We start from the raw sequence: 72,089 nt of genomic DNA, 5'->3' as shown, positions 1-72,089 counted from the left end.
TCTGATCCTCATGTATGACCCCCGAGACACAGTCCTCGATCCTCACGGCCAATATCTTTGCTAGAAGTTTCGCATCCACATTAAGGAGCGAAATCGGCCTATACGACCCACACTGTAAGGGGTCCTTGTCCCGCTTCAAAATGAGAGAGATCAGCACCCTAGACATCGTCGGGGACAGGGCCCCCTCCTCCCTTGCCTCATTGAAAGTCCTTACCAGCAGTGGGCCCAATAGGTCAACGTACTTCATACAGAATTCCACCGGGAACCCATCTGGCCCCGGTGCCTTCCCCGCCTGCATACTCCCTAGTCCCTTGACCAGTTCCTCCAACCCGACAGGCGCCCCCGCCCCGCTACCTGCCCCTCCTCTACCTTCAGGAACCTCAGCCGGTCCAGAAACCGACACTTCCTCCCCTCCTCCGATGGGGACTCAGACCAATACAGTCGCTCGTAAAAGTCCCTGAAGACCCCATTAATACCCACCACACTTCGCACCGTGCACCCCGCTCTCTCCCTCACCCCCCGATCTCCCTCGCTGCCTCCCGCTTCCGAAGCTGGCGTGCCAGCATCCGGCTAGCCTTTTCTCCATATTCGTACGCTGCCCCTTGCTCCTTCCTCCATTGCACCTTCACCTTCCTGGTGGTCAACAGGCCAAACTCGGCCTGGAGGCTACACCGCTCCTTAAGTAATCCCTCCTCAGGGGCCTCTGAGTACCTCCTATCCACCCTTACCATCTCCCCCACTAGCCTCTCCCTCTCTCTCCTCTCCTTCCCCACTTTGTGGGCCCTGATGGAGATCAGCTCTCCCCTGACCACTGCCTTCAGTGCCTCCCAGACAACCCCTACCTGCACCTCCCCGTTATCATTGGCCTCCAGGTACCTCTCTATACACCCCCAGACCCGCCCGCACACCTCCTCATCCGCCAACAATCCCACCTCCAGGCGCCACAGCAGGCGCTGGTTCCTCGCCTCCCCCAGCTCGAGGTCCACCCAATGCAGGGCATGGTCAGAGATGGCTATCACCGAATACTCTGTGTCCTCCACTCTCGAAATAAGCGCCCTGCTCATTACAAAAAAGTCAATCCGAGAGTAGGCCTTATGAACATGGGAGAAGAATGAGAATTGCCTGGTCCCCGGCCTCGCAAACCTCCACGGATCCACTACTCCCATTTGGTCCATAACACCCTCAGCACCTTGGCCGCCGCCGGCCTCCTGCCCATCCTAGACCTAGAGCGATCCAATGCTGGGTCCAGCACCGTGTTGAAGTCCCCCCCATTATCAAGCCCCCTGACTCCAAGTCCGGGATCTGGTCCAATATGCGCCGCATGAACCCCGTATTGTCCCAATTTGGGGCGTATACATTTACCAAGACCAGCTGCACCCCCTGCAGCTTATCACTCACCATCACGTACCTACCTCCATTGTCTGCCACAATTCTCAACACCTCAAACGACACCCGTTTCCCCACCAAAATCGCCACCCCCGATTTTTTGCATCCAGCCCCCAATGGAACACCTGCCCTACCCACCCCTTTCTCAGCCTTGCCTGATCTACCACCCGCAAATGCCTTTCCTGGAGCATGACCACATCTGCCTTCAGCCTCTTCAGGTGCACGAACACACGGGCCCGTTTGACCGGCCCATTCAGGCCTCTTACGTTCCAGGTTATCAGCCGGATCAGGGAGCTGCTCGCCCCGCCGACTAGCCATAACCCTTTCTAGGCCAGCCATGTGCTCTCGCCCCCCCGCACTTCCCGTTCCCCCCAGCGGCAGACCCCCGCCCCGACCTCCTCTACAGACTCCAGCTCCCGCTTGGCCATTCCAGCAGCAGCCCGGTTCTCCACCCCCCGTCCCCCCCGTCCCCCCCGTCCCCCCGTCCCTGCCCCCAAGCTAGGTCTTCCCCTAGCTGCATTGCTCCCCCCATTGCACTCCTGTGAGTCAGCCGACTCCTGCTGACCCCGGCCATTCTCGCCGCTCCGTCGATCCCCCCCCCAGTGTGGGAATCTCCCCTCCCCCCCTACTGTCCATTAACGGGCTCTCCCCACCTCACCAACCCCCACCCCCTCCACTTTCCCGTGCTTTCCAGCACCGGCCCCGCCCCTTTCCATCCTTAGCGCGGGAAAAAGCCCACGCTTTCCGCCCGTCCGACCCCACCCCCTGTGGAAAAGCTCCTTTTCCAGGCCGAGTCCCAATTCCCCCGGCCCGGGCCTCCCCCCCCCCCCCCCCCCCCCACCGCGGGACCCCCATCCCCATTTCCAGCCACCAACGCCCACAGGCCTATACCTGCCCCCCCCCCCCACCCCCCCACGAACCCACCCGACAGACAGAGAAGAAACATTGCCCAACCTAACCACCAAAATCCCCCAAAACACAACACCCCACCGATCCCCCCCAGCGTCCCCTCGTCCCTGGCCCTCAATCCGAGTCCAGCTTTTCAGCCTGAATAAAGGTCCACGCCTCCTCCGGCATCTCAAAATAATGGTGACGGTCCCTGTAGGTGACCCACAGTCGTGCCGGCTGCAACATGCCGAACTTCACCCCTCTCCGGTGCAGCACAGCCTTAGCCCGATTGTACCCGGCCCGCTTCTTAGCCACCTCAGCGGTCCAGTCCTGATAAATCCGGACCTCTGCGTTCTCCCACCAGCTGCTCCGCTCTTTCTTGGCCCACCTTAACACACATTCTCTGTCCGCGAACCGGTGGAACCGCACCAGCACCGCCCGCGGCGGCTCGCTGGGCTTGGGACTCCTCGCCAACACTCAATGAGCCCCCTCCTGCTCCAGGGGCCCCTGGAAAGCCCCCGCACCCATCGCCGTGTTCAGCATGGTGACCACGTAGGCACCCACATCCGATCCTTCCAGCCCCTCCAGGAGGCCCAGAATCCGCAGGTTCTTTCTTCTCGACCGGTTCTCCATGTCCTCGAGCTTCACCTGCTATTTCTTATGGAGCGCCTCATGCACCTCCACCTTCACCGCTAGGCCCAAGATCTCGTCCTCAGTCTCCGAGACCTTTTGCCAGACCTGCCGGATTGCCACCCCTTGGGCCGTCTGGGTCTCAAGCAGCCTGTCAATTGACGCTTTCATCGGCTCCAGCAGCTCTGCCTTCAGCTCCATGAAGCAGCGCTGGAGAAACTCCTGCTTCTCCTGTGACCACTGCACCCACGCGCTCTGGTCTCCACCCGCCGCCATCTTGGTCTTCCTCCATCGCACCTTTCTCTGCTCCAATCCCACTTTTTTCACCGCTCCACTCCTGGTCCAATCCATACAGTGCCGGGGGAATATTGCTGTCCCCTTCTCACACTGGGAATCGTCAAAAAAGTGCAGTTGGGGGCCCTAAAAAGAGCCCAAAAGTCCGTTTCTAGCGGTAAGATCTTCAGCACCCTCCCCATGCCCCCTTGATTCATATTCGCCTTGTATACACTATGCATAGAACCATATAATGAGCCTAGAATAACAATAGCAATTCAGAAATTGACTTTGAAAGAAACTCTTGTTCTTACAACCTTATAAGAGCGTCAAAAAGACAGAACTATTTATTGCATCAATAACGGAAGCTATTCATTATTTCACATTTCTTAATCCTATTCAAATGAACGTTGAGACATGAATGAAAAGACAAGGAAAAATAGCTTATTAGAATCTCATAAAGATGCCAGTTAATCAAAGCAAATACTCCAATTCCACCTTTTTGAAGCAGAACCTTTGCTAAGTTAAACTATCTGTGAGCCTTGAAGTACAGCAAAGCATTCATATTGAGTCCATCTTGGAACTGTATCAACGGAGACAGATGGGCATACATTTGTTTCTCAAAATGGTCTTGGCTACATTGTGATCACCTCCAATCTGCTTCTGGGGTGGGTGGGCACAACTGGATCCACCCTGCCTCCCCAGAATAACAATTGTGTGTGATGTGACCCCTTTATATTGACGTAGGTGTCAGAGAATTTCCCGACTCCGGTTCCCCTGCTCGACATCAAAATGTATCATTCTAGTAAAGCAGCTCAATCTTTGCCAAAAGTAAGATTGATGGCGGGGCGACAAAGCAGTAGAGAAGTGCTGATAGCTATCATATAAAACAGTTGAAGAACCATGATTTCTAAAGGTTATAATTGTATTGCTCGTTGCACTACAACTTTATTTTGTTTCCTGCCCAGTAAATGAAAGCTCTGTACATGCATATTTTCACTCAATTTCAGATCTGTAATTACAAGCCTCCAAATGCCAGTTACAATTTTAATGTTAGTGAGAGCCACTGACGCATGTTGCATTCTGCTAACATTAAGAAGCATGCAAATCAAGTTTAAAATCCCCTCAGGCGTCCAATCTGCCCAGTAACTTGTTAAAGCGATGTTTATGTAAGCTGCAATTATACATCAGAGACTCTGGAGCAAAAGCAGTAGATGGTGCAACACAGTTTACCAGAATTCTCACTTGCTAATTTCGCTCCAGGATTATAGTACAGAATTTAGAGTTGTGTGTGAAGAAGTTCTGCTCTCATTTCAGCACACGGGGGCAGATTATCAGGGCATTCAAAAGATGGAGTGAAGTGGAAATGTAAATTTCCTCTGGAGTTCCCCAGCATCACAGATGCCCGTCTTCAGAAAATTCAATTTGCTCCATGTGACATCAAGGAATGGTTGAAGAAACTGGGGGGTGAATTCTCCGTTTCGTCGACAGCGCACCACCCTCCCGAGGGTTTCCCGGCGGTGTGGGGCGCATACAGTGGGAAATCCCAGTGGTCAGTGGTGGGAACGGAGAATCCCTCTGCCAGCAATGACGTGCCAACGAGAAACACACGGCTGGGGAGGCGGAGAATTCACCTTTGGATATTGCAAAAGCTACGGGTCCTGACAAAGTACTGTAGACTGGGGCTCCACAACTTGCCAGGCCCCTAGCCAAACTGGTCCAGTACAACTACAACACTGGCATCTACCCAACATTGTGGAAAATTCCCCGGGTATATTCTGTGCACAAGAAACGGGACAAATCCAACCCAGCCAATTACTGCAGAGTCTACTCTCGATCATCAGTAAAGTGGTGAAAGGGGTCATCAACAGTACAATCAAGCAGCACTTACACAGCAATAACCTGTACACTAACACTCAATTTGGGATCCGTCAGGGTCCCTCAACTCCTGACCTCATGACAGCCTTTATTCATGCATGGACAATGGAGCTGCACTCCAGAGGTGAGAGTGGCTGCTATTGATATCAAGGCCGCATTTCATAGATTATCATAGAATTTACAGTGCAGAAGGAGGCCATTCAGCCCATCGAGTCTGCACCGGCTCTTGGAAAGAGATCCCTACCCAAGCCCACACCTCCACCCTATCCCCATAACCCAGTAACCCCACCCAACACTAAGGGCAATTTTGGACACCTGCATATCTTTGGGCTGTGGGAGGAAACCGGAGCACCCGGAGGAAACCCACGCACACACAGGGAGGATGTGCAGACTCCGCAGACAGTGACCCAAGCCGGAATCGAACCAGAGACCCTGGATTTGACTGAGTATGGTGTCAACTGGTGTTAGTGGGAATCGTTGGTGGGAGGGGTGCTCTCCGCTGGTTGGAGTCATACCTGGTACACGATGGGCTGAAGGGCCTTGTTTTGTACTTAAAATGATCAATAGCAACACCTCAGATACTGAGACAGTGCATGTCCAAAGGCAGCAAGACTGGACAATATCCATGTTTGGGCTGACAAGAGGCAAGTAACATTCATGCCACACAAATGACACGCAATGACATAAGAACATAAGAACTAGGAGCAGGAGTAGGCCATCTGGCCCTTCGAGCCTGCTCCGCCATTCAATGAGATCATGTCTGATCTTTTGTGGACTCAGCTCCACTTTCCGGCCCGAACACCATAACCCTTTATTCCTTTATTCTCCAAAAAACTATCTATCTTTATCTTGAAAACATTTAATGAAGGAACCTCATCTGTTTCCCTAGGCAGGGAATTCCATAGAATCACAACCCTTTGGGTGAAGAAGTTCCTCCTAAACTCAGTCCTAAATCTACTTCCCCTTATTTTGAGGCAATGCCCCCTAGTTCTGCTTTCACCCGCCAGTGGAAACAACCTGCCCGCATCTATCCTATCTACTCCCTTCATAATTTTATATGTTTCTATACAATCCCCCCCGCATCCTTCTAAATTCCAACGAGTACAGTCCCAGTCTACTCAACCTCTCCTCGTAATCCAACCCCCTCAACTCTGGGATTAACCTAGTGAATCTCCTCTGCACACCGTCCAGCACCAGTATGTCCTTTCTTGGGTAAGGAGACCAAAACTGAACACAATACTCCAGGTGTGGTCTCACTAACATGTTATACAAGTGCAGCATAACCTCCCTAGTCTTAAACTCCATCCAAGAGAGAATCTAACCATCACCCCTTGACACTTGGCATTACCATCACTGAATCCTCCACTATCACATCCTAAGGGTTACCATTGACCAGAAGCTGAACTGGGCCAGCCATATAAACACTAGCTACAAGAGCAGGTCAGGGGCTCAGAGTCCTGCGGCGAGTAATTCTCCATTCACTCTTGGGGCTAAAGGGATCAAGGGATATGGGGGGAAGTTGGGATCAGAACTTGACGATCAGGCATGATCATAATGAATGGAGGACAGAGCAGAAAGCTTGATAGGCAACCCTTCCTCAAATATTTCACTCCCTCCACCACCGGTGCACAGTGGCAGCAGTGTGTACCATCTACAAGATGCACTGCAGGAACTCACCAAGGCTCCTGAGGCAGCACCTTCCAAACACACAGCCACTTCATCCAGAAGGACAAGGGCACTGATACATGTCAACACAACCACCTGGAGGTTCCCCTCCAAACTACTCACCATCCTGACTTGGAAATATATCACCATTCCTTCACTGTCACGAGGTGAAAATCCTGGAACTCGCTTCCTAACTACACTGTGGGTGTACCTACATCTCAGGGACTGCAACGGTTCAAGAAGGCAGCAGTCCATCACCTTCTCAAGGGCATTTAGCGATGGGCAATGAATGCTGGCCCAGCACAAAGCCCACATCCTTCAAATGGATGTTGTAAAAATTGGAACATTTTTGTAATCCCATAGAATCCCTACTGTGCAGACGAAAGCCATTCGGCAAACTCCACACAGATCGTCACTCAAGGCCGGACTTGAACCCGTATCCCTGGCGCTGTGAGGCAGCAATGCTAACCACTGTGCCACCGTGCCAGGCAGCCAATCCTCCACGCAGTTCTACTCTTGGGCCTATACTACGTATACTGATCCATATGCATGAACTAGTTGTATGTCCTACAGTCCTACAGTCCGCTGTCATTTCATCCTCTCGTTATCATTTCTTGCAATGCACCTATTTGGCATTAACATTACTTTTGATAGCATTATTATAAGTTCACACTGCCCACAATGAATTGAACACAACCTAGAGGACAGCCAAACTGCTGGTTATGCCACTGATTCAGAAAGGAACCAGTCGGTCAGCCACTTTCCTCATTAGAGCTTAAAAATTCCAAAAATGAGGCTGCATGTTGGAAACGTCCAGCTGCACTGCCTGCAATCTATCACATGCACTGGTGATGGATGAGGTTATTCACTCTCAGCACCTACAAGAGCAATGTACCCCGGAATAGCATTATACTTCACTGAATTACTAATCATGCTGGTTAATTACATCAAAATATGCTGAATCTTTGAGTCCTATATTCAAGTAAAAGAATGAACGTGCATTTATACTGTACCCTCCTTGACCTCAGGGTGTCCCAAAGCACTTTACCACCAAAGTAATGCATGAGAAATATGGTCACAGTTGTAATGTAGGAAATGTGGCAGTATTTCATGTGAATAAATTATTAATTTTGGTAGCAGTAGGCTCCAGGATCAGGGAAAATAAGTAAGAAAAAGGAGGAAAAGGTCAGCTCACAGTCACTGAGCTAAAAGGTACCTTTGACATCTCAACATTTAAACACCAACCATAGATTATCATAGAATTTACAATGCAGAAGGAGGCCATTCGGCCCATCGAGTCTGCACCGGCTCTTGGAAAGAGCACCCTACCCAAGGTCACACCTCCACCCTATCCCCACCTAGTAACCCCACCCAACACTAAGGGGAATTTTGGACACTAAGGCAATTTATTATGGCCAATCCACCTAACCTGCACATCTTTGGACTGTGCGAGGAAACCGGAGCACCCGGAGGAAATCCACGCACACACGGGGAGGATGTGCAGACTCTGCACAGACAGTGTCCCAAGGCGGAATCGAACCTGGGACCCTGGAACTGTGAAGCAATTGTGCTATCCACAATGCTACCTTCAGTCCTCTACTTTCATTTTCAAAATCTGCAACTGTGATGTTAACAGCAGTCATAAATTTCCTTTCTCCTCCCATTCTTTCTCCCCTGAAAACATTGCTATCCTTCTGGGGTACATCATTCATGATCAGTCTTCATTAAACAAAGGCTGGCTCTCTGAAGGAGGCCATTACAGTCCAGTTTAATCTGGTACTCCACCAGTATCCATGCATTCATATGAAAAGAGAAGAATCATCAATAGATTTTACTTTCTGCTGTGCCCTTTAAACAAACTTCGCTGCTTACCCTGCTTGATGACATCACTGTCGCTGGGCACAGAGAAATGCCCTTGACATGGTACCAGACACAAAAGTGCCGCTGCCCCTGATTCCGGCGCAAACCGGGATTCTCCGGCCGATCGCCAAAGGCAATTTTGGCATCATCGACCGGAGAATCCCTCTCCTCGTGTGTATTGGGGCCAATTATAATTCCCTTCACCTGACATGAACAGGATGTAATGGCTTGAAACTAATATTTGATGATTTATCACCTGTTTGCACTGGCATCATACCTGCCATCACAAGAGGTCAGAGAAGAGTGAGTAAGTGACATCAGTTGAAGTTGGGAGTTACCAATGAACGCAGCCAACATGCCTCCCATTTATGTTGATATCGACAAGTCTACAGTCATGAAACGGGTAACTGGAGGCCAACCACCCCGCCTCCCCCCAAGAAAGAGGAAAATATTTTTTTACTTTAGATTTTGTTGTGTCAGGTGAGGCCTACAAAAACAAACTTACCCGGTTAAATCCTGCAAGGGCTCCTTACTTGAAATTGCCTAAAACCCCAAGCTCCGACTGTCAGCTAACCTTGCGTACTTATCCTTTGCACCAAGCAGAACAGGCGAACAGCATTTCAATGTGACACCACACGGTCTCTGACAATGTGGCATTCCTTCAGTTGAACTACCAACCTCGAATTTGTACTCAAGTCCTGGAATGACAGTTAAATCCATGCCCTTCTGAATCAGAAGGGAGAATGCTAAACCAAGACAAATAAAGCAGCAAGTTGTGGAAATGAAGTTTGGATGTTATCCAAACGGTGGACTCGAACTCCAAGACCTCAGGTCGGTGTTAAACTCCAAAAACCCAATTTCTTCAGAAACGTTATCTGGTAAGATTTTCACCATCATGCATCCTATTAGATATCTTCACTCTTGATAAATTGGACAGCATCATGAGGGGTAACTTCAGCCTCTCTGTTCCAAGGCTTTTTGAAAGAATTCTGCTCGTCTTTTTTTTCAAAATTATGTGATACCCAAGTCCATTATGAATAATGACTTAATCACTGGGATTTCATGATAAACATCCCAAGTGCAGGGCTTTAGGTTAAATGCTTTGAAGTGATCTTGAAAGTGTTGTGGGAAAATTCAAGGAATATCAGCTGCACCAATATTCTTTGCACCTATTTTAGAGCCAAAATAATAGGCACAGTGCACACCAATTTCCATCTCAATATCCTCGAGAGACAAACCCAGAACAAGGGGACATAATCTTAAATTTAGAACTAAGCCATTTAAATTCAGGAAGCTCATCTTCACAGAAACCAAAGTAAAAATCTGCAAATCTCTCCTCCAAAAAGGCTGTGAATACTAGGTCACGTGAAACTTTGAAGACCGAGACAAATAGTTGTTCAGTGAGGTACAGATATGGGCAGCACAGTAGCACAAGTGATTATTAGCACTGTGGCTTCACAGCGCCAGGGTCCCAGGTTCGATTCCCCGCATGGTCACTGTCTGTGCGGAGTCTGCAAATTCTCCCCGTGTCTGCGTGGGTTTCCTCCGGATGCTCTGGTTTCCTCCCACAGTCCAAAGACATGCAGGCTAGGTGAACTGGCCATGATAAATTATCCTTCGTGACCAAAAAGATTAGATGGGGTTATTGGGTTATGGGGTAGGGTGGTAGTGAGGGCTTAAGTGGGTCGGTGCAGACTTGATGGGCCAAATGACCTACTATATGTTCTATGTTCTTATATCAAGGAAATCTCAGAGGGGCAGGAAAATTGAATTGGGGTATGAATTAGCCATGATCTAAAACAGTGATTCTTAAAGTGTTGTCCACAGATCACTGCTTACCCGTGAGCGTCTTCCAGGTGGGCTGCAGGCTGATCCAAAATGCAATTCACTGATGGGCCATGCCACACAAGAGGACAGGCCTGAACCCGTATCCCCACCACCACTCAATGTAACTTCACACAGCCAGACCATGTGTGCGACACGTGTTGTTATAAACAAGATTAAGTTCTGTTGATTGGTTTGATGTATACACATATTAGTTTCTCAGAAGATTTATTGTGATAATTTCATAATGCATTAGAATGTGTAAAATAAATGTGTTCTCTTCTTTTTTTTCCATAAATTTAGAGTACCCAATTCATTTTTTCAAATTAAGAGGCAATTTAACGCAGTGTTCTTCAAACTCGGGGGCGAGACCTGCGGGTGGGTCACGGGCGGGTGTCGGGAGGGTCACGGAGCCGTTGTCCGCGGCGCTCCCGATCGCGCAAATCCCCACATAGCAGCCTGCTTTTAATAACGCCAGCTGCAAGCGGCCTTTAAAATGGCCACGAACATGTAAATAAAATTCGGCCACATTGCGCATGCGCGCACGATGATCTGGCGCGCATGCGCAGTGCGGCTGCTATTTTATTTGGTGGGGCTCTGAGTGTGAAGGTGGGGGGTCTCGGGGTGAGGGTCTCTCCCTCCCTCCCCGGCGGAAGTGCGCTGTTGGCGGTGTTTGTTTGAAGCGGTGATGGGGTTTGGAGCGGGGAAGCTGCCTGGAGAGCGGGGGCCGCGCTGCCGAGCGACAGACTGCGCCGCAACTCCCCCACCCCCGCCCCAAACACACCGGCCTCTCAGCGGGGCTGCTCCCCCTCTCTGCCCAGATCAGCCACCTGGCCCGGGTGGAATTAAGGACACCCCCCCACCCCGTGTGCCCCCCCCAAATTTGCCCCCTCTCCCCTCCCCCAGTGTGTCCTGTCCTCCCCACTCCCATCCTGCCCTCTTCACCCCCCCATCCCCAGTGTGCCCTCTCCCTCACCCAGTGTGTGCCCTCCCCCCGGGTGCCCATTCCAGTGCCCGGCTCCCTCTCTCTCTCTGTGACTTCGGCCCCTCACGCGCCGCTATTTTTTTAACCGGTCCCAGCTTTTTGTTTTACTAGTTCGGGGGGGGGGGGGTTATTCATTTTATTCATTTATTTTATTCATTTAATTTTTATTTTTTTCATTTATTTTATTCATTTTGTTTTTTATTTCTTTTTTTACAAGTTCGGGGTGGGGGGGTGTTCTTACAGGAAAAAAATGCAGAACTTTGGACATGGAGACTCCATACTTTCCGACACAGGAAGGCTTCACCTTCATCCAACAGGTTCATCCAATTGGAGGAGCGTGAACGAGGGCCAAAGGGACCCAAAACCATTTCCTACATTTTTATCAGCAGCAAACAAGGTAAGAGAAAATGGTGGGTCGCTCAGGTCGGCCGGCGTGGGTCGCGAAGGTCGGCCGGGTGGGTCCTGAAGATTGGCCAGTTGGTAAAAATGGGTCCCCGGAAAAAAAGTTTGAAGAATACTGATTTAACGTGACCAATCCACCTCCCCTGCTCATCTCTGGGTTCTGTGCAAACTCCGCACAGACAGTGATTCTCCGCTAGTGGGATGCTCCGTTTTGCCGGCAGCCCCGGGGTTTCCTGCATTGAGCAGCTGGCGTAACGGAGAATCCCACTGGCGTGCTGAAACAGAAATGTGGGGCGGCGGGATGGAGAATCCTGCCCATGATATTTAAATTAAAATACTAACTTATTTGCGTTTAGCAAAGTATATTTCCTACATTTAGTAACAAAAAATGCAGAATATTTATAGTCTCTTGTTAGTTCCCATTAATTCTGATGAGTGTTTTGAAGTGGCAAGTGAAAGCGGCTGTGATAAGAACAGTAGAAGGTCTTCAAAGTATTTTGCCCCACCTCAGTGGTTTTTTGACAAGAAGTTTGAGAAGCACGGAACTAAGAGAATAGCAGAACCAACTCGAGGAGCTCTCATGTTCCGATAATCTTTCACAAGGGCACTTTTACATTGTGAAGCACATACCTATCCTGTTGTAAACCAAAGAATATGGACCAATCCATTTGCCTGCCTAAAATATAAAGACAAGTGCAGAGATATGCAATTGTTTCAAAAAATATATATATAATCTTCATGTTATTTCATTAACATTTTATTTTTGTTCTGGGGACACCTTTATGTGACAGTGTAGAAAGCAACGGCAATCCCTTGATGTTGAAGTAACTGATGTACCATCAATTGAACGCGAGACGAGTTGCAGTACAAAAGTATGGCTTTAATCAGCTAGATGTTAGCCCTGCGGTCGACTACAGTAAATGGACGACCGCCGGACGTACTGGGTATTTATACCCCGCCCTGGAGGCGGGGTTAACTCAGCCTCTCGACCAATCGGGGAGCCGTCACATGACTGGTCTCAACCAATCGGTCGAGAGGCACATGACCGACCAGGGCCAATGGTAAGCCGGTGTTCTGCACCAATGGCAGGCAGCTATGTTAATCATACCACCACAGTAACATCTTAAGCAGAATCTCAAATTTGCCTAATCTACACTTCGTGAATAAAATATCAACCTTTGCATCCCTTAAATTAAGCGCAACAATCCCATTTCTATGAAAATCAATTTGCAAGATCAGTTCTCTTCCCACTTCAATTTAACGTTTCGATCTTATAAGATTTACAAAGAGCACAAGCAAATACTGCTGTAAAGCAGAAGGAATATTGTGTTTTATTTAAACTGCAGGACTGTAACCCGATCATTTTCAAGGTGTACATCTGGAAAAGGCATATTTTATTCCTCCAATAACCTTGAAGATGTTGACTTTCACATCATTCTTTGATTAAGTATTGAAGGAAAGTCTCCTAGCCCTAATCCATAGAGGGCTGCTAGATCAGAGTTGGCCCACATCTCCTACAGTGCTGGAATTCATTTCAAGGACAATAAAAAGTAGCTCTAAAGGTGTGTCATATATCATGGCAGCTCTTTTAAAGTTTCAAATGAACACATTTACAGTTACAGTAATCAGTTAAATGGAGCTATTGTATAACACATCGAGCTGTATCATTTTTAAATGACCCTGCCTGTTCCTCACTCCTTTGCTGTCTTGTCAGTTTGTCATGATCTGTGCTTTATTCCCAGACAGTATATAATTAAGTGCGCCCTCAAGTGTGGCTGGATTATTAACAAGGTAATATTTTAAAAATATTATTGCCTTGCAATGCTTTCATTATTTTATATGTATAGTAAAGAAATGTTTCAAAGGTATCAGGTAATGGCTGTTATTTTGGGAATGCTGAAGAGAATTGCCAGAAAATCCTTTTCATCATCAGCTCACATTTAAGGGGTTGTCATATTATCCATTTTCGGGAAATAATTATCATGTCACTGTGTTTTGCATATCCAATGTCATTTATAAAGGCACACATGAAATAAAAGTCCATATTCACTCAGTCACAACACATTTGAGTATAACAGGAACACAAATTTTACAATAATTAGAGTCACGTACTTCAAAGAATCATTGAATGGTTACAGCACAGAAGGAGGCTATTCAGCTCAATGTATCGGTGCTAGCGCTCTACAAGAGAAACACACCTAGTCCTCTTCCTCACCCTTTCCCCAAAGCCCTGCAAAGCTTTACTCTTCAGATAATTATTCAATTCTCTCTTGCAATCCATGATGAATTGTGCCTTCACAACACTCTCAGGCAGTAAATTTTAGACCCTTGCCACGCACTCTATAAAAAAAGCTTTCCCTCGCATCGAAGTTGCTTCTTTTGCCAGTCACCTTCAATCAGTGTTCTTTGGTTCTCAACCTACCCACCAAAGGCAACTGTTTCACTCTATCTACTCTATCCAGACCTCTCATGATTTTGAATACCACTGTTAAATCTACTCTTAACATTCTCTTCTCCAAGGAAAACAGCCTCAGCTGCTCCAATCTATCCGTTTCTCCTCAAGCTCCTCCGCATTGGGGCCACTTTGTGAATCTTTTCTGCACCCTTTCTGATGCCTTCCCACCCTTTCTAAAGTGTGCCGCCCAGACCTGGACGCAATACTCTAACTGAAGCCAATTAGTGTTTTACATAGGTTTTTCACAATGTCCTTACTTTTGGTACACTAAGATCCAAGATATTTATATATTTTTTTCTTTCATGCAAAGTGGACAGCTAGGCCAGCAATTGTTGTCTATCCCTAATTGCCCTTGAGCCACCTTATGATCTGTTGCCGTTCACGTGGTGTAGGCTGTAAGGATCATTCCTGCTTACTCCCTGTTTTTCTTTATTTTCCCTTTATTTTATTTTTGCTGTTACATTTTCAATCCATGTATGATTATAGGACGTGTCTTTTTAAGGCAAGAAGCCGTTACCTTCAGTTCAAGCAAGAAGAATCCGGGAGGCTGTGCTGGTTTAAACAGAAGCTGCAGACTGGCCAGCATCAGTGACAGAGCGACAGGTTGGGACTTGGTTTGATTGACTGGCGGGTGGCCAATGGATTGGCCCAAAAGACTGTGCTCTGCCCGGTAACAGGTGGTGATGGCCCACAGCACCTCATCGATGCCCAATTTTGATGTTCTAGGACTGAAAGCTATGTCATTTAGCACAGTGGTGGTGCCACACAACACGTTGGAGGGTATCCTCAATGGCAGGGCTGGATGTGCTGTTGTCGTTTCTCGTGCCTAGGTTAAAATAATAATCTTTCTTATTGTCACAAGTAGGTTTACATTAACACAGCAATGAAGTTACTGTGAAAATCCCCTGGTTGCCATACTCCGGCGCCTGGTCGGGTACACAGAGGGAGAATTTAGAAAGTCACTTGTGAGAGGAAACTGGAGCACCAATTGGGAAACCCACACAGACACAGGGAGAACATGGAGGCTCCGCACAGACTGTGACCCATGCTGGGAATCGAACCTGAGACCCTGGTTAATGCCAGGTGGTCCGTCTGTTTTAATTTCTTTATGACTTTTTTGTTGTGTTTTGGTACAACTGAGTGGCTTAGTAGCCCATTTCGGAGGGAATTTAACCGAAATCGCGCTCGGCTCGGGGGTGTAGAATGGGCTTCGACGGCGAAATCCAGCGCAACGCCACTTCCACGATTCTCCGGTCACTGGAGAATCGCCACCAATGCGCGATCAACGCGGCGCCAGTCAGAGGCCATTGAAATAGGCCGTTGCAGTGATTCTCTGCTGGCAACTGGCCGAGTTCCCGCCGACATGGCTCCAATATGGTTCCACCCAGCAGGTACTCGGAGTGGCGGCTGGGGGCTGAGTCCGCAGCCACCCTGGTGGGGGACTGGGGGGGGGATCCTTCCCTGGAGGGGCCTCCAGGACAGCCAGGCCCACGATTGGGGGCCACCGATCGACGGTCGCGTGCGATCTCGGGGTGGGGGGGGCCTATTTTGTGGGGGCCAGTCCGCTGTGTGGGTCTGCCATGTCGCGCGGGGCCACCAGGCGCATGCGCAGACCCCCGACCGGAAGTGCAGGGCCCCGTATCAGCAGCCGGGGTTGCGTGGAGCACTCCGGGGGCCCTACTGGCTTTCCTTCAGGTAATTGCTGGACCAAGGGGCCCGTTGACGCCAGCATTAAATGCTTTGGTGTTTACGCCGGCATCAACACTTAGCCGCCGTTTTGGAGAATCCCGCCCACGCGTCAAACCCGATTTCTGTGGGTATAGTGTCACCTATAGGTCAGATCAGGTAAGGGTGGCAGATTTCCTGCCCGAAATTTTTTTTTTTCACAACAATTACTAGTTTCATGGGACCATTACTGGGACTAACTAGCTTTTCTTTCCAATTGTATTAATTTACTTTTGTAAACCTTTTATTATTTTATACAAAAATACAAACAACTGTAACCGGAGCTAAAAAAAAACCAATAAACTAATCTACACAACACCCTCTCAAAAACAACACCCCATTATGTATACCCTCCCTTCTCTCTAGCAGCTGACCGTGACCAATTCCTTGAAATCTAGTATAAACAGTTGCCATCTTCGGTGGGAGGACTGGGTGGGATTTGTAAAGAGCCGAAGATTGCCGTGCAATTGACCCCTTCAATTGACCCCCTCATGGTGCATTTGACCATCTCCAAGTGTAAAAAACTCCACTAAGTTCCCCAGCCACGCTGAGGCACTGGATGGTGTTGCCAACCTCCAACTCAACAGGACCAGCCTCTGAGCAACCAACGAGGCAGGAACATTTGCCCCAGCTCGCGTCCACAGCTCCGGCAAGTCTGAAACCCCAAATATAGCCGCTAAGGGACAGGGTTCCAGCTCAATGTTCAGGGTTGCGGGCATGGTGCTAAAAAAGGAGACCCACAAAGTTGGAATAGGACCAGAACTTGTGTGTGATTGACAGGCCCCCCCGAACGGCGCTCGCACCTATCCTCATATCCTCAACCCCCGCAAAGCAACGACTCATTCCAACTTTGGTGAGGTGTGCCCCAAACACTATCTTGAGCTGGATCAGGCTCAGCCTCCCACACGATGACGTGGCTTCACCCTAACGAAGGGTCTCACTCTGCATCTCTTTCTCCAACATGGGCCCCAGTTCCTCTACCCATTTGGCTTTCACCCCCTCTGCCGAGACTGAATCCTCCCCAGAATCCTTCCATATAAGTCAGACATACTGCCGTCTTCCGACCCAATAGAAAAGGATCTCCCCAGCAAGGCCGATCGCGGCGTCACCCGGAATGCCGGGAACATCCGTCCAACAAAATTTCATACCTGAGGTACCTATACGAGCCTGAGTCCAAGAGCCCAAATTTCTCTTTCAATTCCTCCAGGTTGCAAAACAGCCTATCCAGGAATAGATCACACACTCTCTCCAGCCCTTTCCACAGCCCAAACATAGCATCCAACCTTGCTGGCTCGAACAGGTGATTAACAGAAATAGGGGCCAGCCTTGACACTGACCCCAGCTTGACATGTTGAGGGAGTTGCCTCCATATTTTTAAAGATGAGACAACAACTGCGTTTGACAAGTACTTTGCTGGAGCAAATGGAAGAGAAGCCGTCGCCAGTGCCCGCAAACTGGACCCACTACACAACCCAGACTCCATCTGCATCAAGGTAGACCCTGGGTCCCCAAACCATCCCAACACCTTCTCTGCGTTAGCAGCCCAGTAATAGAATATCAGATTTTGCAGCGCAAGGACTACTGACTTTCTGTCCTCTGTACGGCACCCCTCCAAATCCTCAGAGACTTTCCTGTCCATATAAAACTTGATACAATCCGCTCAACCCCCCAAAAAATGACTGTGGTAGAAATATCAGTAGACACTGAAATAGGGACAGAAATCCTCACAAGATGTTCATCTTGATTGATTGGGTCCTACCCACCAAAGACAAGGGGAGGCTGTCCCACCTTTGTAGGTCAGCTTTGACCATACTCACCAGGCTGGTATAATGAAGTTTGCAGAGCCGTGCCCAATCTCGAGCCAGCGCAACCCCCAGATGCCGAAAGCTAGTCCCAGCCAGGTGAAAAGATAGTCTCCCCAAACCGGCTCCCTTCCCCAAAGTGCTATCCAGGTAAGGATATTCATTATGTTTTCCATAGCTGGCCCCAGGTCCTTCACATACAACAAAAGATCATCTGCATACATGGAAACCCTGTGCTCCATTCCACCCCTAACTATCCCGCTCCACTTGTCTAAGGCCCTCAGCGTAATGACCAATGGCCCAATTGTTAAAACTCTTCAACTGAAAAGAACCCAAACTCATGTTGGTACAAGTGCTGGCGGAAAGAACCTCCTACAACAAACGCACCCACGATACAAATCCTGGGCCAAACCCAAACTTATCCAAAACCGCAGAGGTACCTCCACTCGGCTCTATCAAACACTTTTTCTGCATCTAACGACACAATTATCTCTAGCTCCAGCCCAACCGCTGGGGTGAGAACCAATTCAGCAGTCGCCTCATGTTGCACGACAATCTTCGGCTCTTTACAAATCCCAGCCAGTCCTCCCCAACTACCTCCGGGAGACAGAGCTCCAGCTTCAGTGCTACAACCTTAGCCAATAACTTTGCATCTACGTTAAGCAACAAAATTGGGTGATACAGCCCGTAATCTGCAGGATCCTTATCCTTTCTCAGGAGAAGAGAGATGCCTCCGCTGATGCACCGCCCTATCCATCGACACCAGGTCAAACTGCATTTGCAGCTTTTTCCTGCAGACCAAAAGTTACGGAGTTGGGTCACTCGCATATCTACGGTCCACTTCCAAGATCTCTTCAACTAACTACTTCGCTCCTTCCTCCCTCCCCATCTGTGTGTGCCTTATATGATATGATCTCCCCTCTAATCACCACCTACAACACCTCCCACAGAGGAGAGGGCGAAGCCATTCCATTCCAACTGTATTATTTAGCTGAATTTATATTCCGCCAGCTGCTCTGGTGGGATTTGGACTCACTTCTCCCAAGGGATTAGCCTGGCTCTCTTGGATTGCTCGTTCTATGACATTAACACTATGCTACCATCTTCCCCCAAAGCCCAGGATCCTGTATGCTTTATGTTCTCAACCTGCCACTTTCTATGAAATGTGTCCATATGTCCCAAGGTCTCTGCTCGTTTTATTTTGTAACTGTACCCTTTATTTTATGTTACCTTCCTTCATTTTTCTTACGTCTACATGTCTATGTTCTCTTGAGGTTTTCCACTCTACCTCGAAATGTTCACAATATTTTCAAGTTTAGCATCATCCAAAATGTTTGAAATTCTGCCCTACGTACTCCTGTCTAGGTCATTAACTTGTATATCAAGAAAGAACAGGGCTCCTCACATGGATCCCTGGGGAAGCCCACTAAATACCTTCCCCCAGTACAAAGACAAACAGCCTGTTTCCTGTCACCCAGCCATGTTAACATGCTGCTGTGTTGTCCCTATCGTTCCATGGGCTTTAACTCTGCTGACCAGCCTGTCATGTGGCACTTTATAAAATGCCTTTTGGAAATCCATCAGCTGTATTGCCTTCAACAAACCTCCCTGTTACCTCATCAAAAAACTCAAGCAAGTAAGTTAACCATGATTGGCCCTTGACAAATCTGCACTGGCTTTGCCTAATTAACCCATATTTATCCAAGTGACAGGTAATTTTGTCCCGAATTATCATCCCCACCACCAATGTTTATCTGGTTATCCTGTAGTTACGGGGCCTATCCTTGCACCCTTTTTTCAAGAATTTGCAATTGTATAGAATCATAGAATTTACCATGCGGAAGGAGGCCATTTGACCCATCGAGTCTGCACTGGCCCTTGGAAAGAGCACCCCACTTAAGCCCAAATCTCCACCCTATCCCCGTAACCCAGTAACCCCACCTAACTTTTTTTGGACACCAAGGGCAATTTAGCATGGCCAATCCACCTAACCTGCACATCTTTGGACTGATTTGATGTCACATGTACCAAAGTACAGTGAAAAGTATTTTTCTGCAGCCAAGGGAACGTACACAGTACGTACATAGTAGACAAAAAGAATAATCACAGAGTACGTTGACAAATGGTACATTGGCATACAGTGATTGGAAGCAGTGCGGAATAAGGGGCCAAACAAAGCAAATACATGAACAAGAGCAGCATAGGGTATCGCAAATAGTGTTCTTACAGGGAATAGATCAGTCCGATGGGGAGTCGTTGAAGAGTCTTGTAGTTGTGGAGGAGAAACTGTTCCTATGTCTGGATGTGCGGGTCTTCAGACTTCTGTACCTTCTGCCTGATGGAAGGGTCTGGAAGAAGGCAATGCCTGGGTGTGAGGGATCTCTGATAATGCTGTCTGCCTTCCTGAGGCAGCGGGAGTAGTATGCAGAATCAATGTGGGCGTGGCAAGCTTGTATGATGTGTTGGCTGAGTTCACCACAGTCTGCAGTTTCTTGTGATCTTTGACCAAGCAGTTGCCATACCAGGCTGTGATGCAGCCAGATAGGACGCTCTCTATGGGGAAACCCATGCAGACGCAGGGAATTCTCCCATTCTTTGGCACCACCCCTATGTCCAAGGAGGATTGAAAGATTTGGCCAATGCTTCCAACATATACACCCTTACTTCCCTCAATATCACTGGGTGCATCTAATTCGATCCTGGTGACTTATCAATTTTAAGTACAACCAGCCTACCCAATGACTCCTCTTTATCAATTTTTAGCTCATGTGTCTCAACTACCTCATCTTTCACTGTGACTGGGAAACCTAAAGACAGATGTAAAGTGTTAATTTAGTATCTCAGCGGTGTAGCCTGCCTTCATGAATAAATCTTCTTTTATCTCCCCAGTTAGTCCACTCCTTCTTTGACCACCCATTTGCAATTTACAAGCAGATAGAAGATTGGATTCCCTTTTGTGTCAGCTGCCACTCTCTAATTATCCAGGCTATCAACTCACGATTACCTATTTTACACCATTCCACAAATCCTGGGAACAGAAATATCCAGGCGTAATGAAAGCTGTTTAATTTTCACGTGCAAAGGCAATACCTCGGAGAAATTTCCAAATACCAAAATTAAGACATGAAAATCATGTAAATTTTCTGATCAAATGTAAATCTGTCCAGGCGGTGTCTGTGCACTGACCCTGTGAAAATTAACAAGTGATCTCCAGGCATTAAAAAAAACATAGATGAGGAGTTTAGTACAGTGACATAAACACCATTGCAATACTTTCTGTTCGTTTTCTGTTTCCTTTGGCACAAAGTCACGCTCATGGTAAATCAAACTGTCCGCATTGTCTAACATTGTGTGTACATGAACTGGGTGGGGGTGTTCGTAGCACTCCCACAGTTTTCCTTTTGCCATCTTGTCTTTAAACCTGGAGTTCATTATACTCACTTTCACCTGGTCTTAATATGGCAGACCCATAGAAAAGATTCTTCAGTGAGCAAGAACCATTCTGGCCATAAAGTAAAACATTCTGATGAGTTGTGCCTCCTGGCAGCTGCTACTAGGCAAAGAATACACTGGAAAAAGTTAGTATCCTTTGTAGTGGGTTTATCAGTCTCAGAAGAATTTCATAAATTTTATTCAAAGTCAACGGATATAGATTTGCACGCAGGGATCTGAACAACTAGGCCCTAACCTAACCCAGCAGTTTGGATTTGTCAATAGGGTGCAGTCCAGTCTATTTGGAAAGTGTCAGACAGTTTCAAATGGTTTCAGTTGCCCAAACTTTGCTCCTTAGCATAGCTTCAGGTCTACATACAAAGATGGGTGCAGGGAGCATAAAATCATAGCTTTGGTATCGGGGCGGCCCGGTGGCACGGTGGTTAGCACAGCTGCCTCACAGCTCCAGGGTCCCGGGTTCAATTCCAGCTTCGGGTGACTGCCTGTGTGGAGTTTGCATTTTCTCACGTTTGCATGGCTTTCCTCCGGGTGCTCTGGTTTCCTCCCACAGTCCTAAGATGTGCAGGGTAGGTGGATTGGCCATGTTAAAATGCGCCAGCCGCAGCGCCCGTTTGACACTGGCATCTTTCCACGGGCCGGTGCAGACTCGATGGGCCGAATGGCCTCCTTCTGCACTGTAAATTCCATGATTCTATGAACTCGATGTTCAATGAACTGAAAGAGGTAATGGACCATCAGGGACTTGATATCAGAATAACAGTTGCTCAGTACAGAGGCAATTAAAGAGCTAAAGCTCCGTGCACATATGGCAGAGATGGGCCTCCAGACGGCAGAGGCCCTAGTTACAAAAATGAGATGGAGATTTAGGTATGGCCTGGAAGGAGCGAGTCTCAGCTGGAGGGTGCACTTAGTATCCAGTACAGAGAATCCTTCCCCATGGGCGATATTCTCTGTGATCTCCCAGCCGCGTGTTTCACTGCGGCAGGAAGCAGCACACCGTCCGCTGGTGGAGAGAGTCCCTGGTCTCGCCGCTGTCAATAGGGATTCCCATTTAAGCCATCCCACGATGCCGGGAAATCCGCAGGTGGGGGCGCCCTGCCAGCAGGACCAGAGAATCCCTTCTCCAGTGAAAGGACGGAGAATTCCAACCCAAGTTTCCATTGTTGGGTGGGATTCGGCGGCTCCCCCAGACGGTGTGTTTGAGGCGATGTGCCGTTCACTGGCGGCGGGGTTCTCTGCTCCCACAAATGTCAATGGAAATTCCCATTAAAGCCACCCCACGATGCTGGGAAACCTGCGGGCCACTAGGGGTGTGCTGCCAGTGGTATCAGAAAATCCCCCCGCCAGTGAGCAGCTGGGGAATTCTGGCCGATGTCACTATAAAGAAACTTCCAAATTTTAGCAGCAATTTTAGTGCTAAAATAATATAACTGAATGCTCATACTAGTTCTTCTTACAGTGCTGCCTTTCCTTAAGGCCCCAGTGTATAAAGCCTGCTGCCTTAGCACCAGAGACGGGATTCTCCGACCCTGGGCTGGGTTCTCCGACCCTGGGCCCCCCGCCGGTTCTCCGCACGGGATGGACCAAGTGGCCGCGGAGATAGCCCAAATCCCACCGCCGCCGTTAACGTGTGGTCCTACCCAGCGGGACCTCTGCGTCCATCCTGCAGGGGGGGGGGGGGGGGGACAGCCTGGTGGGTGGGCAGGGGGGATCCGACACCAGGAGAGGGGCCTCCACTGTGGCCTGGCTTGCGTTTGGGACCTACCGATCGGCGGGCCGACTTCTCCTTGTGGGGGCCTCTTTTCCTCCGTGCCAGGCCCCTGTAGCTCTACGCCATGTCGTATCAGGCCGGTGTGGAGAAGGAAACTAGTGGGCATGCACATTCGCACCGGTCACAGCGTGAATCTGCGCCGGCCGCAGCGCCCATTTGACACTGGTATCGACAGCTGGAGCTGCGTGAGTCGCTCCAGTGCCCTGCTGACCCCCTGTAGGGTGCAGGATCGGTGATCCTGGAGGCCTGTTGATGCCGTCATAAAGCACGACGGTGTTTGCGACAGGGTCAAAACTTAGCCTCAGGATCAGAGAATCCCGCCCCAGTTTTCTGTTTCCTCAGTGGCAGGAGTGTATTTGTGGCAGGCTGTTGAACTGCAATAAATGATCCCTGGTACAGAGAGGGCATTCATCTCAAAGTAGCTGAGTCCTCAGATGTACCTGCTCGAGGCTGACAAGTCCCTCTTTTTTGAGTTTTGCAGGTAGCCTGATTCTTTGGATTCTGTATGTCGCCCATGCAGCAATGAAGGGTTTGGTGAGAGGGGCTGTCATCCTGACAACCAATGCTGTCAACTGTGCCCATTCATTCCATTCTCCGTGTCAGCAGGGACAATGATCTGCAGGAAAAGAGAGCTAATAGTCTCACTAAAGTCTTCTGCTACCTGGAACCCTGGAGTTATTATGGCAATAACATGAACATTTATGGGAGAAGCACAGACTGCCCTGTGGAACTCCCATCATGGGTATTATAGTCCAGTCAAGTAACAAACTAGCAAAATCTGCAGAGCATCAAAATGTGTGTCAGTCATCTTCAGTCAATTGTTTGAATCAAATATTTCTGAGTTTGAGATAAAACAGTTATAGATCTATGTGCACTTAACTTTGCAGCAAGTATTGGGCATGTCCTTGGAGCTTCCACACCCACCAAAGTGCATTGCAATATTACAAAGCCATTCGTCAACTTCATGTGCATGCTGTTAGTGGACTTCTCTACCTACCCTGGCAGCAACAGAACAATATGTAGATAGCCCCCAATGATTGTACCAATGACATGTAATAAGGATGCATCTAAAAGCAAGGGGGCCTTGGAAACTGGATCCTCAGATTCTTTACTCAAGAGACGAGATTGCATGGCTAGTAGGGTATTCTGTGTCAAATGTCACCAACAGACCCTTTTAACCATTGTTGTTTTACTAGTCTAGCTCTCTAACAACTTCATTTGAAGTTAGGAGAAATGGTATAAGTGATGGTAAATGTTCTGACATGCTGCCATGGCAAGCTGTCATGAATTTGCTTACTCTTCCTTAATAACATCCAAAGAAGAGGTTGCAAAGGTTTTCCAAATAAAGTTTACATTGACAGTAAAAGGTATTGCAACGCACATCCACCACGACACCAGTAAGTCATAAGGATCCATAAGGATCCAGCTTCATGAGCAGAGACAGAAGCATGGATTTTTGCTGACCTGGTATGACTGGCAGCCCTTTATAAATGGCGGGTGGGTTCCAATTCTGGCATTCCCAACCACATTCCCAGGCTGTTTGATTTTTCAGAGTGCCTTTTAAAGGTGCGGGCCAGTTCCTGGCAAAAGTCCACACCTGGCACTCCCGACCTGGTTGGCTCCATTGTGGAGGTCGGCATATCTTACTCATGGAGTCAGGCTTGGCTTTTAAAGAGATGTGGTTAATGGGCCCTCAAGAGGAGTTATGAACCATCGTCTTCATGAGGGGACCTTTTAAAAGATTGTTCAAACGGTCCTCCTGATGCCCCTGTGACAAAATCTGCACTTACACTAACTCCCTGTGGTTCCTAATGCCCTCCATACCAACCTGTGCCCTTCCACCCAACCTCAATGGGCCCTCATATCTCCAATACCAAATTATGCCACTTCCAATCTCCCATGGTTCCTCATGCCCCCTATGAAAGCTATACACTTCCATTGACTCATTGTACACTGTACAGAACCAATAAACCATACAGTAACAGTAGGATGTGTAAAAGAATATTTTAAAAAGTAATTAATTCATAATTTTTTACTATGTTAAAAAAAGTAATTTCACTCAGAAGGCAATAAAATAGTCAATCATCCAAACCCTTTAAACTATAAATCAGAAAAAAATGCAAACCCTTTAAACCATTGGGAGCCCAGATAACCAGTACATTTGCTGACACACGCATTCCAGAGCAAATATTGTCGACTAACAGCTCACGCTCTCTGATCTTTGCTGTCAATTTCACAGTGTTTGTTTACACAGGGCTAAGTGGTTTCAAGGATTGTAATTTTTTTATTGATACTTTGAGTCTAGATCATCGACACTCTTGTTGTCATCCAACTTAACACAGTAGAAATTTATAAGTGAATTACTTTTTAAAGCTTTCTTTTACATTTCCTATTACTATAGTGTTCATTGGTTCTATGCAGTATATCGTGGGTTAATGGGCATGCACGTGCTATGATTTGGCATTGGCCGGCATGGGCAGCCATGGGTGGAAGTGCCAAAGCTTGGCATTGGAGGTATAAGAAGGGATCGTAGGTAATGTGGATGCGGTATGAAGAGAACTTATAGGGGGAAGGGTGTGAGGAGTGAAGGCTGGAGTACTTTTGTGGTTATATTTTAACTGAAGTGAAGTCCCATTGCAAGGCAGGCCTTTTATACAGCCCAGCTACACACCCTTGTGGCTGCCTCCAGGCATTTTCCCAGGTGGGCTGGACCAATTGCAGCCTGCATCTCCCAAACATCCAGTCTGCATCTGCTCCCCACCCCACCCCACAACCCTCCCATCAGTAATGAAGATCCCACTTTTCCCAAGCCAGGGATTTTTCCAACTCCTGCTGCCTGCCTCGAGAATCCAAGCCGCAGAGTAAGAAAATAAGGAAGTTATGATGAACCTTTATAACACAAGAAATAGAGGCAGGAGTAGGCCACCAGGCCCTTCAATCCTGCCCTGCCATTTAGTATGATCATGGCTGATCTATGCCGACCTCAACTCCTATTCTGTGCCATTTCCCCATAGCCCTCTATTCCTCAATCTATCACATTTTAATGATCAACCTCCACTTCCCTTCAAGGCAGTGAACTCCAGAGATTCACCACTCTTTGCAAGAAGACATTTCTGTGCACCTCAGTTTTAAATGACCAGCCCTTTGTTCGAGACTCTTCCACTGGTGAAAACATCTCACCATCTCACCATCTACCCTGTCAAGCCCCCTCAGGATCTTATATGTTTGAATAAAGTCACCCCTCACTCTTCTAAACTCCGAGGAATACAGATCCAGACTATTTAGTCTCTCTTAATAGGCCAACCCTGCCATCCCTTTGCAATAAAGGCCAAAATGCCATTTGGCTTCTTAATGACTTGTTGAATCTGCCTGCTAGCTTTTTGCGATTCATGCACTGGAACTCTTAGATTCCTCTGTATTTCACTCACCTGCAGTCTCTCTCTATTTAGACAATAATCTGCCTTTGGATTCCTCCTACTGAAGTGCATGGCCTCACATTTCCCCACATAAAACTCCAGTTTTTCGCCCAGTCACCCAATCTATCACAATAGCCTCATCATAACATGCCCTACCACCTATTTTTGTGTCATCAGCAAATTTCAAAACCTTACATTCTATTCCTTCCTCCAGGTCTTTAATGTAAATAGTGAACAAATGTGGGCCAAGAACTGATCCCTGTGATGCTCCACTGGTTCATAGAATCATAGAATTTACAGTGCAGAAGGAGGCCATTCGGCCCATCGAGTGTGCACCAACCCTTGGAAAGAGCACCCCACTTAAGCCCACACCTCCACCCTATCCTCAGAAACCCCACAACCTATTTTGGACACTAAGGGAAATTTAGCATGGCCAATTCACCTAACCTGCACATCTTTGGACTGTGGGACGAAACTGGTGCACCCGGAGGAAACCCACGCACACACAGGGAGAACGTGCAGACTCCACACAGACAGTGACCCAAGCCAGGAATCGAACCTGAGACCCTGGAGCTGTGAAGCAACTGTGATAACCACTGTGCTACCGTGCCGCCCATCTGTCCACTCTGAAAAGGACCCATTTATTCCAACTCTCTGTTTCCTATGTGACAAGACAGCCAGTTTTCAATCCATGCTAAAACAGTTCCTCCAACTCCATGGGCTTTACTTTATGCACCAGCCTTTTATGCGGCACGTTGTCAAATGCCTTTTGGAAATCTAAATACACTACATCTACAGCTCCCCCTCTATCTATTCTCCCTGTTCCATCCTCAAAGAATTCGAGCAACTTTGTCAAACACAATTACCTTTCATAAAACCATATTGACTAGGTTTGATTACATTAATCTTTCCTAAATGATTAGTTATTTCCTCTTTGATTATTGACTCCAGCATCTTGCCAATAGTAGATGTTAAACTAACTGGCCTCTAGTTCCCTGCCTTTCTCCCTTTTTCAACAAGGGAGTCACATTGGCTGTTTTCCAATCTTCCCAGAATTTAGCGAGTCACAAAAAATTTCAACCAGTGGGTCCAAGATCTCTGCAGTCACTTGCATTAAAACCCTAGCCTGCAGCTCATTGGGTCCTGGCAAACTGTCCACCTATAACCCCTTGAGTTTCACTAATACTTTATCCCGTGATTGGAATTTTTGTAAGTTCGACCATGTTTTTAGAAATCGGTCCATCTGATATCTTAGAGATATTTGCAATGTCTTCCATGGTGAAGACTGATACAGAAAGTTCATTCATTATATCCATCATTTATGTGTTTGCTGTTATAAATTCACCAGCCTCGTTCAGTAGAGGCCCCAGATTTATCTTTGCTGCCCACTTCTTCCTATTTGTTTTTATACTGCATGCAAGTTTGCTCTCAAAATTCATTTTCTCCCTTCTTAACAGCTGTTTAGTCTTTTGCTGCTGGATCCTAAAAACTTCCCCGTCTACCACTATCCCTTGCCAGTTTGTATATCCTGCTTTTCAATTTAACATTATCCTTGACCTCGGATGTTCACCATGGATTTTGCCTCTTTCTCATGTAATCCCTCTTTTTTATTGGGATAAACTCCTACTGAGCATTATGAACCAGCTGCTTAAATATCTGCCACTGCAGTGCAGGGGCCTCACGGTAGCATGGTGGTTAGCATCAATGCTTCACAGCTCCAGGGTCCCAGGTTCGATTCCCGGCTGGGTCACTGTCTGTGTGGAGTCTGCACGTCCTCCCCGTGTGTGCGTGGGTTTCCTCCGGGTGCTCCGGTTTCCTCCCACAGTCCAAAGATGTGCGGGTTAGGTGGATTGGCCATGCTAAATTGCCCGTAGTGTAAGGTTAATGGGGGAATTGTTGGGTTACGGGTATACGGGTTACGTGGGTTTAAGTAGGGTGATCATTGCTCGGCACAACATCGAGGGCCGAAGGGCCTGTTCTGTGCTGTACTGTTCTATGTTCTATGTTCTATGCTCATCTGCTGACCTGTATCTTAGCTTGTTTACCCAGTTCACCTTAGACAATTCCTTCCTCATGCCATTATAGTTGCCCTTATTTAAGTTGAAGGCACTGCTTATGAATCTATGACATTCATCCTCAAACTATATCTGGATCTCTATCATATTGTGGTCACTATCCCCTAGGGCAGTGGTTTTCAAACTCATGGTCGCGACCCGCAGGTGGGTAATGGGCGGCTGTTGAGAGGGTTGTGGAGCGATCAGCCGTGGCATTCCAAATCGTGGGAAGAAGGACCAACTGACGCAACCGACTTTTTAAGAACGCCTAACACGACCGGCTTTCGTGAGTGGCATGCCCCCCTCAGCTGGATCTAGCAGTGCACAGGAACGGAGCCCAACAGGTCCAAGAACCAGATTTCTAAAAAATTGCCTGTGTCCTCCCGCCAGAAGGGGCGGTGGCGAGCAGGTCACGTGTCCTGAACACTAACATCACATGCTATGGGTGCAAAATCATGGAGGAGAGATTCCTGCATTTTGTAGCTGTCAGCAAGGAAGCAACAGGACTGTGTGAAGAACTGAAGGTGGGTAATTCTTTAATAAGGAAGAGTGGGCCAGTGGCACAAACAGGCCAGTATCGCACAATTGAATCTGCTGGAGAGAACTTCGCAGGACAGTCCAGCGCAGGACAAAACAATGCTGGTGTGCTCTCCAGGGCTTCTGATGAACAACCCATTAAGAAGCTGAAATCGGGAACAAAGCAGTATAAAGATGATTTCTTGATAGTTTTATTAATTGTGCCAATGCAAATAAAGCTGCAAAGCCAATGTTTGTTACGTGCAGGGAAGTACTGGCAAATGAAAGTTTAAAACCATCAAAATGTTAAAGGCATTTTATTGCAGGGCGACTTCAAGGTGAAACTTCTTGATTTTTTTCAAAGGATGTAGCAAGAACTTAAATCATCAACTGAAGTCCTTAGCAGAAATGTAACAGTGAATGACAAAGCAAGTGAGAACATGGGGACCAAATAGGCTCGCCTGTTGCATTAAAGATAAGTCAAAATGGTGTGTCGCGAAGTTTGGGTGTCCTGGAGCAAACGTTGGGCCTAAAAGAGTCTTTTAAGCCAAAGCAGGTCTGCCAAGATGGAAAATTTCCTATCTAAAGCTACTCCCCTCAGTAATGAAAATCCAGCCCTTAATCACTTTCCCAATTTTATAACTAGCTGCTCAAAGTCACAAGTTTCCCACATGATGAAAATAAACTATTTACAAATTGTCCACTTATTCCTGAATATCTCCGAAGCCTCAACAGCTCAAGTAAATAAATTATGGCATGAGTTCAACATGGGATAAAACACTAGCAATTTAACAGATGTCAATGACTGATTCCAAGCCAACAAAGTCAGCAACCAAGTAATCTACCCCACATCCCAATGCTGCTCCACTGATATATGATACAACCAAGTATCAGTTCGATACCCAAATAAGCAAACAGCAATGAAATGATTTTTGATAATCACAGTTACATTATTCTGACAGAACATTTTAGATATTCAAAAGCGAATCATTAATTAACAAAAAGCTATAAAAACAATCCTATTAAATGTCTGAGTTAAATCATTGCCATTTACAGCACTGTGGGCAATATCACTTAAGTTTTAACTAGCAGTTGATGTTTTTAATTAAGTCTTTGAAAAGCTTCAAGTTGTGTTTTCTATTTTCAAATTATGATAATTTTATTGCTGTTAAGTAAGTCTAAACAGAAGATTTATCTCGACCGTTTACTCATTTCAACTCTTAAGCTTATTTGCCCCAGGGCCTGTGATTTAGGATATGTCAATATGCTGCAGCCCACATGTGCCTGTAAAGCGCAGAGTACAAACATATGCTCAAGTTTTTTTCCTCTTAGACACTTTGGAAATCTCAATTCTTTAATCCTCAAAGTGGAAGTAAAACTCTCTTTGACAGGTTGTGCAGTCAATGGAATCTGTTGCGTCTATGGAGAGTCAGGAAACTATAAATAGCAAAAAATGGGCAAACTACTAAAGTTTCCAAACATTTGCCTTGAACACACTGGTGATGTCACCATCTGCTGACAAATTTAATAGATAACTACTTGATCCCTCGGTGGCATTTCTCATGAGGTGTCCCGGATCTGGAGCAAAGTTGTAAAGTTCAGCCGCTAACTAGCTTTAGCTCTCTCTTTGCTCCAGGGTTAAAGACTCCTCATTAGTTAGATTAACACTTTTGTGTTGATGGATACCCAGTGAGAAAGAGACAACATTAATCGGCAAATCAAGGTATTTTAGATGCTTATAAACTGCTGAGAGGTCCAGTAAAAGGCAGCTGTGAATGCTTGTAAACGGCAGGTAAATGACTGGTTTTCTTGCCCCATTCTATCGAACGCTGCTGCACAGAGATAGCTGAATCCCCCCTGAGAAATATTGTGAATGGTTTAAATGTCTGCTCGTCTCTCCATGTGTTCTATTGATCTCCCACCTAAGATACAGAATGAGATTCGGACCATCCTGAAACCTCACTAACTCCCCCCAGTGCCTCCCTCCTCCTCCCCTTTAAGCCTGCAGAAGGGGCTCTTGCTGACTTAACGAGGGACTGATATTTTGATGTTGGCCCCGATCGGGGAATCAGTTATGTCTTTCCCATCAGATATGTCCAGCAGGAGGAGGAGCTGGAGCCATTAAAGGTCCAAAGAGGTAAGAGATTTTGTTCCACTTGTTGAAACAGGAGGATCATGAGTGCTTGTCTGCGTCTCCAAAGTCTTCCCAGCTTTCCCCAGTACCCGTCCATCTGACTGCAAAGTCCCTTCAAAACCTACACCTGCAATTTACCTGAGTGTTGTGACCATTGCCTCACCAACTATCATGTTTTAAATTTTATTTTCCTATGCAATGATACCATTTTAGCACTCATCCCATTTGCTCCTTGAGCCAGTAGAATACCTCCTGACTACACACTAAAACAGCTGGCTGCTGCCTTCCGGCACTTGGGATTCCTTTTGATTTCGCTCCCCCCAGAGTTATCTGCCACCCTTGACTGGTGCTCTAACAGGCCCATCACACGGCCCGACACCCTCAATCTGCCTCTGGGGCAAAGACACAGATTAGGATTTGGTCAATGGACAGAAAACAGTAGAATAAAGTGACATTTTCCAGTTGGCAGACTCTAACTACTGGAAGAATCCGTATCTAACCTTAAGCAATTTGGAATATATATTAATGACTTGGATGAGGAGACTGAGAGTAACAGATCCAAGTCTGCCGATGATACAAAGTTAGGTGGGAAAGTTAAACAGTGAAGAGAGTGCAACGAGTTGCAGAGGAACAGGCTGAGCGTGTAGTCAAAAACACAGCAGATGGAATACAATTAACTTATTCTCTTTGAAAGGAAAAATGCAAAAGCAGAATATTTTTTGAATAGTGAGAAATCGGGAAATATGTGCTTTCAGAGGGACCTGGGATGTATCTTTGCATATGAATCAGAGTAAATCAGCACTTAAGTGCAACAAGAAATTGGGAAGGTAAATGGTAGCTTTGTGTTACAAAAGGATTGGAGTACAAGAGTAAAGATGGCCTGAATTTTCACACAGAGAAAGAACAAGGACAAAGAAAAATTACAGCACAGGAACAGGCCCTTCGGCCCTCCAAACCTGCGCCGATCCAGATCCTTTATCCAAAACAGTCGCCTATTTTCTAAGGATCTGTATCCCTCTGCTCCCTGCCCATTCATGTATCTGTCTAGATACATCTTAAATGATGCTGTCGTGCCCGCCTCTACCACCTCCGCCGACAATGCATTCCAGGCACCCACCACCCTCTGCGTAAAGAATTTTCCACGCATATCTCCCTTAAACTTTTCTCCTCTCACCTTGAACTCGTGACCCCTAGTAATTGAGTCCCCCACTCTGGGGAAAAAGCTTCTTGCTATCCACCCTGTCTGTACCTCTCATGATTTTGTAGACCTCAATGAGGTCCCCTCTCAACCTCCGACTTTTTAATGAAAATAATCCTAATCTACTCAACCTCTCTTCATAGCTAGCACCCTCCATACCAGGCAACAGCCTGGTGATTCTCCTCTGCACCTTTTCCAAAGCATCCACATCCTTTTGGTAACATGATCTGCCAACTCTTGTACTCAATACCCCTTCTGATGAAGGAAAGCATGTTGTATGCCTTCTTGACCACTCTATCGACCTGCACAGCCACCTTCAGGGTACAATGGACCTGAACATCCAGATCTCTCTGTACATCAATTTTCCCCAGGGCTTTTTCATTTACCGTATAGTTCGCTCTTGAATTGAATCTTTCAAAATGCATCACCTCGCATTTGCCCGGATTGAACTCCATATGCCATTTCTCCGTCCAACTCTCTAATCTATCTATATTCTACTGTATTCTCTGACAGTCCTCTTCACTATCTGCTACTCCACCAATCTTAGTGTCATCTGCAAACTTGCTAATCAGACCACCTATACCTTCCTCCAGATCATTTATGTACATCACAAACAACAGTGGCCCCAGCACAGATCCCTGTGGAACACCACTGGTGACAGTTCTCCATTTTGAGAAACTGCCTTCCACTACTACTCTCTGTCTCCTGTTACCCAGCCAGTTCTTTATCCATCTCGCTAGTACACCCTGGACTCCATGAGACTTCACTTTCTCCATCAGCCTACCATGGGGAACCTTATCAAATGCCTTACTGAAGTCCATGTAAATGACATCTACAGCCTTTCCCTCATCAATCAACTTTGTCACTTCCTCAAAGAATTCTATTAAGTTGGTAAGACATGACCTTCCCTGCACAAAACCATGTTGCCTATCACTGATAAGCCCATTTTCTTCCAAATGGGAATAGATCCTATCCCTCAGTATCTTCTCCAGCAGCTTCCCTACCACTGACGTCAGGCTCACCGGTCTATAATTACCTGGATTATCCCTGCTACCCTTCTTAAACAAGGGGACAACATTAGCAATTCTCCAGTCCTCTGGTACCTCACCCGTGTTCAAGGATGCTGCAAAGATATCTGTTAAGGTCCCAGCTATTTCCTCTCTCACTTCCCTCAGTAACCTGGGATAGATCCCATCCGGACCTGGGGACTTGTCCACCTTAATGCCTTTTAGAATACCCAACACATCCTCCCTCCTTATGCCGACTTGACCTAGTAATCAAACATCTATCCCTAACCTAAACATCAGTCATGTCCCTCTCCTTGGTGAATACCGATGCAAAGTACTCGTTAAGAATCTCATCCATTTTCTCTGACTCCACGCATTACTTTCCTCCTTTGTCTTTGAGTGGGCCAGTCCTTTCCCTAGTTACCCTCTTGCTCCTTATATGTGAATAAAAGGCTTTGGGATTTTCCTTAACCCTGTTTGCTAAAGATATTTCATGACCCCTTTTAGCCCTCTTGATTCCTCGTTTCAGATTGGTCCTACATTCCTGATATTCTTCCAAAGCTTTGTCTGTCTTCAGTCGCCTAGACCTTATGTATGCTTCCTTTTTCCTCTTAGCTCGTCTCACAATTTCACCTGTCATCCATGGTTCCCTAATCTTGCCAATTCTATCCCTCATTTTCACAGGGACATGTCTGTCCTGCACTCTAATCAATCTCTCTTTAAAAGCCTCCCACATATCAAATGTGGATTTACCTTCAAACAGCTGCTCCCAATCCGCATTCCCCAGCTCCTGCCGAATTTTGGTATAGTTGGCCTTCCCCCAATTTAGCACTCTTCCTTTAGGACCACTCTCGTCTTTGTCCATAAGTATTCTAAAACTTACGGAATTGTGATCACTATTCCCAAAGTAGGGCAGCACGGTGGCGCAGTGAGTTAGCCCTGCGCCAAGGTCCCAGGTTCGATCCCGGCTCTGGGTCACTGTCCGTGTGGAGTGTGTACATTCTCCCCGTGTTTGAGTGGGTTTCGCCCCCACAACCCAAAGATGTGCAGGCTAGGTGGATTGGCCACGGTAAATTGTCCCTTAATTGGAAAAAATGAATTGGGTACACTAAATTTATAATAAATAAATAAATAAATAAAACTATTCCCAAAGCAATCCCCGACTGAAACTTCAACCACCTGGCCGGGCTCATTCCCCAACACCAGGTCCAGTATGGCCCCTTCCCGAGTTGGACTATTTACATACTGCTCTAGAAAACCCTCCTGGATGCTCCTTACAAATTCTGCTCCATCTAGACCTCTGACACTAAGTGTATCCCAGACAATGTTGGGAAAGTTAAAATCTCCTATCACCACCACCCTGTGCTCCTACATCTTTCCATAATCTGTTTACATATTTGTACCTCTATCTCATGCTCGCTGTTAGGAGGTCTGTAGTACAGCCCCAACCTTGTTACCGCACCCTTCCTATTTCTGAGCTCTGCCCATATTGCCTCACTGCTCGAGTCCTCCATAGTGTCCTCCTTCAGCACAGCTGTGATATCCTCTCTGACCAGTAATGCAACTCCTCCACCCCTTTTACCTCCCTCTCTATCCCGAATATCAGGAATGTAGGACCAATCTGATATCTTGGGATATTTAGTTGCCAATCATGCCCTTCCCTCAACCAAGTCTCAGTAATAGCAATAACATCATACTCACAGGTACTAATCCAAGCCCTAAGTTCATCTGCCTTACCTACTACACTTCTTGCATTAAAACAAATGCGCCTCAGACCACCAGTCCCTTTGCGTACATCATCTGCTCCCGGCCTACTCTTCCCTTAGTCACGCTGACTTCATGATCTAGTTCCTTACACGCTGACTTCATGATCTAGTTCCTTACTGGCTTTAGTTACTACCTCCTTATTGTCCTGTAGCTTCCTCATTTGGTTCCCATCCCCCTGCCACATTAGTTTAAACCCTCCCCAACAGCTTTAGCAAAAGCACCGCCAAGGACATTGGTTCCAGTCCGGTCCAGGTGTAGACCACATAATTTGTAGTAGTCCCACCTCACCCAGAACCGGTCCCAATGTCCCAAAAGTCTGAACCCCTCCCTCCTGCACCATCTCTCAAGCCACGTATTCATCCTGCCTATTGTTTCATTTCTACTCTGACAACGACGTAGCACTGGTAGAAATCCTGAGATTACTACCTCTGAGGTCCGACTTTTTAACTTGGCTCCTTACTCCCTAAAATATGCTTGTAGGACCTCATCCTGTTTTTTTACCGATATCATTGGTGCCTATATGCACCACGACAACTGGCTGTTCACCCTCCCGCTTCAGAGGGAGAGTGTCACTAGTTTAGCCAAAATGGCACTGCCAGAGTGCCAAGCTGGCACTGCCTGGGTGTCCATGCCAGCTGGCAATGTCACCTAGGCACCTTGGCAGTGCCAGGCTGGCACTCAGGTGGCACTGCCAGGGTGCCCAGGTGGCACCGGAAGTGGCACCAGAAGTGGCAGGGCACCACCCTGCCCAAAGGGCGTGCAGATCCCCTGAGAGACCATTTGTAGGGACCAGTGTTGAATGCCGCTCTCCTGTGGTCTCTGAGGCAAAGGAGTTGTATACCAAAGCCTCAGATACCTCCTGAATCTGAACATTAGAGTGAGGCTGGCTACCTCGGTCTAATATGCAGATTTGGCAAAATGTGATCTGGTCCCACAATGGGCAGGATTTACAGCGCAACGGCATGATGAGCCGAGTAGCCGGAACATGGTCTCCCAGCATTCATCGGCCATGCCTCGCCGCGGCAAGCTGCTTTTCTGGCGCAGCGTAGCCATCGGATCGCGCACAAGGTCTAAAATTAGCAGAGTTCTTTGGAGAGGGAGAGTACCCTTTTGTAAAGGTAAGTTACCCATTTGGATACTCAATACAGAGGTCAATGAATGAATGTTTGGGTGATGAGGCAATTAAGGAATATGGAGATAATAACGGTGGAGTGTAAGAAAAGGTCAATCATTATCTTGTTGAATGGAAGAGCCAAATAGCCTGCTTCAGTTCCTATTACTCATCATTGGTATTCGTAACTTGCCAATGTGGCCTAGTTGCTGGCCTCTTTAGGAAAATTTGGATATGATGGAAATTCGAGGCCAAAATCACCTCTAAATTCAGCTTTGTTTCCAACATGTAGGAATAAATTTGACTATCTCTGCTGCAGCGACTTCCCCCCCTCCTCTGTTGTATATAAGGAAACATTTCTTAGGTATAATTTACAAGCATTGTTCTTTCTAAAGGCTGGCTGCCAGATAGCAGAATAATATACAACTAGCATGGATATCGTGCTGTAATAGAAAATTAGTTTTCAACCAAAATTCATGTTGAAATATTTGCTGACTTTATTAAATTCATTTTATTTCCTGCCATCATAGGTGTGCTTTGACTGTAATAATAAACGAGATATTTGACAAGTAATAGGCTTGAATTTTACGGGCCACCCACAGGTGAGAAAACAGTGAGTGGATCCATAAATCAGGGTGCCATGCCCACCCCCACCACTGTCATGGGTGGAAGGGGGGGGAGGTGTCGGGTGGTCCCTCTGTCTGTGGCCCAAGTGACATCCTGAAGTGGGAAATGAATGCCCAGTTAAGGACTTCATCCCATCTCTGCTCTGATTTAATGGGCAGCAGAAGAGTCCCCCAATCCTGGGGCCTTCATCCCAGCCCAGGTAAGATCCCAGACTTACCTGGGTTTGGGGACATTCTTGTTTCCTCTTCCACCCGGGCTTCCTGCAATACTGGTAATGCCCTCTGATCCTGGTGTGGCACAAAGCTGCAGGCCTCCAAATCACCAGCAGCTCTATGAGGCGGGACTTCATCCTGGAAGTCCGTCCTCAGACTAATTAAAGGAGCGTCGCTTGAAAAGCTAAAGTGAGGTGAGCAGCGAGCTGCCCCTCAGTGTACCATCCAGCCTTGTATCTCTTCATGCAGATGCATAATCTGTAAATCCATTCATTTGTATTATAGCTTTGGTGATGGTCGAGTCATTTCAATAGCTGTCATGTGACTAATCACAGAACATGAGTAAATGTGCACTTCCAAGGATGGTGGAATTTGGGAATGGATATGTGATTACTTCCAGCCCTCAGAAAGATTGGTCATTACATTACCAATTGGAGAAATATGATGATGCATGACTAGACTGCCAGTGACTTGATAGCACGAGCCCCTCAAAAAGATTTCCAGTCATTAGGAGCCTCTCCCAAGCTACTTGACTAGGTAAGTGCACACAAAAATGTATTTACTATTGTTGCTACAGCTCCAGATCCAGACCCAGTGTCAGTGTCTGCATCTCCATCCACAATAATAGTGGGCTGACTTTTCACTTCTCTATGTTTGGGCATTCCTTTTCAAAAAGTGGTCCAACTTCAATCCCACGTCATCCAAATTGTGCAAAATTCAAGTGTTCCCAAATTAATTCAAAATGACCCAATTTAGGTCATTTTTAAACTGCGCTGAGGAAGTTCCATTCCCGGGTAGGCCCCTCTGATTTGCTCCACCGGCTGAATAATACAACAGAACAAAGGGGTGGAATTCAGGAAAATGTGCTGTACATGGTCTCAGGGAGGATGGGCTTAATGGGCTAAACAGCTTTTTCTTGTTTTATGCTTCTCTTCTTCTCCTCCAGAGTGAACAAATATAGAGCTTTTTACTCTATATTAACATTTAATTGGTATCAAAATAAGCTATTTAAATAAATACCAGCTGAGGTATTTTCCACTGGTTGTAATGCGGACATTGTCACAATCAGCCCTAAGGTGAACTTTCAACCAATATAATAACGAGGATTAAACGTTGAAGATCCAATTGGCCACCGTAGCTACAGTATAAAGAGGGGAGGATGTTCTTCATGTCCGGGCAGTTCCATAAACAAACGTTCCCTTTGGAGCTGCCTAGAACAAATGGTGTTCTTTTCCAACTGTGCTTATTTGTGTAAAATGCAATTTCCTAGTCGACCCACATTTCCTTGAGCCTGAAGCATTTGCCTTTACATGTGTCATGGATGGGAGCTGGATGCCATGTACAGGAATGCTGATTCATCCCAGGTTTTTAAAGAACGGAGATGACACCATTACAGATGCTGCAATTATAATGTTCCAAAGTTCTCTCAATTCAGGAATCGTCCCATTAGATTGAAAAATTGCATATATCATTCTACTATTTAATAAAAGTGACAGAGGGAAATCCGGGAATTGCAAACCTAGTTAGCCTAACATCTTGTTGTCAAGTAGAGTCAATAATTAATGGTAGACCTTACTAGAGAACCTAGATTGGTAAGGAGAAAGTCATAGAATCCCTACTGTGCAGAAGGAGACCATTCAACCCATCGCCAACCCACTGAAAGGGCACCCCACTCTCTATCGCTGTAAATTCATCTAACCTCCATACTTTGGGCTGTGGGAGGAAACTGGAGCACCCAGTGGAAACCCACTTAAACACTGGGAGAAACTGCGAATTCCACAGACAGTCACCCAAGATCAGAACAGAACCTGGGTCCCTGGCGCTATGAGGCAGCAGTGCTAACAACTTGTGCCAACTGTTCATGTTTGTTCATGTTTGATCAATTTATTTTAAGAGGTGACTCAAGTAGTGGACTGAAGAATGTCTATGGATGTTACTTATATGGATTTTCACAAAGCATTTGAAGGCAAATTATTGACCTGGTTAGGAAATTGGTTGTGTGGAGGAGATGAGAATGGGGATAATGTGCAGGTACTCCTATTGGCAGAATGGGATTCATGGTGTCTTGCAAAGATCTGTGTTTAGACTTCGAATACTCAATAGATTTATTAACGTAGATGATGGAATAGAAAGCCAAATATCCAGGTTTGTTGATGACACAGATAGGTAGCATGGTTAGTAGTGGATGTGGAAGCATAAAATCCCAAAGATAAATTAATAGGCAAAAGTATCACAAATGAATTTAAATCTGAGGTCATGCAGTTTGAACCTAAAAAGGATAGAACAGAATACTTTCTAAATGGTGAAAAGATGGGAAATAATAAAAGTCTGAAGAGACTTTTATTAGTCTCATAGTCCCATGTAGATAATGACGAAAATGTCATGACTTTTGCAGAAAATGATGAAAATGCAAATGGATTCCTGATATTATATCCAAAGTACTGGATACGACAAAGTAGAAATCATACTGGAGTTGTACAAAGCCCTTGTTTGACAACACCTGGAATACTGTGAGCAGTTTTGGGTACCACACCTTAAAAAAGTACCTTTGCTTTGGAAGGAGCGCAGTGTAGGTTTACGAGAAGCTTACCTAGGCTTGAAGGGTTAAATTACGAGATGGGATTACACAAACCAGGGGCTGTATTCCCTGGAATTTAAACGGTTAAGGGGTGATTTGATCAAAATTTTCAAGAAATTAGGTGGAACAGATAGGGTAGTTAGAGAGAAATTATTTCCGCTGGTTGGTGAGTCTAGGACTGGGGGGCATAGTGTAATAATTAGAGCCAGATCTTTCAGGAGTAAAATTAAGTAACACTTTTTATGCAGAAAGTTTGAAACTCACTTTGCCAAATAGCAATTGATGCTCGGTAGTTTTTATTAACCATTATATATAGGAGTATGGGAAAAAAGTAGTTATCTGAAGTTTTGCCCTTGATCAATCATCACCATCTTAAATGACAGAACGGATTTGAGAAACTAAATGTCTTGTTTTTAAGTTTTTACGATCATTACTTATAAGACAACAAATATTGAATCCCTCCACAGTGATTTAAAACATCTAATTCAAGCATGTTTTTTTCACAGTGCAATAAAGCTCCATGATTGGTGATGCACAATGAGCTTTGGGCGCAATCGAAACTAAACTCAAACTAAAGGGACAGCTGTCTAACACATCTACTCTTTATTATATCTCTGAATGGAGAACTGGAAATCTAGTCAGACCAAATTCTGGCCCGATTGTGCATTTGGTACCATCAAACAACATGAGTAATTATCATTTATACCTGCTGCCAGGTTCACAGATCAAATTCATGCTTTTGCGTGTCTAAATTTCATTAACCATAACATTAGTCCTTCATATCCCATCAGATCTGCAAAAAGAGCCTTGTCCATTTGGAGCTAGACTTACTCACATGAGTGAAATGGTGGCATAGTGATAATGTCATTAGATAGCAAACCGGATGCTCGAGCGACATCCCACCATGGCAGCAGGTGGAATTTAAATTCAACTGATGAAATCCTGTCATTGACGGTTGGTCTTAGTCATGGTAACCAGGGGGCAGCACGGTGGCGCAGTGGTTAGCATTGCTGCTTCACGGTGCCGAGGTCCCAGGTTCGATCCCGGCTCTGGGTCACTGTCCGTGTGGAGTTTGCATATTCTTCCCGTGTTTGCTTGGGTTTCACCCCCACAACCCAAAGATGTGCAGGGTAGGGAGATTGGCCACACTAAATCTCCCCTTAATTGGAAAAAAATTGGGTATTCTAAATTTATTTTTAAAAAAGTAATGGCAACCAGACTATCATTGATTGTTATAAAAACCCATCTGGTTTGCTTGGCATTTGGGGAAGGGAACATTTGGGGAGTTAATGTCCACATTAACTCTTACCGACTTTTACAGATGCACCATAGAAAGCATCCTATCGGGCTGCATCACACCCTGGTATGGCAACTGCTCGGCCCAGGACCGCAAGGAACTTCACAGAGTCGTGAACACCGCCCAGTCCATCACACAAACCCGACTCCCATCCATTGATTCCATCTACACCTCCCGCTGCCTTGGGAAAACGGGCAGCACAATCAGAGACCCCTCCCACCCGGCTTACTCACTCTTCCAACATCTTCGATCAGGCAGGAAATACAAAAGTCTGAGAACACGCACGAACAGACTCAAAAACAGCTTCTTCCCCGATGTTACCAGACTCCTAAACGACCCTCTTATGGACTGACCTCATTAACACTGCACCCCTGTATGCTTCAACCGATGCCGGTGTTATGTAGTTACATTGTATACCTTGTGTTGCCCTATTATGTATTTTCTTTTATTTCCTTTTCTTTTCGTGTACTTAATGACCTGTTGAGTTGCTCGCAGAAAAATGCTTTTCACTGTACCTCGGTTCACGTGACAATAAACAAATCCAAATCCAAGGAAATGTACCTACATATGAATCAAGGTCGTTCTCACCTGGCTCAGTGTTCCACAATGGTCATAAATTCTAACATGATTCCAAAGAAAAGGCGGACATCAAAAGTCATTGCCATACCAAAATCAGGAAAAGATCCCATAGTTGCAGCTAGTTACCATCCAATCTCTCTGCTGTTGGTCCCACGTAAAATCCTTGAATGCCTCATATCCCCAATCATAGAAGTCCCTAGCATTGCCAAATTATTTCCGCAGGACGGCAGTACAGGGGAGCAGGTACCGGCCCTCAACACCTACACTGAAAACTGCTTTCAGAAAAACCTGAAGACAGGTGCTGTGTTCCTCGACCTCACAGCTGCCTGTGACATCGTTGGCAAACTGGCCTCCTCCTGAGGCTGTCACGCATCCCACCCCGCCCCCACCCCCAGTAACTAAAAGCATCGGAACCCTGTTAAACAATAAAAGATTTAGAGTTAGAACATAGAACATAGAACATTACAGCGCAGTACGGGCCCTTCGGCCCTCGATGTTGCGCCGACCTGTGAAACCATCTGAAGCCTATCTGACCTACACTATTCCATTTTCATCCATATGTCTATCCAGTGACCACTTAAATGCCCTTAAAGTTGGCGAGTCTACTACTGTTGCAGGCAGGGCGTTCCACACCCCTACTACTCTTTGAGTAAAGAAACTGCCCCTGACATCTGTCCTATATCTATCACCCCTCAATTTAAAGCTATGTGAAGACTTCCGGTTGCGGCTATGACCAGCTAAGTCGCACATTTGGCAGCTCCTGCGACAAATGTGTTTAAGGGCCGATTGGAGGGCCCCGACGGTACTGTAAAGACGAATCCCGGTGGGGGAAGGCTCCCTGAGGAGAGTGAGACCAACTTTATGGTCGGTACTCGGAGTGGGGCGACAAAAAAAGCGGCAGCAGCTCCCCGAAAAAAGCGGGGGAAGAGGACCAAAATGGCGGCCGGTGGCGCACTAGAAGATTGGAGAAAATGGGCGGAGGAGCAGCAGGCCGCTCTCCTCCGGTGTTTTACGGAGCTGAAAGTGGAACTCTTAGAGTCTATGAACGCGACGACCACAAGGCTGATGGGGGCCCAGGCGACCCAAGAGGCGTCGATAAGAGAGCTGCAGCAGGAGATGACTGCAAGGGAGGAGGAGGCCACGGTCCTCGTGGGAAAGGTGGAGGTGCACGAGGCACTCCACCTGAAATGGCAGAGCCGCTTTGAGGAGCTGGACACTCGAATGAGGCGGAAGAACTTGAGGATCCTGGGCCTAGCAGAAGGCCTGGAGGGGCCTGATCTCCCGAAATATGTAACGGAGATGCTGAGCTCCCTGATGGGAGAGGGGGCCGGTCCATCGCCCCTGGAGCTGGAAGAAGCATATCGGGTCATGGCTAGGCGGCCTAGGGCGAACGAGCCCCCGAGGGCGGTGCTGGTGCGATTCCAGCGTTTCTGTGATCGGGAGAAAGTGCTGAGGTGGGCCAAGAGGGAGAAAAGCAGCAAATGGGAGAATTCGACGGTGCGGATATATCAGGACTGGAGTGCGGAGGTGGCAAAGCGGCGGGCCCGGTTTAACCGGACGAAGGCGGTGCTGCACGCAAAGAGGATCAAGTTCGGAATGCTGCAGCCAGCGCGCTTGTGGGTCACCTACAAGGACCAGCACCATTACTTTGAGACCCCAGAGGAGGCATGGACTTTTGTTCGGGAGGAAAAGCTGGACCTGAACTAGAACTTGGGAACGCCGGCGGTCGAGGCCGCCCGAGTACCCTTGACTGATCAAGTGGCCCATGTCTTTCTTAGGCCAGGTCGGAACTTGGTTAAAGTTGATGGATCGTTTGGTTTCTTTGAAACTTGTGTTATGGGGGGTTTCTTTGTTCCTTTTTGTGTGTCTCTTCCCGTTGCCAACTTCCCTTAATTATTGTTGTTGTAGGGGGGGCTTTTTTTACTGTTTTTTGATCTGTTCTTTAAGGGTTATGGTTACTGTTCTATTCGATGGAGGGTGATGGTTAAATACGTTATTATTGGGTAGTTATTTAGTTATGCAGGCATAGTTATGTATTTATGTATTTATTTGAGATTTGTTATTTATATTGTTATATTGTTAAGTTGGGGAGGCGGGACGGGGGGGGTGCAAGTTGGTTATGCGTGTTTTCTTTTTCTCTTTTTTCTTCCTCTCGTTTTAAGGGGGCTTTTTTATGGGCTTGGATGGGGACGGGGGTGGAATTGAAGATGGCGGGGTAGGGTGTGGCCGGGCGAAAGCGCGGGCTTTCCCCTGTTTCCCGCGCGCGGGACGGAGGAAGGGGGAGGAGAGAAGAGTGGGGTGTGGCCAGCAATGGCGGCTTTTCCCGCGCTGAAGCGGGGTCAGAGAGGGATGGCAAGGGGGGGGGGGGAGGCCCTCCCCCCCACATCGGGAGGAGTCGGAGTGTGGCAGGGGCAGCCGGGTCAGCGAAAACCAGCTGACTCTCGGGAGTACGATGGTGGATACACCGCGGCTAGGAGGGGTCCTAGCCAGGGGGGGGGGGGGGGGGGGGGGGGGGGGGAGGGGGGTTAGGGGGGGATACCGGGTTGCTGCTGGAAAGGCCGAGGACGGGAAGGGAAGAACGGGAGGAGAGAGGGGGGGGGGGCCATCGCCATGGGGAACGGGTCAGAAGGGGAGGGTCGACCCGGGGCGAACAGGGGACAGGACATGGCTAATAGACAGGGGAAAGGGACGGGTCGCTCCGCGACCCGGTTGATTACTTGGAACGTGAGGGGGCTGAATGGGCCGGTCAAGAGATCAAGGGTTTTTTCACACCTAAAGGGACTGCAGGCGGATGTGGCAATGTTGCAGGAGACTCACTTGAGAGTAGTAGACCAGGTACGCCTGAGAAGGGGGTGGGTGGGACAGGTGTTCCACTCAGGCTTGGACGCAAAGAACCGGGGGGTGGCGATTTTGGTGGGAAAGAGGGTGTCGTTCGTGGCGGTGCAGGTGGTAGCAGATAAGGAGGGTAGGTACGTGATGGTGAAGGGTAGGCTGCAGGGAGAGAATGTGGTGCTGGTGAATGTGTATGCCCCGAATTGGGATGACGCGGGTTTTATGAGGCGCCTGTTGGGCCTCATTCCGGGTCTGGAGGCAGGGGGCCTGATCATGGGGGGGGACTTCAATACAGTGCTCGACCCTGGGCTGGACAGATCGAGGTCCAGGACGAATAGGAGGCCGGCAGCGGCAGAGGTGCTAAGGGGGTTCATGGAGCAGATGGGGGGGGGTAGACCCTTGGAGATTTGGCAGGCCAAGGGCGAGGGAGTATTCTTTTTTCTCCCACGTCCACAGGGTGTACTCCAGAATAGACTTTTTTGTACTGAGCAGGGGGCTGATTTCGAGAGTGCAGGACACGGAGTACTCGGCCATTGCGATTTCGGACCATGCACCACACTGGGTAGAGGTAGAACTGGGGGAAGCACGGGACCAGCGCCCGTTGTGGCGCCTGGATGTGGGGCTGCTGGCGGACGATGAGGTGTGCGGAAGGGTCCGGAAGGGCATTGAGAGATATCTGGGCACAAACGACACGGGCGAGGTGAAGGTGGGGGTAGTCTGGGAGGCCCTGAAAGCAGTGATCAGAGGAGAGCTGATCTCCATAAGGGCACACAGAGAAAGGAAGGAGAGGCAGGAGAGGGAGAGACTGGTGGGGGAACTTATAGAAGTGGACAGGAGATATGCGGAGACACCAGAGGAGGGGCTGTTGAGGGAGCGGCGCAGTTTACAGGCCCAGTTTGACCTACTGACCACTAGGAAGGCGGAGACGCAATGGAGAAGGGCACAGGGCGCGGTCTATGAGTACGGGGAAAAGGCGAGCAGGATGCTAGCACACCAGCTGCGCAAGCGAGATGCAGCCAGAGAGATTGGGGGAGTGAGAGAGAAGGGAGGGAACGTAGTGCAGAAGGGGCAAGAGGTGAACGGGGTCTTCAGGGATTTCTACAGGGAATTGTACCGGTCTGAGCCGCCCAGGAGGAGGGGGGGAATGGAGAACTTCCTCGATAGATTGAGGTTCCCAAAGGTCCAGGAGGAACGGGTGGAGGGGCTGGGGGCGCCGATAGAGCTGCAGGAGCTAGTTAAAGGGATAGGCCAGATGCAGGCGGGGAAGGCGCCGGGGCCGGATGGGTTCCCGGTGGAATTTTATAAGAAGTATGTGGACTTGGTGGGTCCAGTGCTGGTGCGAGCCTTCAATGAGGCGCGAGAGGGGGGGGTTCTGCCCCCGACAATGTCACAGGCCCTGATCTCCTTGATCCTGAAGCGGGACAAAGACCCTGTACAGTGCGGGTCCTACAGGCCTATCTCCCGCTTGAATGTAGATGCCAAACTGTTGGCAAAGGTCCTGGCAACCAGAATAGAGGATTGTGTGCCAGGGGTAATCCATGAGGACCAGACGGGGTTCGTAAAGGGACGACAACTTAACACAAATGTCCGGAGACTGTTGAATGTGATTATGATGCCAGCAGTGGAGGGGGAGGCTGAGATAGTGGTAGCACTGGATGCGGAGAAGGCATTCGATAGGGTGGAGTGGGAATACCTGTGGGAGACGCTGGAACGGTTTGGGTTTGGGGAGGGATTTATCAAGTGGGTGAAGCTGCTGTATTCGGCCCCGATGGCGAGTGTGGTTACAAACGGGAGGAGGTCAGAGTATTTTGGGCTCCATCGAGGTACCAGGCAGGGATGCCCCCTATCCCCCTTACTATTTGCATTAGCGATCGAACCGTTGGCGATGGCACTGAGGGGTTCAGGGGGGTGGAGAGGACTGACAAGGGGAGGGGAGGAACATCGGGTATCACTCTATGCGGATGATTTGTTGTTATATGTGGCGGACCCGGAAGGGGGAATGCCGGAGGTAATGGAAATACTAGCGGAGTTTGGGGACTTTTCGGGATATAAATTAAATGTGGGTAAAAGTGAGGTCTTTGTGATACACCCAGGAGATCAGGGGAGGGAATTGGGCGGCTCCCCTTTAAGAGAGCAGTAAAGAGCTTCAGGTACTTGGGGGTGCAGGTGGCAAGGAACTGGGGGACCCTCCACAAGCTGAACTTTTCAAGGCTGGTGGAGCAGATGGAGGAGGAGTTCAAGAGGTGGGACATGGTACCGCTGTCGCTAGCAGGGAGGGTGCAGTCAGTCAAAATGACGGTCCTCCCGAGGTTCTTGTTTCTGTTCCAGTGCTTGCCCATCTTTCTCCCCAGGGCCTTCTTCAAGAAGGTAACTAGCAGCATTATGGGCTATGTGTGGGCACATGGCACCCCTAGAGTGAGAAGGATTTTCTTGGACCGGAGTAGGGACAGTGGAGGATTAGCGCTACCCAATCTTTCCGGATACTACTGGGCGGCGAACGCATCGATGGTGCGCAAGTGGGTGATGGAGGGGGAGGGGGCAGCTTGGAAACGTATGGAGAGGGCGTCCTGCGGCAATACAAGCCTGGGGGCGCTAGTAACGGCACCATGGCCGCTCCCCCCCACAAGGTATACCACGAGTCCGGTAGTGGCGGCCACCCTTAAAATCTGGGGGCAGTGGAGGCGACACAGGGGGGAAGTGGGGGGTCTGATGGCGGCGCCACTGAGAGGGAACCACAGATTTGTCCCGGGGAACACTGGCGGGGGATTCCAGAGCTGGCACAGGGCGGGCATCAGGCAACTGAGGGACATGTTCATAGAGGGGAGGTTTGCGAGCCTGGGAGAGCTGGAGGAGAAATTTGAGCTCCCCCCGGGGAACACGTTTAGATACCTGCAGGTGAAGGCATTTGCCAGACGACAGGTGGAAGGATTTCCCTTGCTTCCCGATAGAGGGGTGAGTGATAGGGTGCTGTCAGGGGTCTGGGTCGGAGAAGGGAAGGTCTCGGACATCTACAAAATAATGCAGGAGGTGGAGGAGGTATCGATAGAGGAGCTGAAAGACAAGTGGGAAGCGGAGCTGGGAGAGCAGATAGAAGATGGGACATGGGCGGATGCCTTAGAGAGGGTCAATTCGTCGTCGTCGTGCGCAAGGTTGGGCCTCATCCAATTTAAGGTGCTGCACAGAGCCCATATGACGGGGACTAGGATGAGTCGGTTCTTCGGGGGTGAGGACAGGTGTGTTAGGTGTTCGGGAAGCCCTGCGAACCATGTACATATGTTCTGGATGTGCCCGGCACTGGAAGAGTTCTGGGAGGGGGTGGCGGGGACGGTATCGAGAGTGGTGGGAACCAGGGTCAAACCAGGGTGGGGGCTAGCGATTTTTGGGGTTGGGGTGGAGCCAGGAGTACAGGAGGCAGGGGAGGCCGGAATATTGGCCTTTGCGTCCTTGGTAGCTCGGAGAAGGATCTTGATTCAGTGGAGGGACACAAGGCCACCAATTGTTAACACCTGGTTAAACGACATGGCAAGCTTCATCCAATTGGAAAGAATCAAATTCGCCCTGAGAGGGTCGGTACAGGGGTTCTTCCGGCGGTGGCAGCCCTTCCTTGACTTTCTGGATCAGAGATAGGAACTGGAGGCCGAAACAGCAGCAACCCGGGGAGAAAGGGGGGGGGGGAAGGGAGGGGTGGGGGGGATAGCAACGAAGGGAGCACGTCAGCGGGGGGTCGCGGGCAATGACTGCCCGAGGCCATCGGCAGAAAGGGAAAAACGGTTTGGTTGCTAGACTGGTAGCGCGGGGGGGGGGGGGGGGGAGGGTGGGGGGGGGGGAGGGTGGGGGGGTTCGCGCGGGGGAGGGCGTGGGGAGGATTTTCCAGGGGGGATTTGTTGTGTTATAATTTAAAATGTAGTAGGGGTAAATGTTTGTATCGAAAAATTTCAATAAAAATTATTTAAAAAAAAAAAAATTTAAAGCTATGTCCCCTCGTGTTGGTCATCACCATCCTAGGAAAGAGACTCTCACTGTCCACCCTATCTAACCCTCTGACTATCTTATATGTCTCTATTAAGTCACCTCTCAGCCTTCTCCTCTCTAACAAAAACAACCTCAAGTCCCTGAGCCTTTCCTCGTAAGACCTTCCCTCCATACCAGGCAATATCCTAGTAAATCTCCTCTGAACCCTTTCCAAAGCTTCCACACCCTTCCTATAATATGGTGACCAGAACTGCACGCAGTACTCCAGGAGCGGCCGCACCAGAGTTATGTACAGCTGCAGCATGACCTTGTGGCTCCGAAACTCAATCCCCCTACTGATAAAGGCTCGCACACCATATGCCTTCTTAACAGCCCTATTAACCTGAGTGGCAACTTTCAGGGATTTATGTACCTGGATGCCGAAATCTCTCTGTTCATCTACACTACCAAGAATCTTGCCATTAGCCCAGTACTCTGCATTCCTGTTACTCCTTCCAAAGTGAACCACCTCACACTTTTCTGCATTAAACTCCATCTGCCACCTCTCAGCCCAGCTCTGCAGCTTATCTATGTCCCTCTGTATCCTATAACATCCTTCAGCACTATCCACAACTCCACCGACCTTCGTGTCATCTGCAAATTTACTAACCCATCCTTCTACACCCTCTTCCAGGTCATTTATAAAAATGGCAAACAACAGTGGCCCCAAAACAGATCCTTGCGGTACACCACTAGTAACTGAACTCCAGGATGAACATTTGCCATCAACCACCACCCTCTGTCTTCTTTCAGCTAGCCAATTACTGATCCAAACCGCTAAATCACCTTCAATCCCATACTTCCTTATTTTCTGCAATAGCCAACCATGGGGAACCTTATCAAACACCTTACTGAAATCCATATACACCACATCAACCGCTTTACCCTCATCCACCTGTTTGGTCACCTTCTCAAAAAACTCAATAAATTTTGTGAGGCATGACCTACCCTTCACAAAGCTGTGTTGACTATCGCTAATCAATTTGTTCTTTTCAAGATGATTATAAACCCTATCTCTTATAACCTTTTCCAACATTTTACCCACAACCGAAGTAAGGCTCACAGGTCAATAATTACCAGGGTTGTCTCTACTCCCCTTCTTGAACAAGGGGACAACATTTGCTATCCTCCAGTCTTCCGGCACTATTCCTGTCGACAAAGACGACATAAAGATCAAGGACAAAGGCTCTGCAATCTCCTCCCTGGCTTCCCAGAGAATCCTAGGATAAATCCCATCTGGCCCAGGGGACTTATCTATTTTTACATTTTCCAAAATTGCTAACACCTCCTCCTTGTGAACCTCAATTCTATCTAGCCTGGTCGACTGAACCCGAGTATTCTCCTCGACAACATTGTCTTTCTCCAGTGTAAACACTGACAAAAAATATCCATTTAACGCTTCCCCTATCTCCTCTGATTCCACACACAACTTTCCACTACGATACTTTGTTTGGCCCTAATCTTACTCTAGTCATTCTTTTGTTCCTGATATACCTATAGAAAGCCTTAGGGTTTTCCTTGATCCTATCCGCCATCTTGGACGGGCAAATTAGGGTTAGGGTTAGGGTTTGGACGGGCAAAAAGACAAACCAATGGGCTCCCCCAAGGCTCAGTACTGGCTCCAACCCTGTTCAACTTGTACTAACGGTCTTGCAAAATCTACCTCCCGAAAAGCCATATCTGCATATCGATGATATCTGCTTTACAACTCAAGCCCCTAACTTCGACACCTTGGACCAAACCCTAAATGAGGAATGGTCAAAACTTGAACAATACTGCAAATGTGGCGACTCAAGCCAAGCCCTGCAAAAACTGTATCCAGCTTATTCCATCTTTACAATGCTAAAGCCAATAGAGCTTAACATCCAAATGAATGGCTACAAGTGAAATCACCACCCAACTCCATCATACCTCTGAGTGACTTTAGATAACACACGACCTTCCAGAAACATATAAAAACAACTACAGCCAATATCAAGTCCAGAAACATCTTGTGCGCAATTCCCCCCCCCCCCCACCACCCCCACACCGGGTGGGAGAATCGCGGGGGCACCGGGTAAGTCCCGCCACGACGCCCTGGCACCCGCACGCGATTCTCCCACCCCCCCAAACCGGCGCGGGAGATTTACAGCAGGCCGCTCGGAGAATCGTCGCTCGCCGTTTGTAACTGCCCAGTACGACGTGTTCATGCCGACGCCAACCACACCTGGTCTCTGCCGGCGTGAACAGCGCGGGAACGCTGCGGGGGCGGCCTGTGGGGAGGGGGGATCTAGCACCGGGGGGGGGCTCAAAAGGGGTCTGGCCCGCGATCGGTGCCCACGCGGGCCGCGTGGAGGACGGCAACCGCGCATGTACGGGTTGGCGCCGACCAACTTGCGCATGCGCGGGTGACGTCATTTACGCGGCGCGAAGGCCCGCACGCATAAATGACGTGGCGCCACTCCTAGCCCCCCGGGGGTGGGAGAATGTGGGGTGAGGACTGGCCTCCAAATCCGGAGTGAAACACTGGTTTTCACTCTGGCGTCTGCACTTTGTCTCCCATTGGGAGAATCCCGCCCCTTGACTGTTAAATTAGCCAGCTCAACATCATCATCACCACTCTCCGAACCTCATCACTCGCACTCTCATACTCAGAATACTGGGGGCGATTCTCCGCACTCACGACGGTGCGGAGAATAGCGGGGGTCGTAAATTTTTACGGCCACGCTAGTCTGACGCCCTCCCGCTATCTCCCCCCCCCCCCCACGCCCACCTCCCGACACGAATCGCTGCCCGCCGTTTTTTTACGGCGAGCAGCGATTCTCAGCTGGCCGATGGGCTGAAGTCCAAGCCCTTTACGACCGTTTTTAGGAACGTCAAACACACCTGGTCTGACCGTTCGTAAAAACTGCCGTAAAGTTCGGATCTTGGGAACCATGGCACCGATTGGCACAGCAGTACCACGGCCGTGCCAAGGGTGCCATGGGCCCGTGATCGGTGGGCACCGATCGCGGGCAGCGGGTACTTACCCCACGCACTCTTTGTCCTTCCTTCGCCCCGCTGTATCCATTCGTGGGGCGGCTGAGGGGCATCCCGGCCCACGCATGCGCGGGTTTCACGCAAATGCGCGATAACGTCATCCGCGCATGCGCGGGTTGGAGTCTTCCAATCCGCGCATGCGCGGCTGACGTCATGTGACGCGTCAGCCATCGCAAACTCTGGCAAGCGGGCTTAACGAAATTCGTTAAGCCCGCGATGCCGGAGTTCACGGCCGTGGCATGCTAGCCCCGACCGGGGACCAGCATCGGTTCCTGGTCGGGGGGGCGGAGGCTGGCGTCAAACCCGCCCGTTTTTGACGCCAGCCTCACGATTTCTCCCGGTTTTGGAGAATCTCGCCCACTGAGCCCCTGTTGGTCAAGATCATCTCTCACACTCAGACACACACACAGAGTTAACACCCAGCTGAATAATAATTTTTATTGTCACAAGTAGGCTTACATTAACACTGCAATGAAGTTACTGTGAAAAGCCCCTGGTCACCACACTCTGGCACCTGTTCGGGTACACAGAGGGAGAATTCAGAATGGCCAATTCACCTAACAGCACATCTTTCAGGACTTGTTAGAGGAAGCCGGAGCACCCGGAGGCCACATGGAGAACGTACAGACTCCGCACAGACAGTGACCCAAGCCGGACATCGAACCTGGGATCCTGCTATGAAACAACTGTGCTACCCACTGTGCTACCGTGCTATCATGTGTATCATTACTGAAATACTACACTCAACACCGCTCCCTGTCCTGTCAAACATGATTCCTTCACATAACCATCAACTTGCAACAACCCACAAAATGAAAGAAAAAGTTCCCAATGCTCCCCACCTGCCACATCATGCTGATCACCCACTCACTGTACAAGACCATCAAGAAGGTCAATCTGGAAAAATCATTACACAGGACTTTAGTACAAATTCCACTTGGACAAATGAATGGGGATCATTGGACATGCCAAATACATAGCTGGTCTCAAACCCAACCCAGCCTGGTTTTAACCTTCCAAGGAAAGAGTGATCCACATTCGACAAGTTCAGGACCGGCCACAGCCCCAGTTTGGTCAACCTTCACAGATGGGGCATCAGGGAAGCTTCCTATGTGGCAATGGGAGAGAACAAACTATACGCCACATCTTCGAAAAATGTCCAATCCACAGACTTAGCAGAGATCTATCCGCACTCAACACAGCAGGACCAGAATAAACAGCTTGGCTTAAGGCCTTTGCGTTCTGATATGGTCAAATAAGCCACCCAGTTAAAGGGCATTAAAGGGCAATTTAGGATGGGCAACAAATGTGGCTTTATGAGCAACACCTACATCTCGGGCGGAATTTACTGGCTATTCATGGCGGCGGGATATTCCGTTCCCACCGACAGCGCACGTCTGCCTCAGGTTTCCCAGTGATGAGGAGCGCATTCAGCGGGTAATCCCGTTGACAATGGCGGGACCAGAAAATCGCGCTGGCAGGCCACCTCCACCGCCAAAAAACATGTAGCGGGTTACTCGGTAAATCCCACCCTCATTTTTAAACTTGGTCCTCCATTTTGTGGTTAAGTTAGCAATGTAAGACAACTTCCCACATTTGCAGTATTTTGCTTGAATGTTAACACATCACTATGATGTGTTGTGTTTTAGCAAGAGAATTATACAATATAATTTGTTTTTGAGTAGAATGTAATTTTGGTTTGTGTACACCTTCATGAAGAATTGTTTTGAAGATGAACGCTTTTCATTAAATCAAAGATTCATTGATGAACTGTGGAAGGCAAGATATTATTCGAAACTTGTTTTCTTCAGCAGCAATTACTTCATTGGTCGTGCTTCTATTTTGAAGATAGCAGATTGACAAACTACAGCAGTGACCACAAGAATGAAAATGAAAAAAAAAAGAAAATCGCTTATTGTCACGAGTAGGCTTCAATGAAGTTACTGTGAAAAGCCCCTAGTCGCCACATTCTGGCACCTGTCCGGGAGACTGGTACGGGAATCGAACTGTGCCGCTGGCCTGCTTGGTCTGCTTTAAAAGCCAGCAATTTAGCCAAGTGAGCTAAACCAGCCCCACTTGTTATTCCCCATTCTTCATGTAAACATCTTTTAAAAGCAAGAGTGTTTGTTTTGGTTGTCAGGCCATCTCTATTGCACCGTGCACCATCCACTGCACGTGGTCTTTTCCTACATAAGACTTGACATTCAGTCCATGTTTACACCCTCCTTGTTTACACCCAGAGACACTTGTAACCTGGGAGCAAATCACCTGACTTAAAAGATTGCGGAATATTTGGACATAAGTGAATTGCCCACTTAATGACAACGCATCCAAGTTTCCTCAACCTTTTTTAACTGTTCAGTAAGAAGTCTTACAACACCAGGTTAAAGTCCAACATGTTCGTTTCAAACACTAGCTTTCGGAGCACTGCTCCTTCCTCAGGTGAATAAAGAGGTATGTTTTTAACTGTTGTCCATCAATCCCTCAGCCCGAACACATGTCCACCCATAAAACTAGCCTCGCCTCCAATTTCCAGAGCTTCATGTATGAGTTTCCTGTAATTGCACTACTCAGATGCTCTCTTCAAATTACAACCAGATTCTCACGCAAAGCAGGACAAAGCCATTCTTTTGGTGTTGTATTGTCATTGTTTTGAGATTTTCTTTTAAGTCTCTGTATTTGCTGTTTATTTGAATGGATTTTAATGGCATAAGTCACGGTGAAAAAGTGAAAAGCTTCCTCAATTGGAGGTGTCTTAAACATGCCGTCCGCGGCAAGCATGAACGATGGTTAAATGCGTTACAGTTTTCATTGTGATCCGTGAAGGAATAATTGGTGTATTTACTGACACTTTCCTTGGACTCCGATGTCAACTTCTATCCATTTCTACGTCTGGTCATATTGTAATTACTTTGTCAGAGAATTCTGATGTATCCAGAGATTAGGGAAAAAAAGGGCAAGGGAATGGAAGCATTGTCAAATCTAACCTCCGGGATCTGCCTACGCAAGCAATTTAAGGCCAGAGAGTGAAAGGCCTTTAGTGCATGTTATTTTGATTAGGTCATTAAATCCCTATGTTATGTTTGGAACACAGCACTCATATAAGCTCACTGTATTCACTGAGGAGTAATAAATTCGTAATCTTTCTAAATGCCTATGGTAACAAAGTTTATGTTTTTGTGCTCGTATTGGGGACAAAGGTATATTTATTTTTTGGCAAATGAAATTATAATTTATTTGATATACTTTACTGTCTCCTGTGAAGACATTTATGGCTCAACGTTCTCTGTTTGTGTCAGCATTATGTGCACTTAACTGAAGTATAAACAGGGTTTAGTATTAGCAAAAGCCTGTGGGGATGAGCACAAAACTAAACTGATCAGGATTGAGCTATTTCACGTCAAATCTGAAAACCACCCAATTCAGAGAACTTCCAATTTGGATTAATTTCAAGTGGTAAAAAAAAATTCACAAGGAGGTTTTTCTTATTCCACTGCCTAGCAGAAACTGGGAAGTCTGGATGTTAAAATCAAGGCAGTAGACTTCCCACTTGTTTTCCACTTCCCTGCCTATTGGATTGGCAGGTAGATGACTGGCTGACTCAGACAGGAGCTTCGTGCATACGTTTACATTGGGGTCCTTTTCCATAGGAGAAAACCTGATGCCTTTTTTTTTTACAGCCGACCGGGATAGTGTCCTGCGTGGCAGTCCACTCCGGATCTGTACTTCAAGAAGTGAAGGCCCTCAAAAATTAGCTGACAAATAGATTTTGAGGCCAGAGGTAGAAACCCTGTTTAAATTAAGCTGGGTCTTCAAAATGATCGCAACTTTCCACCGCACCTTTGTTTCACTAGCTCGCCTTGCAAATGATGATTTTGAGTGATAAATATTCTTCTCTGCATAGGTGCTTTGCAAACTGTCCCTGTGTTTTAGTGTCACTGAGCATCCGTGGCTTATGGCAGGAGAGCAATTCTTACTGATGGTCTGATAGCAATAAATATAGAAGATTCTGTTGAAAAGAAAATGTTTTTATTTTTTAAGCTGGGGGGGGGCAACTTGCTACATTAAAGGAGCTTTATAAGTGCAAGTTATTGTTTTGTTTTGTGGAAGAGTAGGCAGGGGTTATCTGTCAAAATATGAGCAAAAGATTCATGACAGTCTAGAAATATTTTATAGATGTTTCTCCTTAATATTAGGATCTGTGCCCATTCCTCCCTCTCCTCAGCAAGCTTCCCATAGTGGAACCAGATATAAAACATCAAATATCCAAATTTCATGGGTGTCAACTCCCAAATCCTCCCAAATCCTGAATCTTTATTCCTAGCATGAACCTTCAAACATTGATAGCTTTGGAAGCAGCTGAACGAATCTGCAACCAAAACGTTTCAGCCTGGAAATTTGTTTATGTCTAAAGTGGATATCAATTCCTATGCCATTAATAAGAAGAAAAGAAGGACCCCGGAGTTGAGGCTCATCAATCTTGTCTCTGGGTACCACAGATGGATAGGTTTCTGGTCTTAACTGGCATTTGGTTCTCAGAAAAATACACCTTTTTTGGATCAAATGTCTTCTGGTTCAAAAAAAATGACTGGGGAAGCAATCATCTCCAGAAGATTTGATGGAGCAAATGGGACATGCTGCGGTATCACAAAGGATGGAGGGCTCAATGGCTGACTGCCACCTTTCAAGATCATTCAGATGCACAGGGGGCGCTATTCTCCGACCCCCATGCCGGGTGGGAGAATCGCGGGAGTGCCGGGCGATTCCCGCCACGCCGCCCTGGCACCTGCATGCGATTGTCCAACCCCCCCCCCCCAAAACGGCGTGCCGAGTTTTACGACAGGCCGCTCGGAGAATCGCCGCTCGCCGTTTTTAACGGTCGAGCGGCGATTCTCCGGTCCGGAGCGGCCTGCCCAATCCGACCGGTTCACGCCGGCGCCAACCACACCTGATCGCTGCCGGCGTGAACAGCGCGCGAACGCTGCGTGTGCGGCCTGTGGGGAGGGGGGGGGGGACTGAGGATCGAGCACCATGGGGGTGCTCAGTGGGGGTCTGGCCCGCGATCGGTGCCCACCGATTGGCGGGCCGGCATCTCTAAAAGACGCACTCTTTTTCCTCCGCCGCCCTGCAAGATCACTCCGACATGTATTGCGGGGCACCCGCGGGGAGGACGGCAACCACGCATGCGCGGGTTGGCGCTGGCCAACCTGCGCATGCACGGGTGACGTCATTTAAGCGCCGCCGGCCACATCATTTACGCGCCGCCGCTTTGAAGCGGCGCCAAGGCCCGGCGCGCTAAATTGACGCGGCGCCGCTCCTAGCCCCCTGGGGGTGGGAGAATAGGGGACGTGGAGCGGCCTACGATGCTGGAGTGAAGCACTCCGGTTTTCACTCCGGCGTCGGCACTTTGTCTCCCGTTGGGAGAATTTCGCCCAGGGTGCCAGTACAACGGAAGAGTTAGAACATAGAACATAGAACAGTACAGCACAGAACAGGCCCTTCAGCCCTCGATGTTGCGCCGAGCAATGATCACCCTACTCAAACCCACGTATCCACCCTATACCCGCAACCCAACAACCCCCCCCCTTAACCTTACTTTCTAGGACACTACGGTCAATTTAGCATGGCCAATCCACCTAACCCGCACATCTTTGGACTGTGGGAGGAAACCAGAGCACCCGGAGGAAATCCACGCACACAGGGGAGGACGTGCAGACTCCGCACAGACAGTGACCCAGCCGGGAATTGAATCTGGGACCCTGGAGCTGCGAAGCATTTATGCTAACCACCATGCTACCGTGCTGCCCCAATTACAGACAGAAGAAATGAGCGTGAAGTCATTTTTAGCCGATCTGGCAGATGATAAGATTGGAATAGTAATAATAGATGAATGAACCCCACTGGTGTTGGGTTCACCGAAGCAGCCACATAGTAAGTGTTGGGCATTATTAACAGAGTTATAGAAATATTATGCACACTGGACCCAGAAGGGACTACCCATGCCCAGCTCACGCTAAGGCCAGGTTTTTATAATTTGGTTTCCTTTTGCGCTGATAAGGGGGCTCTGCTCCTTAGTGGGGAAACTCTTACTCCATTAGACTCATGGGGAACCTAATCAGACAAGCCTCATGGGTCTCGTTACAACACCTGGAAAACCATTTAAAGGGTGCTCCAGATGTGACTCACAATATCATTATGGTGAACCGCCCAAAGTGGAACGGTGGGGTTTTGAAATGGTGCATGACACAGAGAATTTGGAAGTTGAAGATGATGATCAGTCTGAGGGTTGTACAATAGTCACGAGAAGCTTTAGACCAGCAACGGACTAATGGAGCGTGCCAATCACGGATTCATCTAACAGTGCCACGCTCCTCAACGACTCTCCCTTGGGCTGATCTGTTCCCTGTAACAACACTATTCATGATGCCCTATCCTGCTCTTGTTTGGCCTTCGTTTCGCACTGTAACCAATCACTATTTGTCGATGTACCATTTGTCAATGTACTCTGTTGATTATTCTTTTGTCTACTATGTACGTACTGTGTAGATTCCCTTGGCCGCAGAAAAATACTTTTCACTGTACTTTGGTACTTGTGACAATAAATCAATCAATAAATCAATCAATCAATAAATCAATCAATCAATAAATGGGGTTGCATTTTGACAGTTTGGATATTGAAATTCACTCAGTAGCAAGGATTGAAATAAGGTCTGAGGGAATGAAAGTCCGACTTGTTTCACTGACTGTGGCAATACCAGCCCAGGCTGGTTTCTGCCCCAGAACAACAGGGGGCTGCTGGGCAGGCTCAAGATTCCGGTGCCCATCAGACTGAGGAAGGAGCCAGAAGACTGCAGAGAAGGAGACCTCAGGATGTATACTTCCTACAATGAGGTGCAGGGCAGCAAGTGCTGATGAAGACTCCGCCTCACCAAGGAGATAGTGCAGCACCTGTGACACAGCCTCGCAGATGCCTGCTCCCAGTGGCCTTGAAGGTAGGGCAGCCCTGAACATGTGCAGCACCGGGTCATTCCAGGGATTGAGCGGGGACACGTGTGGCATTTCATGATCTTCAGCCCACAAGTGCATCTGGGAGGTCATGGATGCCTTGTAAGCTCAGAGAATCGCCCAGGGCCGCCGAAAATCCCGCCCCCGCCATGGCAGAAATTCTCCGCCACCCGGGAATTGGCAGGGGCGGGAAACACCACCCGCCGATCGGCGAGCCCCCTGCGGTGATTCTCCGGCCCATGATGGGCCGAAGTCCCACCGCTGGGAGGCCTCTCCCGCCGCCATGGTTTGAACCACCTCTGGTGGCGGCGGGATCGGCGCGCGAGCGGGCCCCCAGGGTCCTGGTGGGGGAGGTGGGGCGATCGGACCCCGGGGGGTGCCCCCACGGTGGCCAGGCCCGCGATCGGGGCCCACCGATCGGCGGGCGGGCCAGTGCTGTGGGGGCACTCTATTTCTTCCGCCGCCGCCACAGCCTCCACCAATGCGGAGGCGGAAGAGAATCCCCCAGCGCGCATGCGCCGGTGGTGACGTCAGCGGGCGTCAAAGGCCGTTGGAGCCGGTTTGGGCACCAGTCGGTGTGGTGCCAACCGCTCCAGCACGTGCCTAGCCCCTCAATGTGAGGGCTTGGCCCCTAAAGGTGCGGAGAATTCCGCACCTTTGGGGAGGCCCGACGCCGGAGTGGTTGGTGCCACTCCGCTACGCCGGGACACCCAGCCTCGCCGGGTAGGGGAGAATCTCGCCCAGAAGTGGGGAGACGTTGCCTTCCACGTCCTGTCACCTGAAATTTCCTTGGCGGGCATTATCAGGTGAGCCTGAACCTGGAGAGATCCAGCTGACTTGCAGGCCTCACTGGCATCGACATGCCACCCTGTTCTGGCCCTGTGACTGTGCCATGGTTTCGAGGCCCACCGCCATGGCCCTCTTGTGACTGGGCCTTGAGATCTGCCATCCTTGCAGAGTTGGTCTGGGTGCCATTACACTCTAAAAAGCAGCAGCCGTGGATTTAAAGATGTGCGAGAAGGACTGAAATATTCTAACTGTACATTTTATATACATGGCAATAAGATTCAGGGCAAAATTCTCCAGGAAATGACTAAGGGTGCGATTGAACGCGCACAAAATGAGTCCCGTTTTGGACACGTATAGCTGAGTGTTCCTTGGCACCTGCAGTGCAGGGAACGACCCCGCTATCAAACGGGACTCTTGTTTTTTTTGGACTCCGCAAGGATGCCCCGCGCAGGCTACACTTACCTCATTTCCTGCACTGACAAGCTCAGGACTATTTGTAACTGCTGCCCCGATCTCTCGACCCGAATAATTGTCATTTCCGCCCTGGGAAAAAGTCTCCAACTGTTCACCCATCTATACCCCTCATTATTTTATAAACCTCTATCAGCTCGCCTCTCAGCCTCCGTCTCTCTGGGGAGAACAATCCCAGTTTAGCCAAATCACGCCGATTTGGATTCCCAGGTGATGATTCCTCCGACCTGAGGCTGAGCTGTGCACTGTTAAGAGGGAGCTGCATTTAAACGCAACCTGGCACCTGGGCACATTGACACTGCCAGCCTGGCACCCTGGCAAACCCTGCGCCAACCTGCAATTGCCAATGTGCCCAGGTGTTGGTGCCAGGCTGGCAGTGCTAAGGTGTCTGGGCACCAGCGGAGGTGCAAGGGTACCACCCTGTCAGAGCCCAATTACCCTGGAGCCTCCGATGGCCTGGGAAACACCACCAGATGGCGTTACACCTGCTCCACATTTGTGTGGACTACTGCTAAACGATGCCATGGCGAGGTTTCCCTGGCGCAGGCATTAGTTCCCGGGCCTCAGGAGATTCTGCCGCTGGCAAAATTGTGCCTAATGGCAAGATGCTGGGTGAGATCCAATCTCGAGAGGCGTTCCGAGCATCACAAATCTCACGGGTGGCATCTCGCAAGATTTAACGGCCTTGTCACGTGACCGTGTTGTGCACAACAAAGTCTTCGATCGCATTCCCGCCGGGTGTATGGGAGCAATCCAGATTGCAAGTCACCCACACTTAGTCATTTTTTTGGAGCTTGAGGAGCCTCTCACTGAAAAATCCCACGTTTTTCTGGCGTGGGGAACAAAAGACACCGGCAAGACTGGCTCCTCAGAGAACAGAGCGCCCAAGAAAGGGGGCCCAGATCTCAAAAGTTAAGTTGAAGGCCCACCCCCACCCACCCACAGACATGGACAACACCACCTCTCCACATACACACAGCATGCAGGCATGGCCCCACCCCCATCCATCATGGAGGGCATTCAGCATATCTTGCTTTCGGTTTGCTGAGGGCCCTATTATGGGGCTTCTGAGGGCCCCCTCCCCCCCCCCCCCCCCCCCCCCCCCATGTACCCGCTTCAGACCCCTCGACCCTTCATACATGCCTTCAGGCCCTGCCCTGGCACTCAGGCATTCCCCTTGGTATTGCCAGAGATGCCAGGTTGATACTGCCCTGGCACTAGGTCAGTGCCAGGACACTTCCCTGCCCTGTCCCTGACCGCCCATGGGCTCCAATGGCCTCTGAGCCTCCCGATATGGCCACCACATCTGGTTTCATTTTTGGAAACCAATACTGATTGGTGCCGGCATCACGCTGCATCGCTGGATCCGGTGGATCCCAGGAGCCGGGAGACTCTGGCCTCGAGTTTTATGACTCCTTTAAAAATTCTGATCTGGATCTTGCCCAGAGTGGTAGGTGCCGCAATTGGTTCGGCTCCAAGCACAAAACCCATTTTTGGGCTCGGTAAATAGCGGGATCGCATATTCCCGCCGGGAATCTCGATCACTGCCTTCGATCTGAGCCAATAAAGGGGCGGGTGCCTTGATGGCTGGGCGTATCCCAAGCGTGTCATTGACCCTGTTGTTTATGCTTCCTGAGTAAAGGGAGTGGCGCCGAAATGTCCGGACGTGTATCGGTTACTTGAGTATCAATCCTTTGTCTTACGGAGATGGGCATCAAAATGCTAATCGGTTGGGGGTTTCGATGCTGTCTGGATTCTCTTCTCACAAATATACATTCAGGCTCTGTGTCTGCCTGAATCTTACATTGTCCACATTTCCCTTTCGGCTTTGCGAACGTCCATGTTTCTTGTTGTAAGTGGCCATCCCAGATGGCTACAAAATGATCATTTATAGGCAACAGAACCTCTGAACATGGCCGGGAGTGATTCTGTAACAGTCGTGCAGGAAGAGGAAGGAGGGCAAATGGAAGCTGTAGCTTAACTAGGTTATGCACTAGAACAAGACAACTGAACTATTTAGGAATAGTCATTTAGTAGTACAGAACTGAGTATGGCTGAATAAAGACATTTTGTCAAAGCTTTGTCTTGCATTCATCAGGACACTCACAAGAATACCAATGTCAGGGGAAGCAACAACTTTAAACTGTATGGTTGGAAAATGGGCTCTGATTGGTAGAGGTGTTGCAATGGAAAATGCACCAGTTAATGGTAACTGATAGTTCACTGCCGAGCATTGTTTGAAATTTAAACCTGGCAGCTTGATTCGGCCTGAGGAATGAACCAGCAAATGGCTATCACTTAATTTGTTTAGATGAAAAGGGCGCAATGTACATAGATACATGCACAAAAAGCAGATTAAAAAAACTAATGTTGCATTCTATTAATAACTCTAATTAAGCTTGGGCAACATGGTAGCACAAGTTGATAGCACTGTGGCTTCACAGTGCCAGGGTCCCAGGTTCGATTCCCTGCTGAGTCACAGTCTGTGCTGATTCTGCACGTTCTCCCCGTGTGTGCGTGGGTTTCCTCCGGGTGCTCCGGTTTCCTCCACAGTCCAAAAATGTGCAGGTTAGGTGGATTGGCCATGATAAATCGCCCCCAGTGACCAAAACATTTAGGAGGGGTTATTGGGCTACAGGGATAGGATGGAAGTGAGGGCTTAAATGGGTCGGTGCAAACTCGATGGGCCGAATGGCCTCCTTCTGCACTGTATGTTCTATGTTCTTAAAAGATTGACATCTAATTTCGTACTTCATTGATTGGCTTTGAGTGAATTTACACCCTGCACCTGCATCAGTCCCCAGATCCCAACATAACAAGCTGGATTCTCCGATTCTCAGGCTAAGTCCTGATGCCGGCGTGGGAACGGTGACCTTTTATGACCGAAAATTCAGCGCAAAACGGTTACCAGTCCTCCGTTTAGGTGGGGGCTTGCAGCAAGGCAGGGTAGAGCATCTGGCTCTAGCTGTGGTTACAGCTCGGAGAATTGCCGGGTCAGTGGCCAAGCATGTGCACGTCGGTAGCCTGCAGCGACCGCGCCGTGCAACATGGCGCTGGCCGCACGTGGACCCGGCTTGCAAAATGGTGCCCCGCCCCTCCCTTTGGCCGCTCGAGAGTCCTGGACCACCCCCCCTACAGTGCACCCAACCCCAGCCAAACTCCTCCCTGCCTGTGGATCGGCTCTCCTCCGACTGAGCCTGCAGACGGCACGCCGGGTTCCCGACCCACGTCGTCGGGAACTCGGCCGGTCAGGGGCGGAACATTGGGGTCTGAGGCCGTCGATACGTACTCCTAGAGTACGCCGCTTTGGAAGGGGCGGAGCATCGCCGCTCCCCGATTCCGTTGGAAACGGTCATTAGGGGCAGCACGGTAGCATTGTGGATAGCACAATTGCTTCACAGCTCCAGGGTCCCAGGTTCGATTCTGGCTTGGGTCACTGTCTGTGCGGAGTCTGCACATTCTCCCCGTGTGTGCGTGGGTTTCCTCCGGGTGCTCCGGTTTCCTCCCACAGTCCAAAGATGTGCAGGTTAGGTGGATTGGCCATGATTAATTGCCCTTAGTGTCCAAAATTGCCCTTAGTGTTGGGTGGGGTTACTGGGTTATGGGATAGGGTGGAGGTGTTGACCTTGGGTAGGGTGCTCTTTCCAAGAGCCGGTGCAGACTCAATGGGCCGAATGGCCTCCTGCACTGTAAATTCTATGATAATCTATGATAATCTATGATAATCTATGATAATCTATGATAATCTATTCTCCAGCCGATCACCAAACGCAATTTTAACCAGTGGGTTCCGCAATACAGACAGAAATGCTACCTGAGAAATATTCCAATTTAATTCTCTCTGAGTGCTTCATTGCAGCCCAAGTGTAGTTCAGAAGGGGGGGTAGAAGTTAAAAATAGCACCACCAGCCAGCATGCCAATTCTGCAGCTCCAACTCTCATCCCTTCCCATGGCCATTTTCCTGCTGCTTGAGGGAGTGGGGGAGGCACTGTTACCCAATTAAACTAATGGGCTTATTAAAGTTGATTCATGGAGGCCAACTGAGATTTTCTATGTTCCCAGAAGGCAATGGGGCCACTTTAAACAGGGGAGAAAAGAGGCAAGAATCCAGGTAGGCCTAGAGACCCTCCCTGTCCGCTTGGGTGTTGCCACAGGCCTCCATGTTCCTTCTGCAACAGTGGTAACTCAGTTGCAAACGCCACTTTCTATTTTAAATTTTAAAAAGTTGGAGGGCAACCATCACTTTGAAGCATCCTCTTTCTCTCTTACCTGCTATGACATCCTGCTGCTATTTCCAAGCTGGAAAACCTCTGGCCCTCAACCTTCGAAAGCCACATAGTGTCCTTCATTGGATGAGAGTCCATGCTTTAGCCATTATTTGGCTGTTCTGAGGAAATAGCACATTAGTGTATTATTGTTCAGCTAAAATGTAGCTCCCTGGGGGCTAAATATCTTAATTGGTGTTCAGTAAACATCAACTTGAGTTCACTCAGAAGGAAAATAGTTGTTCGGACTGGAGATCAAAACCCTGCCTTTGATGGTGGGAAGGTGCAGACACACTGGCTCCTACTAAATTTCTCTGCACATTCCAAATAACCTTTGTTTATTTCGGTATTTTTTTGAAGGGATACCCAGATATTTGCATTCGTCTGTGACACGTGGAAGTGTGACAGACATCTGGAGCACAATGGACTGGAAGTAGGTGAATGTGCCAACAAAATGATGTTCGACTCATCCAGGCCAACTATAGTCAGTCTCAATTCTGTAATTAACTTCAGCGTCTCTCCACAGGTGGACCCATCATCATACAATAACTAACGCAGTGGTAATCGCAATGTCATCAAAAACATTCACAAAGTTTCTTTTTACTGCAATAATGCATTCTTGGTCAATGTTCAGATGATGATTCGCTTACCATCAAAAAATGTAATGCCCTATAAAACGTTGAAAGTGTCATGGTGTAATCTCATACTGTATTTGGCTTGGAAAGAAACCGCCGTGTGAATCATACAAAACTGCTAACTAATTCTCTTGCAACTCAATAAAACTCTCCTGCACCATCCCTAGGGTCTGCGAAGGAAGGTTTATGTCTGGAATTTGTCTTTCATATGTTGTTATTAAAAGTGTCTGACAGTTCCCTCTGACATGGCAAATCAGGAAATTCAAAAATTCTTACTTTTTTAACCAAGGGTATCTGCAGAAATGCATGCCTTTGAATTCAATAAAAGCTGATGAAGCACTTTCCCCGTTATGTAGGAGAAACACAGCTCCACATGGCTCTTAAAGCCATAAGGAAAGTGCAGGAAGCAGCAGAGGAGCACTGCGCTTTGATGATTTACGATGCAATAAATTTACAATGGAATGAAGGTTCAAATATCGTACGCAAAAGCATAAAGACAGTCAAATGGTGAAAATGCACAGAATAACATTTGATTTCAACTTTCATAAAAGCAGCAGTTTTTGTAGTTGTATATTATTAACATTTTATATAGCTAATGCTCAACTCCTCTCAAATCTATTGTGGTGGGGCTCATCATCGCTTCACCTATATTCTGGAAAAGGCCCCTCCCACTGAACTATTAACTAGTCTTTTCCTTTTGGAGATTGTAATTATGCTGTAAGTTTCCAGTTTTAGTTTCATCGTTCCGGAGCTTATTGTGTTTCTTTTAGTTAAAAGAAAATCAGCGGAATTCTCCATCGGCGGGATCTTCCGGTCCGCTGGCAGCGCACCCACGCCCGTGGCCACAATGGGAAAGCCCATTGGCTGGCTGCGGGAGCGGAGAATCCCATTGCCGGCGGGAGCGGGCTGACAATCATGGCTGGTGGACCGGAGAATTTTGCAAGATTTTTGCAATCAATCACTTGAAACTGATGATACTAGAAAATTAAACATATTCATTCTCTCGAGATTATCGATTTGAGAGCAATTTATGGGTGCATAAACATTCAGAATTGAATGGCGATTTTAGTTGATATATTTTGCATATACTCCCATAAAGTCAATACATGCCATAATCTACTAATTCCATTGCTCTCAGTGGGTTGAATGTTGGACTGGTTCTATGGCAAGAAGGTTTTACCACACGACTGCTCAGGTAGGAGAGTTGAAAATGAACCCCGCTGAACCTAATCTCTGTAGCATCCAAAAAGTGTAAGTTTCTGCTCAAGTATTTAACAGCTCATATGTCAGTAAATAGCCAGGCAAACAGACTGAGTCCCAGCAATGCAGTTTCAAAGGAGGATTAGCAAAATATCACATTCACCTTTAAATAAATGCTTTCCAGTTAAGAACTTTTTATGCTGACAATCAACTCAACCACCATAATGCACAGCTTCAGCAATTTTGCACAGGAATCATTATCTTTGAGCAGCAATTTGTAGAGTGCAATAAGGAAACGGGAAATGTGTACTACATTGCATTCCTAAAATTATAGCTCTGTGGCCGTCCAATAACACGGGAGTTACAATCAGCTCAGTCAGTTATTTCCAGGCTGAAATCTGCCAATGACAATTCCACTCCCTCTCAAGTTGTTAACCATGAAAGATTTGCCCCAGTTAGTTCTCTTGTTACATGATTAGCAAACCCCCTCCCCAACCCAAATAAAAAGCTAAAAGATAACACCAAGTGATGGGAAAGGATATTTGCAAATTATACTTTTTGCTGAATTATTAAATACTTTGAAGGATGAAATGAGCAAATTGCTTTCTTCAGCAAAAATTCCTTTCGTACCTAAGCCCCAATCCTTTTTATTTTAACAGATTTCATTTACTTCCCTTTTCACAATTTTTGCTAGTCCAGTCTTACTTCCAATTACGGTCATGGCCTGAACACATGTTATTTGTTTCAATTCCATACCACGGTAACTTACTGTGACAAATGAAATCGGGTGAGATTTGTCCTTACTAAATTTTCAAACCTTGTCGATGTGACGTCATGGCGGCAAAGTTTACAACATCTTTGACCAGACGTGAGGCAGTCAAGGGGAACCCTCCAGGAGCGCAGAGGTAGATGTAGCCCCTGGGGGGATAGGAATAGAAGAACATGCCCAGGCAAGTGCCCTGGCATTGTCCCCTGGCATGGGTTGGCACACACAGTGTCAGGCTCAGATAGAACACTGGCGTGTAACTCTCCAGTTGCACAGACCAGTTTTCTCTCCAAATCTTGAACCTCTTAGATCTAATAAAATGATTGGGCATGGTTTACGTTGTCACTCTGGCAGGGCCGGGCCTCATAGAGCTAGCAACCGGCTCCGACGTGAACAGTGATCAGCGTTACAGCCTAACGGCTCCCAGCCCCCCAGCACAGAAGTATCGGAGGCACACCCCTAACAATCCTCCCCACTTGGGGCTGGTTTAGCACAGTGAGTTAAATAGTTGGCTTTAAAAACAGACCAAGGCAGGCCAGCAGCGCGGGTTCAATTCCCGTACCAGCCTCCCTGAACAGAGACCGAGAAATATCACGCTATTAGCGGCCATTTGTGTAGATCGGGGGCCTCAGGAGGGAATGCACGGTCAAGGCTGCACTTAGTCCCGTTTTCTGCGCTGAGGAGCGCCGCTCGCCGGAATTCCTCAGTGCAGGATAGGATCAGGATGCCATATTTAAATGGCATCCAGATCTCTCCATCCCCAAACCTCCCAAGCTCCAACACACCTATAATGGGGTCTTCGGCACCCGCCCCCCTCCCCCACATCCACCACACCCGCAGAGGGAACCCCCGGGCCTGATCCCTGTCACACACAAAATTCCAGCCTGGCAACCTAGCAGTGTACGTGCCAGCTGGCAGTACCACCTGGCACCTTGGCAGTGCCAGGTTGGCACCCAGATCACACTGCCACGGTCCTAGGCTAGCAGTGCCAGGATGCCCAGGTAGCACCAGCAATGCCAGGGTGCCACCCTGCAGAGGGCAAGCACCTGGGGACTTCCAATCCCCTGGGAGACCCCCATAAGTGCCGTTCCATCTGGTCCCCATTTGCGGAGACCAGCATTGAATGGCGCTCGCCCGAGGTCTCCAAGGCAAGAGGGTTAGATCCCACGCCTTGTCTCATTCTAATATGCAGATTTAGCAGAAAGTGATCCTGGCCACAATGGGCGAGATTTACATCACGACATCTCGCGAAATCACGTATGATCTCACAAGGCGTGGCGAGCCAGGTAGATCCCGGAAGAGGGATATCCCGGCATCTACCGACCATGCTGCACTGCTTTTCGGGTGCAGTGCAGCTGGTAGATTCTGCCCAATGATTCTGACCTTTCTTTGCAGGTGTAACTTTATTTCTGTAACCTGGTAAAACTGCTGCTTAGTATTTTGTGAAAAACTTGTCTCAATCATGCACCACAGAATAAGCATAGATTTTTTCAACTGACCAGCAACTCAAATGCTACACAACAGATGCAGGGATGAGTGCCAGATCCAAAAGTATCATTCAACCTCAGATGTTCTCTATTGGCGGCTGGAGCAGATTACCACGTAGAACAGCTTGGGAATGGAGTGTACATTGCAATGAGAGCTCCCTTTCTGTGGATTGTAAAAATGAACAGAAACGGATTACTGTGCTTGGATCAGCAGACACAATGAACAATGAACGCATCCACCTAAACACAATCTGGTGTGGAGAAAACGGATTTAAAGTTTTGAATTGAAGGGCAGGTTTGAATAAAGCGAGGTCGTGAGGTGGAGACATAAAAGGGCGGGATTCCAGATCTGGGAGGGGGGGGGGGCTAGGCAACTGAAGGGGCGACTGCCAATGCTGGAGCAATTAAAATCAGAGATGAATTAAAATGTCAGATTAAATGGAGGGCAGATATCTCAGAGGATTTTGAGGCTGGAGGACATTATAAAGGTAGGAAGGGATATGACCCTGGAGGGATGAGAAAACCAGGATGAGAATTTTTAAATACCAGTTGCTTAACTAGGAGCCAGTGTATGTTCAAGAGTACAGGGGTGACGGGTGAATGGGACTTGTTGCAAGTTAAGGTACAGACCGCAGAGTTTTGGATAGTGTTATGGGCCAGGGCTTAAAAACTCCAAAGTATATTATGAATTCCACCTGACCTACAACCTTTATGTTGAATTTGGCTAGGATGAGCACACGAGCCTTCCCTTCAGATGCAATTCAAAAGTCTTCCTAGACACTTTAATCAAAACAATCTTTATTCTAAGAACTTAGTTAACATATATATATCTATATATAAATATATATATAAACAAACACCAAGAATCTTTATCAATTACAACCATAAAGACACCCCACAGCTACAGCAATCTATGTATAACACTTAACAAATTCCCCCTTAACTGTTCCAATTCAAAAGCAAAATCCCATAAACCAAAAACCCTTTTTCAAGAGCGTGGCCCAGCACTCTGCATTCTCACTTGAATAAGACTGGATTTTCCTGAGATTCTGACCCCGTCTCACCAGCATGTTTAAACCCTTCCAGAAAGCAAACTATATCTTTGAAGTTACCAAAGCAGGTCAATGGGTTTCTTTCTGGAACAAAACTTTAAAATGAAAATAGAGAGAGACAGGCCAAAATACTTATTTCCTCTGTATGTAGTCAAAACTGAAAGCGAAAGTAAAATAAACCTCACAGCCACAGCTCAGCTCCACACACAAAAGGAGATCACCGAAGCCATGTGGTAAGACAAAATCCTTTCTTAAAGGGACACTCCCTTGACAATAGCTTCATAAGGGGCTGGTTTAGCACAGGGCTAAATCGCTGGCTTTGAAAGCAGACCAAGGCAGGCCAGCAGCACGGTTCAATTCCCATAACAGCCTCCCCGAACAGGCGCCGGAATGTGGCGACTAGGGGCTGTCACAGTAACTTCATTGAAGCCTACTTGTGACAATAAGAGATTTTCATTTCATTTGGGCGGCACGGTAGCCTTGTGGATAGCACAATTGCTTCATAGCTCCAGGGTCCCAGGTTCGATTCTGGCTTGGATCGCTGTCTGTGCGGAGTCTGCACATCCTCCCCGTGTGTGCGTGGGTTTCCTCCGGGTGCTCCGGTTTCCTCCCACAGTCCAAAGATGTGCAGGTTAGGTGGATTGGTCATGATAAATTGCCCTTAGTGTCCAAAATTGCCCTTAGTGTTGGGTGGGGTTACTGGGTTATGGGGATAAGGTAGAGGTGCTGACCTTTGGTTATGGTGCTCTTTCCAAGAGCCGGTGCAGACTCGATGGGCCGAATGCCCTCCTACTGCACTGCAAATTCTATGATATCTATGATATTTATGGAGGTTGAAAGATGGGAGATTGCCAAGGATTGTATTGGAATAGTTATGTCTGGAAGTAACAACGGCATGGATCGGAGTTTTAGCAGCAAATGAGCTGAAACAGGCCAAGCGACGTTATGGAGGTGGAAGTAGGTGGTCTTAGTAATGGCAAAGATGTGGTGGTCAGAAACTCACACTGGATCAAATATAACAGCAAGACATCAAGCAGACAGCTTCTGCCTCGAGAGTTGCTACACAAAGGGATGGAGTCATCGGTTCTAGGAAATAGAGGTGTGACAGGCACTTAAGACAAAATGGTTTGGGTCTTTCCAATAGTGAGTTGGAAGAAATTTCTGTTAATCCAGTGTTGGAAATTGGACAAGAAGTCTGACAATTTAGAGACAGTCAGGGCCAAGAGGTGGGGTAGAGCTGGGTGTTGTCAGTGTATATGTGGAACCTGGCATTATGTTTTTCAGATGTTGCCAAGAGGCAGTGTAGAGCTGAAAAATAGGAGGAGGTAAGGATAGATCGTGGGGTGATGCCAGAGGTAACAGTGGAGGACGGAGAGAAGACGTTAATGCAGCTGGTTCTCTGGCTACAGAGATAAAGAATGGAGGAAAACAAATTCAATCCCGTCCAGCTGGATGATGGTGGACAGATATTCAAGGAGGATGTGGTCAACTATCAAAGGCTATAGACAGTTGCGAGGCCTGACTGGAAAGTTGACGTGAACTGTTAGCAGGAGAAGACAGGGTATCAGGAAGGTGGAACTTTAACTACAACTTGTGCTGGGTTGGGCATTGCTCAGTGGAAGGTCAGACTTGATACAATTAGATTCACAACATCAGAGATTTTGTCCGCTAGCACTCAGAAGACAGTTACCAGCATTGTTTCAAAAGCATTAAGTTTAATGGCAAAAGCATCAATATTAAATGCACCAAGTGGTTGTCAGATCTCTCTGTCACAAAGAACAGGTACAGATGTTCATGGAGCCTCCATTTACCCTCTATAGCATGGAGTTCTTGATTATTAACAATGAGGATAATAAACTCACGGTGACCCTCGTCATCAGTACCATGTTCTGCAAGATCATCTTCAGTCCATCCATGTAAAAAGATTGTCACCCACCATCTGCCCTCTTTGGATCTGAGCCCACAAGTTATATTACCAGAGCCTCTTCTCTCCATTGTCAGGTTCTACTTTCACCTCACACACTTACAGCACCCTCATTCTTTGTTTCATGGCCCATAGAGAAAAAAAGATCCAGGTGGATTTGTCCAGGCCAGTGAATAAGAGAGAATTGGTCTTGTGGGTGACGTGTGACGAATGAGTTGCTTTGTTTTTCTTCCTCTTCCTCAGTTATGCTGGATTATCTAGACTAAAATAAATTAAAATGAAGAGCAGTTGTCACATTAAACAGCTGCCACAATAGTTCCCCTATAGTTTTTTTAAAGATAACTTATAATGGCAGTTAATTTGCATTACTGATATTCAGTTAAATTGGAGATAGCCAGACAAAGCTGTAGCAGCAGTGATTTATCCATCTCCCGTGGATCAGGTAGAGTTCCCCAGGATGTCAAGTGCTTCCTTTTCACATGGGATCAGAGGTGTGTTGTCAGGCTGGAAAATGGCAATCTTAAGACCAGCTTCTCTTGTAACATAGTAGGAAAGTGAACAAGACATGATTATAGCAATAAGGCGGGTCGCAATCTCTGAAAATATAAATTTAACACATAGGGGAAATAGCAACAAAGGACAGCTGTTATCAGGTAGGGAGATTTATTTCTTCTTAGTACTCGGGAAATGGAGGCATTGTAGGCAGCAGGTAAAATTCTAAAGAGAGTAGAGGTTCAGATTACAAGTCCTGGAGCATGTGACTATGGGTCGCATGGTGCACAGTGGTTAGCACTGCTGCCTCACAGTGCCAGGGACCCGGATTCAATTCCAGCCTTGGGCAACTGTGTAGAATTTGCACTTTCTCCCCGTGTCTGCGTGGGTTTCCTCCGGATGCTCCGGTTTCCTCCCACAGGACAAAGATGTACAGGTTAGGTGAATTGGTCATGCAAAATTGCCCTCAGTGTCCAAAATGTTAGATGGGGTTACTTGGTTACTGGGATAGGGTTGGGGCGTGGGCCTCGGTAGGGTACTCTTTGCAAGGGTCGGTTCAGATTTTATGGGCTGAATGGCTTCCTTCTGCACTGTACTGTAGTGATTCTATGAAAGGCCCCTTCGATAACAGACTGTAAGGTTGTGTCG

At 48.0% G+C, this 72,089-nt stretch overlaps 1 long non-coding RNA gene across 1 annotated transcript; it reads left to right on the top strand.

The window, feature by feature from the left end:
* The first annotated feature begins 30,718 nt into the window (after positions 1-30,718).
* On the top strand, positions 30,719-64,716 carry LOC119978016. The gene is made up of 3 exons (XR_005463348.1): positions 30,719-30,775; positions 37,325-37,576; positions 64,412-64,716. It is a non-coding gene; the product is annotated as an uncharacterized LOC119978016 (long non-coding RNA).
* The last annotated feature ends 7,373 nt before the right edge of the window (positions 64,717-72,089 follow it).

This window comes from Scyliorhinus canicula, chromosome 1 (assembly GCF_902713615.1).
Source record: "Scyliorhinus canicula chromosome 1, sScyCan1.1, whole genome shotgun sequence".
Taxonomy (NCBI): domain Eukaryota; kingdom Metazoa; phylum Chordata; class Chondrichthyes; order Carcharhiniformes; family Scyliorhinidae; genus Scyliorhinus; species Scyliorhinus canicula.
The sequence above is the reverse complement of the archived record's forward strand: the minus strand, read 5'-3'. Positions and strand labels throughout refer to the sequence as shown.